General features: G+C 40.7%; 1 protein-coding gene, 1 non-coding gene and 1 pseudogene across 2 annotated transcripts; 1 reads left to right on the forward strand and 2 right to left on the reverse strand.

Annotated features, from left to right (window-relative positions):
* Window positions 1-6,197: 6,197 nt before the first annotated feature.
* On the reverse strand, window positions 6,198-18,000 carry MMP12 (matrix metallopeptidase 12). The gene is made up of 10 exons (XM_032168120.2): window positions 17,899-18,000; window positions 15,971-16,218; window positions 14,920-15,068; window positions 14,710-14,835; window positions 11,004-11,165; window positions 10,364-10,487; window positions 9,410-9,543; window positions 8,872-9,031; window positions 7,243-7,349; window positions 6,198-6,298 (listed from the first exon to the last, which is right to left on the reverse strand). The coding sequence occupies exons 1-10, from the start codon at window positions 17,998-18,000 to the stop codon at window positions 6,198-6,200; spliced, it is 1,413 nt and encodes a 470-aa protein (XP_032024011.1).
* A 5,546-nt stretch (window positions 18,001-23,546) lies between these two features.
* Window positions 23,547-23,970, forward strand: LOC116477422 (bolA-like protein 3; annotated as a pseudogene).
* A 23,471-nt stretch (window positions 23,971-47,441) lies between these two features.
* On the reverse strand, window positions 47,442-47,503 carry LOC116477534 (U7 small nuclear RNA). The gene has a single exon (XR_004250501.1). It is a non-coding gene; the product is annotated as a U7 small nuclear RNA (small nuclear RNA).
* Window positions 47,504-72,089: the final 24,586 nt, after the last annotated feature.

A 72,089-nucleotide genomic window follows, 5' to 3' on the forward strand; every position in this document is an offset into this window, starting at 1 on the left:
TTCCTGATTTGTTGATGCTCCTGGATAAGGAACCACATTAGGAAAACCGGTTTCATATCTAATTTAGCTGTTATTAATGTACCCACTCCATCTTTCTTATGATTAGTGTTTGCATGGTATATTATTTTCATCCTTTTACTTTTAACATAAATGTCATTATATATAAAGTGGTTTTCTTAGAGACAGGAAATAGTTTCAGTCTGACAATCTCTTTTCATTAGAGTGTTTGGATAATTTATAATTAATGTAATTATAGGTATGATTGGACTTAGATCTACTTGCTTGCTATTTGTTCCTATTTGTCCCATCTGTTCTTTATTCCTTTTTCCTCTTTTCGTATCTTCTTTTGGATTAATAGAATAATTTTCAGTATTCCATTATATTAACATTATTGGCTTATTATACTTCTGTCTATTTTTAGTGGATTTTTTTAGAATTAAAATTTTTATCTCTATCTTTTCAGAGTTTACCTTCATACAGAATTATACCACTTCAATTATACCTATAAGAATCTTGCATCTATGTTTTTCCTCACATCCTTTGTGCTATTGTTGTCATACATTTATTTTACTTGTATATATTCTGTCAACTCCATAACACATTTTTCTTTCTTTGCTTCACATAGTTATTTTTAATAATTAAACATAGAAAACTGCCTTTTATATTTACCTATATATTTACTCATTATGATGCTCTTCGTTTCTTTGTATTGATATGTTACCATTCGTTATCATTTCCCTTCTACTTGAAGAACTTCCCTTAATATTTCCTGTAGTGCTTTATCTTCTGACAATCAATTCTCTCAATTGTTGCTTGTCTGAAAACATCTGCACCATTTTTTTTAAGGTTATTTTCACTAGATATTGAATTCTAAATTGATAATGCCTTTTTTCTTTCAACATATTAAATGTGTCACTCCATTGTCTTCTCTCAATATGTAAATATATATATATTTAGAGAGAGAGGTTTATTTATGTAAATATAAATGTTTATATAAATTTTATAATGTTTAATAATATAAGATTACATTTATATAAGATTACATTTTATAAATATAAATAAATCTCTATAAGTATATATATATATTTCTCTACATATATAGAAAAAAGTCAACAAATGTTTCTAAAATATATATATTTTAGAAATATATTTATCCATAAATATATTTCTCTCTATATATAAGACAGGGTCTTGCTCTGTCACCCAGGCTGGAGTGCAGAGGTATGATCATGGCTCACCTTGACCTCCCAGGCTCAAGCAATCCTCCCAACTCAGCCTCCCAAGTAGCTGGGACCACAGGTGTGTGCCACTGCTACTGGCTAATTTTTTGTAGAGACGAGGTCTCCCTATGTTACTTAGGCTGGTGTCAAACTCCTGGGCTCAAGCCATCCTCCAACCTCAGCCTCCCAAAGTATTGGGATTAGTCAAGTGATTTACAGATCAATTTGATCTTTTCAAAGTTTGATTTTAAGTTTTTTTTAGGGTGGGTCTAGTGTACCCTTAACTGTAGGACTAACTGAGTCCTACTATTAAAGTGGCTTCACTGATTTCCCCAGGTGTTAAAAGATATCTTGCCATTCAGGCTGGATGAAATTCAAACCTCTCCTAGCCCTATGTAATCTCTGGAAATTGTTCAGTCTACAGTTCCTTGGTGGTGCATATGCAGTTTAGTATTCATCAGCAGACTCAAGGGGACTTCTCTCCCAATATCTGGAGTGCATTCTCTATGTAACTTCCTCCTCTTCCTTACTTTTCCCTGAAAATTATAGCCACCTCCTCCTCTCTGAACTTTAATCTCTATCTCTCAACTCAGTGAGACCACTGCATTCTGCTTGGTTCCTTTCCCTGGTGCTGTGTCCTGGAAATTACCTACAGGTAGAAAGCAGGGAAGACTTGGGGGCTTGCACCATCAATTTTCTCCCTTCCTGTACTATTTCCTACACTACCTAGTGCTCAACGAATGAAACCATCTTTTTCATATATTTTGTTCAGTTTTATAGTTAATCACAGCAAGAAGCAAAATCCAGTACTAGTTACTGCAATATGACCAGAAACAAAAGTGATCCTGGGATATTATATTTATATACTAACACAAAAAGAGACAAGAGCTTAGATTTTAATCCTCATGGACTGGGAGCTGTCTTGCATAAATCAGTAAATCCTTTTTCTATGGTATATTATGACCTCTTTAAAATATTTTGGTGTTCCTATACCATAATGCTATAATCTAGAAAATCACCCCAGAGATGATACATATTGGAAAGACTATTACTTACGGTCCTCCTAAGATATCCCATTAACTTCCAAGTTGTGACCTTCTACCTACACACTAAACACTCCAACATTTTAATTTCTGGTTCAGACACCTTTATTGGGCCTTGACCCCATCCCATTAACTACTAGACATCTCCCCCTGGCTCCCCAGTTTCAACAGACCTAGTTATTTCCTTTTCATCAATCACACCACCATCTCTTCTGCAACCAGATTTTTCTTCTCTATTCAAAGTCACTTCTTAAACCAGATGCTTAAAAAAATCACCCTATATTATTCCTTTTCAGCCATACTCCATATGCAAAGCAGTCACCAAATCTTATTATTTCTCCCTTCTAGCTGTTGCTCACATGTCTTCCCCACATCTATAATTTAGGTTTCTAGTATTTTTTGCATGGACTAGTACAGTACTATGGTAGTTGTTCTTCTCTGCACATTGCCTTAATTAATTCTGACCTATCTTCTATATTTCCATTCAAAAGATATTCTAAGATGCAATTTGCTCTTTATCCCTGTTAAAATCCTTTCAATAAAGCCATATCATTTATGAGATAAACGTAAAGTTTCATGACAATAAATTTTGTTAATGACCTGGTATCTCCTTCTCCTCTTTTCCCTTTTTATGTTTTGCTCCAATTTTACAAAAATATTATTTTAGTGAGTCTTTGAGGAGGCTCCATTTCCACCTGGAATCCCTTTAGCTACGTCTCCACCTAACAATTCCCTCCCATGTTTTAAAAACACATCTCAAATGTTGTTTCCCATAGGAAATGTTCTGTGGCCCCCAAATCTTTTTGCAGAGATATAATTACACCTCTATTTTGTAAATGCTTCTATTGATCTACTTATTATATTGCATTATAATTTGTTTATATGTCTTGTTTGTCTTTACCATATTTTGTGCCTTTGAAGACATAGATTCCCAGTCATCTTTGAATCCCCCATGCCTATCACAGTGACTCAAATCTAGTATCAACATCAAAAATGTGAATCTGGGAAACTTTATGCAGTCCAAACATGGTACATCCTTTCCTTTCTTCTGTAAAGGCACAGGGTTCCTCACTATCCTATTACAGGATAAGGGGAGAAGCAGAATCAGAAAGACGAAACTACAGTTCTGGAAGGCTTGAGAAATTGTCCACTAATTTAATGTTTTTTGTACTTGTAGTCCACAAGGTAGACAGTCATGTTCTGTTCCTTGTTGACTGATTTGTGCTAAAGTATAATTTTTTAAGGCTAAAAATATGATTTTATGCAAGTATGAAATGAACTTGTTAAAGATATTCTTTAACTCACTAGTAATGAGGGAATCAGTTCAAAGAAGGGCCTGAAGAACAGATATATATACAGTAAGGAATGCTGAAAGAAATTTCCTAATGATATAAATAGGTAATATCTTTATAGGACAGTAAAATGTAATGTTTGAGAGTATCTCTTCTATCTGGCACAAATCAATTTTATCCCTAACAGGTAGGGTTTATTTGCATTGTTATAGAACCTTTCATGTTACTGTCAGTTCTCTATTTCTACCCTTAAAGGTTTATAAACTATTCTACCCAATAAAAAGTCAAAGATGCATACCCTCATAAAATCAGTTACTCCAGAATATTAGCTACACACTGTGCAGCCCTCAATTGTAAAGACACCTGTAATTTCCAAGTCTTGAACATTTTCTTTCCTTACATCAACGAAATAATACTCCTCCGTTTCCCAGAGAAAAAGTGATATTCCCCAGAAGGGACATACATGCAACTCTTAAGACATTTTGAAGACTTTTAATTGAAAAGTAAAAATGCAAACCTTTATAGAGTGAAATGCCAGAAGTTTTAGCTTTAACTTTTTCCACTTTATAAATCTAAAAGGCACAATCTTGTGGTAGTTAATAACATAGATTCTGGTGTCAGGCTGCCTGACCGTGCATCACAGCTCCAAGGCTACCTGACCTAGAGCAAGGTAGAAACTGTTGATGCTTTAGTTCTCTCATCTGAAAAATGAGAATGATGATACTTACCTCATGTTTGTAATCAGGATTAAATGAGCTATTTTCATTTTATATTTTGTATATATACAGCCTTGGAACAGTGCCTGGCACATGGTTAACATTATAAGGATTTGTTTAACAAAATTCGAAAGTACACCACGGATAGAAGAAAAGGAAGAAAGGTTCACATTTAAGTCTTTGAAGACATATTTATGAACATTCATGATAGCGACTCTGGACTTTTATTCCTATTCAGTCATCATTTAAGAGAAATGCCTCCCTCCTGAGTTACCTAAGGCCAAAGACAATTCACGCAGATACCATTCAATTTTCTTTTGATGCTGATTCTGGAGGGAATTTTCTTCTTTTGAGGGAAATCCAGCATTTAGTAACCTGTGGGGAATAACATTTCTTATAGTGGTGAATTGATTCTACTCTTTGCAAAGACAACTCTAATAATACTGAAGGAGCACATACTTGAGTTAAGAACGGATCTGAGCACAGCGGCTCATGCCTGTAATCCCAGCACTTTGGGAGGCCTAGGTTGGGGGTATCACTTGAGGTCAGAAGTTCAAGACCAGCCTGGCCAACATGGTAAGACCCCCGTCTCTACTAAAAATACAAAAATTAGATGGGCGTGGTGGCTGGCACTTGTAATCCCAGCTAATCGGGAGGCTGAGGTGGGAGAATCTCTTGAACCCAGGAGGCGGTGGTTGCAGTGAGCCAAGATCACGCCACTGCACTCCAGCCTGGGCGGCAGAGTGAGCCTCCGTTTCAAAAAAAAAGAAAAAAGATCTGAGACATGAAAGACAAAGAGCTCTATCTCCCTCTAGATACTTTCTGAGCCTCATATTTCCCCTGATTTCAGTTCATTTCACTAGCCAAAAATGATCATCCAGCTTGAAATGGACTTGGCCATTTCTGCAAACTTAAGTACATCAATCAGCAATGATTTACCAATGAATTGAAAACTAAAAGCATTCCACAAACCCGTAAGCTATAAGTGAGAGCTCTACAATGTATACAACCCAGAAAATAGGGGAACTATGTGTCAGGGTAGTGGAGAAAATGGACACAGGGCAGCCCACACTGCCAGAATGATGTGCTTACCAAGCATTGTGTGGTTTTTCACAATAAACCTATGAGGTGGTACCACCTAAGTTTATTTCCTCCTAAATTTAAGGAAGCTTAGATTTAATTGCTTGTTAAGGTCACACAGCAATTACACTGTGAGACTTGACTGTGGATTTTACCAGAATGGGAAATTCCCATTTCATCCCTTCTCTCCAGTCTTGTGGCTATACTCTATAAGTACTCCTTGGGGTCATGTGTAGCCTAGAGGATGTTTTCTTGCCTTGAGACCAAGGACACAAGTGGTGTTACCCAAGTGACCAAAGGAAATCTAAGCTTTTTTTTTTTCTACTTGCCATATTTCTATTCATCTCTTGATACAGTCAGAGAGACTTGTTTTTATTTAGGAGTAGGTTCAGAGTTATTTTCAAAATACACATTCTGTTTCTCAAGAAAAATATATTAAAAACCAAATGATTTTTTTTCAGTTTTTTTATTTGAGCCAAAATATATATACTTAATTTTAGTTATGCCAGAAGTAATTATAATTTCTCAGTCCAAGGATGTTAGGAACCAACTTACAGAGCATGCTCCAAAAAAATTCCCTTGGCCTTTGAAGGTATCCATTTTCAAACTTAATAGTAGAGTCAAGCAAGAATTGACAATTAGAGTTTTCAAAATTGAAAAATATTATATATTTTATATAATCATTGATATATAAAATATATTTATAAAATAACCATATCTATGGTTTACAGATTTTATTTTTATGATACATATCTCTAAGTAGTGGTACACTGAGGACATAGCAAATATGCAATAAATACTTATTAAACTGAAGTGAACTAACAAAAACCATTAATCACACCATTTCTAACAATCAAACCAGCTATTGCTTTTCAGTGTTTTGGTGACACGTTGGAGTAGGAAGTCATATTCAATTTGGTTAGATCCTTGGAAGAAATAGTAGTATTCTGCAAATGAAAACAAATTAAATAGTTTAATTCCCTCCCTGTATTTCTTTACAACAACAACAACAACACAAATCTCTTCTCATAGATTATCTATAATAGATGACCTATGGGCTGTGGTTCATGCCCTTAACTACACACTTTGAGAGGCTGAGATGAGAAGCCTGCTTGAGGCCAGGAGTTTGGGATCAGCCTGGCCATCATCACAAGACCCCATCTCTATTTTTTAATCAAAAAATAACAAATAAAAAAAAGATGAGATGTGATTCGAGAATATAAATGTTGAGGGCCCTTGGTATCATGCCCCCAAAACATCTACCTACAGCCAGTCATACTCCAAGTGGAGGACTCATGAGACAGGATATTGGACCCAGCTAGGGCACACAGGGGCTTTGATGGAGGAAACAACACTGGGGAGGGGAGGGAATACAAACAAACAATCTTGGCCCCATGAACAGTTGCTTAGGCTGGTCTTGTTTGAAGACATACGATACAAACTCAAGCTTTTCTTAACCCACCCTCAGTCCCCAGTCCATGAGGGCCTGTAAGGGCAGAAGGGACTACAGGAAAGGTCAATAGTGCAAGGTGTAGGAAAGGGTGAGACTCCAGACTGCCTGAGTCTTGGCTGCCATGTGCTCGCTTGCACATACTGTGTGGCTGATGTGGTAAAAGGAAATTCCAGAGACTCAGGTACATGAGAAATAGGAACAATCACATTCCCTCTGTCTGCCAGACAACCCTGGGAATATACCACTTGTGCCACCAGCCCCTGCTCATTCTAGCTCTCCTATTCAGAGCCACGTACAGTGTGAGTTTTTCCTTGTGGCCCTGTGAGGAACTGCAGAGACCTGTCCCTTTCCAATTTGGAGCCCTATTCGCTAATCTTAGAGGATTTATAGTTTTGAAATGTTATTTCCAGTATCTTCATGGTTTCCTCATCTACTTACTGTTTTTAGAGTAGAAGACTGCATCAATTTTAGGCCCAATTCCTTGGAAGTTCTTGGTAATCAGTTTGGGATAACCAGGGTCCATCATCTGTGTCCTTTCATTATACCTGAGCAAAGAAGTAACCAGCAGGAATTCAATCAGAAAGTGGCTTTCCTGACATGCACCACCAACCCACCTTCTCTACTGAAGAGCTCTTCCTCAAAGGACTTAAGTTGTTTTGATGAAGAAAACCAAGGACCTAAACAGTTCACTGATTTCCTCTAAGTCCCTATAGGACTCAAACCTATGCTTCCTGACTCTGGTTAAGTCTTTTTTCCACTATCCCATAATACTTCCACTAGTGCTTGGTCCTGCTTTATAGAGTCTGGCATAGAAGGTGATTTGGCTACCGCACAGGCCCCAGTGACCAATTCTTCAGTTGCCTGTCATTGCCTTCTTTTCAAAGCTATACACTGAGACAAAAATATCCATTTCCCCTAAGAAGATAATAAACAGGTCAAGGGGCTAAGAGCCAGGGAACCAAAGGGTTTTATACACACATGTTTGAGAGAAATTGAAAATAAACACTTTTGTTTCCAGGCTATATGGTCATATCCTAGTTTCTCTCTTAAATTCTATTTTACCAGCAAGTGAAAAGAGCTTTGTGTCTCTCTAGACTTCCAAGGGGCAACTGAATCTAACTGTTACCTTGTTTTTATCAATTTGGTTCTCTAAATATTTATGGCTTGCTTAGCACTCTCTCAATGGCCCCTAAGGGAAAAATCCTGGGCCAAGTAGGAGCAGAAAACTAAACAGAAACACTATTCAGAGTTGAAATGCCAATGTTCATAATAACAGGCTACAGCAAACTACGCCCATTTGTGAGCTCTTTGGAAAGTGTTATTTTCTAAAATCAAGTTTTGTTTCTCAAACAGAGCTAAGGGCTGGTGGACAAATTCAAGTCATAAGCATCCAGTATTCAACTGGAATTAGATGTTGAGTTTTAAATGCTTAAGAATAAATAATAGTTGTAAATGTAAGCTTAACATATATGTTATGTCTCATGTCAACCAGGCAAGCAATTTAGGAAATGACTGGCTTACTCAGAAGAAGGAATAAAGAATCCTCTCCTTCTTCAAAATGTAGACAATTGAGACAACAGAGACAGACACTCAAATGAGCTCCTATCCTCACTTGACCATATGACTTTCTTTTAAGGAAGACCTTGCAGGACCTCCTGACCTCCTGTCATTTAGAGGATGGTTTTCTCATTTTGTCTTTTGAATCCAGTGCTTACAGAAAGGAATCTGGAAATCCATAACCCTCGAAACTGACTGCAGATTAAATACGTGGTCTCATACATCTATGACACTATTTTCCAATGTGTTTCCACTATGATAATAAGATGACATTTAAAGTGTTTTTTTTTTAAAAAAAAAAACACATTATCTACTATTTCATGTGTCAGAAACCAAAAACACAAAGAACTAGGTTGACAATAACTATTTCAGTCCTATATTCTCTTAATCTTTCTCCCTGGAAGGTCAAGGAGCTTTGGGAACTTGCACAGAAAATGTGCCTTCTAGAAAACCTCACTCCATGCCTGTTTCACAATCTGAGGGGTCAAATGACCAGCCATTAAAACTCACCTCCAATACTGGTTACCTACGAAGAAGTAGGTCCTATAAAAACGTGGGTTAAAAACAGCTGCATCAATTTTTTTCACAAAGTTAGGAAAACCAAAAGAATGTATGCTCTTGGGATAATTTGGCTCTGGTCTTAAATTGCTAATTAACCAGTATTTGTCATCTGTGAAGACAAAGAAATAGGGTAATTTGAATTATATAGAAAGAGTAATAAGAAAATATTGATTTACTATAAACAACATAATTCCTTTCCAACAGTTATAAAATGTATTGCTTATTGATCTTAAACGTAGTCTCTTTTCTATGGTTCCTATGGTTTTTTTTCACAAGTACTACTATTTTATAGTTTACAAACTTTTCCCAGAAGTTGTATGTATTACTTAGGTATTTAGGCTATTTTAGTTTACAGTTCAGAGCGAGACACTATTAATAAAATCAAGAGTGCTTTCTTGGTCTATATCTATTAAAAAATATTAGTCTCTTCTCAATTTATTCTCTTCCTTGAAGTAAACTCAATGGCAAAACTGAAGATTAGAATTACCTTTAAAAAGAAAAACTTGATTTCTGGCTTCAATTTCATAAGCAGCTTCAATGCCAGATGGCAAGGTTGGCCATAAGGAAGAAATTAAATTAACACTGATCTTTGGTCTCTCAGAAACCTTCAGCCAGAAGAACCTGACATGAAAGACATTTGACACATGTTAAAAAACAATGTAGACTCAAGAACCATGGCATGTGAATGGGAGGGAACTGTGAAAAGACCCAATGTTTCTTTCCATTGCCTTCACATTCTGTTCCATGGATGTCTGATGTTCATGGATCCACAAGAAAAGCATATCAATCAACTCTTTGATAATAACAATGACTTTAACAAGCAATCTGGTATACAGAAATACCCTGGAGCTTGGAATCCAGGGATCTAAGCTTCTAGTTTGACCCTACAATCCACTCACCAGTTTTGTAACCTCAAGGAAGTCACTATCCTCAAGTGTCTCAGTCTTATAATCTCAAAAATGGGAAATATTTGTCCTACTTGACAAATGTTAATCTTCCCAACTGCCCCTCCTTACCACCAATATCTGCTTTAGTCTGTGTTCTATGAAAGATACCCTAAGTTATCCTGGAATTCTCTTCTCCATAACCAGGAAATCAAGTCTCTTGCATAGGAACTCTTTTACAGTCTTAGTTTCAGACTTCACCATTTTTATCTATGATTAAAATAATCTGGCTTCTGTTTCCTGTCTTCTAAATCCCCATCCCAGATTCCTACTGCAAATCATTTTTTACACACCAGTTTTCTAGTTAAAATAAAAATGTAATTACACCTGTCTCCTGCTTCAAAACCTTTAAGATCTCCTCACTGCCTACAGAATCGAGTCCAAGTTCCTGCTTACAAGTTTCATCTACTTCATTTTCAATTATTTTCCACTGTTTTTTGACAAAAAAAATTTAAGGCAGAAACTTTAATATTGATTAGATATGAAAATGATCCTACCTGTCTTTGAAGAAAAAGATCTTATCTCCCACTCTAGTGACAGCATCAAAACTCAAATTGGGGTCACAGAGAGCTGGTTCTGAATTGTCAGGATTTGGCAAAGGTTGGTTCTCTTTTGGGTGTCCTGAAAATACATTTCAAGAAGCATTAGTAAACAAAATCTGCATTTTAGTTCAGAGGAGGAACTGTTATGTGTTAAATACTCAATTTTCTTAATGAACATTGCATCAAAATCATTTTAAGCTTTCTATAACATTCACAGGAAGTATAAAGTAAGGTTTTTTTTCCATATGGTTGCAATATGGTGGAGGAAGAAAATCTGATTATCTTTACTTTCCTTTTCCAGTTATAATAGATTGTTTAATGTGTGGGCCTTCATCAATAAGGCCATGGTATCTTGGATAGAAAGAATACCGGACTTGAGGCCTCTGGTTCTGCCTCTGGCTCTGACATTAACATACTAGGTCTCTTGTCCTCATCTGTATAATGAAGATAATACCTGTGTCACCTGCCACACAGGGTTCTTATGCGGCTTAAAAAAAAGACAGATATTAACATTTTATCCAAATATAGATATTGTTAGACTATTCATAAAAGTGAATATCTTTATATGGCAAAATGATAAAGAAATTCAACTCACCGTAGAGGGACTGAATGCCACGTATGTCATCAGCAGAGAGGCGAAATGTGTTGATGTCAACATACTTGTAGGTGGGGAACATTATGGCCTTTGGATCACTGGAATGGCCAAGACCTAAGGAATGGCCAATCTCGTGAACAGCAGTGAGGAACAAGTTTGTGCCTAAGAAGAAACCAAAGACAGAAAGCTGTGAAATGCATTATCATCTTGGACAATAACACAATATCTGACACAGTGAAAAAGAAAGATTTGACAATCTTTTACTTATTTCTCTACCCTTTTGAATTGGGTTTCTCAACCTCAGCACTTCTGACATTATAGGCCAGTAGTCTGGGCTGTCCTGTGCATTATAGTTGTTTAGAAATCTCAGGTTTTACCCCTAAATGCAAGTAGCAAATCCTTTTTAGTTTTGACAACCAAAAAATGTCTCCAGACATTGTCAAATATCTCCTTGGGGACAAAATTGCCTCGGGTTAAGGACCTCTGCACTAGTAGACAAATGAAATATATTCTGTTGTAAAAATTCCTAGAATAACTCACAGCTGCGTTCAACAGTTTTCATTGCTCCTAAATAATTCTCAACTTTCATGACTCAATTCTATTTTTAGTCTTCATGAAGCTTTACTAGATGTAGAAAAAAATGTCTTTAGCAACCGTCTTTTCGTAAACCCAAATATAAGGCTATCATTAAGTTTCAGGTACTGTGAGTCACTGAGAAATGTAACACATTATGTCTAATTATCATACAATCGAAAGGAAGCCGCTGTGCTCTCCATTACGGATGAGGAAAGAGTATTTATAAGATTAATCAAATTAAATGCTTGAGCCAAGATTAATGTTTCTGCTTTTACTACACATGATTCTAAATAAAATTAAAGAGTCTATATGACTCAAGGAAAGAATATAAAAAACAAAAATGAGAAAAAATAAATAATTCTTAAAAGAGTTTATACTTGTAATTTAGACATATTTGGACTACCAAGTTACAGTGTTTCCTGTCTTTTTTTTTGAGCGCCATTCAGACTTCGCCATTTTTATCTGTGATTAAAATAGTCTGGTTTTATATCTGTCTTTTCTTTTGAGTCCCACAAGAAATCCTTGTTCATTTTTGTGTTATGTCCTAGAGAATGCACCTTTGTAGGTAAGAGAAGAGAGAGGGGTGTGTCCCTTCTCTCAAATTTCTCAATTTGCAGAATATTTTAAATTCCTAACTAACATTTTTGTTTCCTAGTCCAATGCCTTCATTTTTGTCTTTTTCTATGACAAAATTGTAGTTCAGAAGAACTGACTTGCCCAGAGTCACACGTCACTTAGCTGCAGAGCCTGGCCTCGGAATACTCTCCCATACCCAAGTGCAAAGAGTCTACACCTCTCTCGGGGAGTGGCTAGATACAAATCCTTCAAGAATTTTCTGTATCATGGGTCCAGTAACCTTCCCAGCAAGACTGGGAAGAATAAGCAAAGTTTTTACAATTTAGCCTAAACCTGAACTATTCTCAATTCCTATAATATGCCTATGAGCCACCACCATTGATCCTCATCTGGAAATAATGGGTTTATGTTTGTATTCTGTTTCTCACTAGATTGTGTGCTCAGGGGTTGGACTGTGTCCTTTTCATCTCTGTACTCAAGTAACCTCATCACCCAATACCATAATAGAATAGGTCAGCAAGCATTGACCTATTTGTTTATTTGATTTACTGGGTAAAAGAAAACAGGCTGAGGCTGGATGCGGTGACGGTGACTCACACCTGTAATCCCAGCACTTTGGGAGGCCAAGGCAGGCGGATCACCTCAGGTCAGGAGTTTGAGAGCAGCCTGGCCAACATGGTGAAACCCCGTCTCTACCAAAAAAAAAAAAAAAAAAAAATTAGCAGGGCCTGGTGGCCAGCATCTGTAATGTAATCCCAGCTAGTCAGGAGGCTGAAGTAGGAGAATTGCTTGAACCCCGAAGGCAAAGGTTGCAGTGAGCAGAGATTGTGCCACTGCACTCCAGCCTGGGCAACAGAGCAAGACTCCATCTCAAAAAAAGCAAATAACAGCAACAACAACAACAACAACAACAAAAACGGCTGAAAATAAGCCTTTTAAGTTATAATTGTCATAAATAACTTCACTTTCTGAAAGCATTGAATCAATCCAATTAAAAAATAAGGCAGTATGACAGACAGAAAATACTGGGTTAAGAGGTAGGAATGCATATTCTGGCCCAGCTTTACCACAAACTAGCCACTAACCTTCTCTTGGTCTTAATTTCCTCTACCTACAGAAAGCTGTATTAAATTACTCTTCTAAGGTCCATTAGAATTCCAAAACATTTTTTTGAGGCTAACTAGCACACATATCCCATTTTAGATGAAGGAATTACAATACCCCAAATAACCTTGGATAAAATTTAGGGACATATAACATGTCTGACTGAGGATTTGCTGTTCAGCAACTACCTAATCCTACATGATCTGTCTTTTGACAATAAAAAAGTCCTCTTCTCATCAAAAACTTTATAAGCCTTAGGCTATGTGTTAGACTAAAACAAATAGTCTTTCTGGTGGACATAGTATTTATAAAAGTATTGCCATCCAACTTGTGCAATATCAGCTAGAGAGGAGGATGCTGAGTAGAGAATATTATTGATCACTTTCTCCTCATTTACTTTCCACATGAGGGAGTCATAGAATCTAAAATTTCCAATAGAAAAATTAAGAAGGCACTGTCATGATGGTTAGGGTTTTCCCATGCTAGTGATTCCCCTAAATAACAGGGGAGTTTAATTAACCTCATGTCAACTATCTGAGGGGGATGGTAAGTTACAGTCATGATGTAAATGCCCTCAAGGTGTTAAATGTTCAGTTGGGCATTCTGAAATTTTTATCCCAAGACCACATGAAAGTACATGACTGTATAATCTTGTGTTTCTCTATAGGGATACCTAGATTCTCTATAACTTTTTCTTTCTTGGTCACTATGAATTTAAGAAGTTGTCAGCATATTATGAATCATAGATGACGATCTTATCCTCTAATTGTTGGCACACACAGAATTAGTATGTGTTTGCTTTTGAGTTTATGGATTTCACTAGGTCAAAAACTTATCATCTAGGCTGGGCACAGTGGCTCACACCTGCAATCCTAACACTTTGGGAGGCTGGGACAGGAGGATCTTGAGGCAACACAGCAAGATCCTGTCCCTACAAAAAATTTAAAAATTAGCCCGGCGGGTAGCGCACACCTGTGGTCCTAGCTACTAGGGAGGTTGAAGTGGGAGGTTTGCTTGAGCACAGGAGTCCAGGGCTATAGTAAGTTAGCATCATGATACGTCATGCCAGCCTAAGTGACAGAGCAAGACCTTGTCTCAAAAAATAAAACTTACCACCTAATTAACAGCTTTTACCTTTTCATATTATGCTTCTTAAGGTTCCTGTGAGCTTATGCTAATGAACTAGCTCATAGTTCATAGCATCATCATAAATTGTTAGAGCTGATCTTCAAGATGATCTAGTTTAATATCCTCAATTTACAGAGGGTGAAGTTGAGACCCATACAAAGTGTTAAATTTGATTTAGAGGCAAAATTATAATCAGAACAAGATTTTCCATCATATAATCATTTGTCAGAATGTAATCTCTCGAAACCAGAATTTTGAATTTGTTAGGGTTTTTGTTGTTTTCCTGTTTGCTTAGTTGTGGTTTTTTTTTTTTTTTGCCCACCTTCGGAATGTGTAGTCCAGAATTCATCATCATCAAAATGTGCATCCCCTCCAAGGCCAGATCCAGGTCCAAAAGCATGGGCTAGGATTCCACCTTTGCCATCAAAAGCATGGAAGTCTCCATGAGCTTTTGGAAAAGGAAGGAAAATTAGTCCTTCTATACATCCTATAGATCATGCCAAATGACGAAGATGAAGTACAAGTTCCCTACCTCCACGTGCAAAAACCACCAAAATGTCAGCCACGCCTGTTTTAATCTTGCTGAATTTCAAGGGGGTAACATTACTCCATACTTGGAAAGCTTTCCGGATTGTGTTGTCAACATCCTCACGGTTCATGTCAGGTGTGTAATTATTGATTCTTTATCAGCAAAAAGAGAGAGAAAAATGTATGGAAGGCAGTGTTAATTTTGTCTTACCACAATACTTCATTTTTGCTAGCACAATTGGAAAATGGATCATTTCATCAGTCAAGAGTCCAGATTTTAAAACTTGCTTCATTAAGTACAGAAACATTTTTTCATGGACAGCTTCCTCCTTAACCAAAATCTAACTTAATTTCTTCCTATTTAAAACTCACAGATCATCACTGTGAAGGATTTGCTTTCATAGAAGTTATGCTTTTTGCTCCTGCTCCCAGGTTCTGCATTTATCCATCTTGGCTACTCTATAAACTTCCCTGTCTCTTATTTATAGTAAATTATCTTATTTATAGTAACTTTAGCTTCATTCTCCTTTTATTTGCAAATTTTTTTTTGAGATGGAGTCTTACTTTGTCACTTAGGCTGGAGTGCAGTGGCACGATCTCGGCTCACTGCAAGCTCCGCCTCCTGGGTTCACGCCATTCTCCTGCCTCAGCCTCCCGAGTAGCTGGGACTACAGGTGCCCGCCACCATGCCCAGCTAATTTTTTTGTGTGTTTAGTAAAGACGGGGTTTCACCATGTTGGCCAGGATGGTCTCGATCTCCTGACATTGTGATCCACCCACCTCAACCTCCCAAAGTGCTGGGATTACAGGCGTGAGCCACCGTGCCTGGCCTATTTGCAGCTTTTAAAATCTGCTTTGGACTGACAAGCCAAACAATTCTCCCCTGAGTGAACAATTCTTCCTTCTAGAGAAAATGAATTTTAACAGAGATAGCATTAACAACTGAGGGAGGTTACTTTATCTACTTCCAGATTTAGGGCTGTCTAACTGGTTCAGGTTAGAAGTCAGACCTATGGGAAAGTAGAAAAATACAGGGCGACATACACCAACATTACCTGTAGGTGATATAATGTTTCCTCCACACGGGCCTCCCTGACATTTCCCTCAAATGATGGATATCGGGGACTCCACATCGAGGTGCGTGCATCATCTCCAGAGTAGCTGTGTCCAGTTGCCCAGTCACTTTCAGCCCCAAGAACTGCTGCATTTCCTGGATTTTTTCCTTCATTAAGTTTCCACTATATTTCATTTTTGTCATTGAAAGTTTGTTCATCTCAAGGCCATAAAATCTTTCTAAGTATCTCTGGAAAAAAAAATACATTCAGCAATGCGTAATTATGCACAGAAAAGTTTCTTTTGGGAGCTCCACATATATGACTCAATTGCACACTGATGCTTTCGGACCAGGAATGTTGCACATCTTACTCACAGGTTAGATTATTGTTGTTTGACAATTAATTATAATCAGGAAAAAAATCTTAATTTTTTGTACTATCAAAGACATGTCAGCCAGGAGCAGTAGCTCAGGCCTGTAATCCCAGCATTTTGGGAGGCTAAGGAAGGAGGATTGCTTGAGCCCAGGAGTTCGAGGCTAGCCTGGACAACATGGCGAAACCTCCTCTGTACAAAACATACAAAAATTATCCCAGAGCATTGGTGCATGCCTGTAGTCCCAGCTACTCAGGAGGCTGAGGTGAGAGGATCACTTGAGCTTGGGAGGTAGAAGCTACAGTGAGCCGTGATTGTACCACTGCACTCCAGCCTGGATGACAGACACAGACCCTGTCTCAAAAAAAAAGAAAAAAACAAAGACATGTCATAAACTATTAGCTAGATTTATTCCTGGAATCCCAGTGGAAGTATCTTTTTTAAAACGTCATTTATTCATTTTTAAGAGACAGGAGTTTCTCTTGGTCACTCAGGCTGGCCACAGTGGTGCATACCTGTAATCCCAGCACTTTGAGAGGCCAGAGTGGAAGGATTGCTTGAGCCCCAGAGTTTGAGACCAGCCTGGGCAACAGGGTGAAACCCTGTCTCTACTAAAAATACAAAAATTAGCCAGGATTGGTGGCACAAGCCTGTAGTCCCAGCTACTTGGGAAGATGAGGCAGTAGGATCACCTGAGCCCAGCAGACGGAGGTTGCGGTGAGCCAAGATCATGCCACTGCACTGTAGCCTGGGTGTCAGAGTAAAACTCTGTCTCAAAAAAAAAAAAAAAAAGGAAAGAAAAGGATACATGAATTATTAATGTTATTAATATAAGTTGGGACACAAATTTCTTGCTTAAAAACTCAAAGCTAAACAAAATGGACAACTATGATAAATTCAACGTTAAAATAATCTTAGAAAATATGGAGACCAAACTCTTTTAATTAAGGAAAAGAATTTAAGAATTGAAAAAAAATCCATAAAAAATGCTATAAAGATGGGCCTGGCATGGTGACTCACGCCTGTAATCCTATCACTTTGGGAGCCTGAGGCGGGGGATTGCTTGAGCCCAGAAATTGCGGATGAGCCTGGGCAACATAGTGGAACCCCATCTCCATAAAAAAGAAAAAGAAAAGCTATAAAGATATATCTGAGATGACTGAGGGTAAAGAGAATATGCTTAAATTATCATGGAAGCCTGAAGTGGTCATATTAATCCTGCCATTGTTCAGATCTCAGATTATTAACTGGCATTTAATGATTAGTGTAAAATACCATAACAGAAGTGAACTCCAATTATATTGAATGGAAATTTCTTGGCCAAAGGTTTTTAGAAGAAGAAACAAGTTCATTTGCCAATTTCATAACACTCCTTCAAAACCAATACCTCTTTTTTATATTCCTCTTTGGCAAAGAAAAACTTAATACTGAAAGCAGACAGCCTCCTAGAGCAATTTTCAGCTGATACTTAAAAGCAAACAAACAAACTGGTTAATGCAATTAAATCTTAAAGACAAACATCAAGCTCGTTAAATACTGTAGTGTCCATACTTACTTCACCAAATAGCACATCATTTTTTTCCAGGCTTGTAGAGCTGTTCAGGGGAAGAGCTCCAGAAGTAGTGGCCTGCAGGAGCAGTATTAGAAAAAACTTCATTGTAAGCTTCTAAATGGATCAACTCAGTTTACTCTGTTCCTTTCTAGCCTAAGTTCCTGAACCGTTCCTCTTTATATAGCTCTTAGTCCAGGCTCTGTGAATATGAATCCTATGAGTGACTCATAGTTGATATCATCCCTTGATTTATCTCAAAAACATGCAAACAAAAGCATGACCTTATTTAGACAACAATGGATCAATTAGCATCTAGTCCATCACTCAAGCAATTCAGAGTATGTACGTTCAAAATTATAAATAGGCCCCTACTTCCACCTATCCTACGAAATAAGTCCTTGTAAAAGAAATATCAAGCAACTGAAAGAGAAGGAGAACTTAAAATATATTTTCTTAAAGCCTGATATTCTCGATTTTCATTATAATACTTTCCTTATATTCATTATAGATAAAAAAAGTTTTTAAAGTAAATGTTGAAAGATTAGATAAAATCCTTTTGCTGCAGTAAATGAGTGCTCTCTAAACGGAATCCAGCTCCCTGGAGAAATGTGATACAGAGATTTTATATGTAGCAAAACCAAAATTTGTAATATCGTGATACTTCATTGTTTATTCCACGTGTTGTACTGGCTCAGATCCTGATTCTGTAACTTAACATCTTCAGACATCTAAGCTGAAGCTCAGTCCCAAATGGGTACCTGGATAGATTCCAGAGGCAAACTTTCCCTATATCCTAGATTGTCTAGCATTGGTAGGATATGGGTTAACTCTTTTCAACTTTAGCAGATGGGAAAAGTTTGCCTCTGGAATCTATCTGCCTATCACCTCAGCTTCTTTCCCTCTTGACCTAATTGTCCCATTGCACAGAATCTGTCTCTTACTCAATAGAGAATATTTAAGCGCTAAAAACTTTTACAAGTCAGGGAATAAAATTCCAAAGGTAGAACTGCAAGCAGTGGTGCTGCAGTGTGAGGATAAATTCTACTCAACACCCCTTCAAATCACATGATAAGTTCGCTGCCTCCTGATTGTATGGGGACAGTCTGGACGGTGGGGTATGGTGCACGTAAGAGCGTGTTAAGATTTAGCCATTGCTCTTACCCGCCTCAGTGGCCTGGGAAACAGTCTGCTGGCTGCTTGAGTGCGGCTTAAAGAAAAGGAGAAAAATACAGAAAAAAATAATTTTCCAATTTAAAAATTATCTTGCCGCACTCTTGCAGAGAACTATGCAGATTCTTGCTGGTCTGTTCTCCTCTCTCTAGCCATTGATTTGTTTTCTCTGTGTCTATCCAACCTACAAATACAGTTGGTCATTCTGCTGTGAGAATGTCACTTTTTAATGACACGAAGTTTAACAGACTTGCCTTCTGTGATCTAAATAGTATCTCTAAATCCAGATCACTTGGTTTTATAAATGTTTTCCAGAAAATTGTTATCAATCCTCTGGTGAGATGCCACATCAGACCAGGTGAAACTGGTGTCATGGGTCACTTACTGATCTGGTAGTGTAGATTACAGGCTACTCCATTAAGATGTCCATTCTCAATGGGGGTGATGTCACCCCCAACTGGGTGAAAAATTGGTCATCAAAGGCAAAAAAATATATTTTTGTGTATAAAAGACAGATATGCATACAGCACATGAGCAGATATAGAATTTATCTCTGCTATTAAATTTGTATGGGGGAAATCTCTAAAGTGTCTACAAAGCCTCTTTATCAGGAGTAGTAATAAATGTTGAGAAACCCCGATCTATGTATTACAAAGGAAACAGAACTAAAATTTATGGAGAGGCTGTAACAGCTGCCAGCAGTTTCATGCACCATCGTATTTAATCCTCACAATAGTCATTTATGGATGAGGAAACTGAACTCAAATAACTTACCCAAAGCCACACAACTAGTAGTTGGCATAGCTGAGGTTTGAGACCGAGTCTGTTTCCAAAGCCTTTCTGCTTCCATTAAACCAGGCTGCAAAGTCAAAGTCAGTTCAGAGATGCTTGAGTCATTCTCTCTGCTGCCCCCAGATATTTACCTTGTTGTTGGAGAGTAAGAACAGGAAAATAAACAAATCACTAACAGTACATATGTATATGTCATCACATTGTCTCTACCTTATGATGTACACATAGGACAAGTTAATTCGTCTATGTCAACACAACTGGCTACGATGGCTCCAAACATTATGCTCCTCAGAGGTGCTCTGGGCCAATTCCTGGGGAGCCCTTAGCAGCAGGGCACTGCTCAGGCCATGGCAGGGGAGGAGATGGCAGAAGTTTATCCTCCAGAGAACAGACGAGAACTGCTACCACCCTGGGGAACCCAGATCCACCTACAATATTGCTAGGACTGTCTGCTTACTCCTGGCACCTGCAAGAGCAAAGGGGATAGCACGGCTTTAACTAAAAAGCAAGAAAGTACGTATCACAGTATTATTTTTGTAGTGTTTGCAGTAATAAGATACTCATAGAACTTGGAAGGGTGGCTTACAACTGTAGTCCCAGCTACTCAGGAGGCTGAGGTGGGAGGATCTCTTGGCCCTGGAGTTTGAGGCCAGCCTGGGCAACATAGCAAGACCCTGTCTTTAAAAAGAAAGATATTCATAAGAAGACCCAAATTTGAAAAAAAATCAAAATGACAAAATGAAATGTGTTGTAGCAACAAGTCAGGACAGGGTCAGGAGACCTCCCAGATGTCTCCTTAAGCAATTCACTTCCCTTTTCTGAATTTCCATTTCTTCATCCATAAAAGGAAAAGGTGAACTAGCTGAAGTTTTCTTCCTCCATGGACAGACTCTTGGCGTGTGAAAGGGATTTCTTTGTATATCTTGGAAGAATTCTTCCCTTCTGGTCCTTGCTGATGACATACTTAGATTTGCCTCTGGATTCCTGGGGATGATACCACAAATGACTTCAGGTGATTGTATCAGGGATGTATCCTGGAATGTCCTGGTGTCTGGCTAAAGAAGGAACAACATAATAGATGCTTTTGGAAGGTTGGTGCTACAAAATCTGCCTTATGGTAAGGAAACTGCTCTCAGCGCTTTCTCACAAGAAACTCTGAAGTCAGCTACTTTCTACACTTTCATAAACGTGCTCTTCTTCACACAGAGCATTGACAAGGATCCCTTGATTCTTGCTTTCCTCAGTGTGGCCCCTGGAAGCCATGTCTTTGCTGGGACCCGCAGCTTCCAGTCTGGGCCTATGTCAGAATCATCTCATAGCTCCTTCCTACCGCAGGAGAGAGATCTGGGCAGATAGTTGATCTCCCTTCTCATTCCCTTTACCAACCTCTTTTAGAGGCTTACCTAAGAGTGCAGTAAAGCAAGATAGCAATCATTGACCCCTCAAAGTGTGTCAGGCCGTAGACTAAATACTTTTCCCTATTATTTAATGGAATTATTGTAACAACCCTTTTCCAGTAGCTACCATTATTATTCCAGTTTTACAAATGAAGAAATTAAGTGATAAAGAGCTTGAAGTGATTGCCCAAGGTCATAAAATGTCGGAGCTAAGATTCCAAGGCAAGTCATCTTGAGCATAGCTTTATTAAGCAAGTCACTTGAGCATAGCTTTATCAAATCGAAGTGGAATTCTTTTTTGCCCAAAGTGGTCATCTTGACTCCACGACCTTAGTTTGTAACCACCTCAGTGTTCCATGGCTGCCCAAGGGGTCTTGATCTCCTCATACTTGACCCACCTGGGACAGTTGGTGAGTCAAGGCCTAGAGAGAATCAAAATTTGAGTGTAATATCCTATTTTTATTTCCAACGAGGACATTCTTTCACTTCTTTGTATCTTTAGCAGCTTTTTTTCTGTATCTTGCATCCTACTACTCTCTCAAGAGACTCCCCGCCAATCTTCCAAAAACAGGTTCCTTCCTGTGTGGTTAAGGCCAGTTCTTGCTTTCAGTGAGTCTCAGGAACACATCCTGCCTATAATGACTGTTCCACAAGGGAAGTTCACTCCTGATGTCCTTTGGGCCCTATTGTCTTGCTAGATTCATTCATGCATGTTAACCGAGCACCTACTAACTTCAAGGTAGTTCTAGGCCCCAGGAATACAGTGGTGGAGAACCAGAATCTCATCTGGCTGCAGACTTAGATGCACGATGTTCTCCTCTCGGGCTAAGGGGAAGAGAATAAATATTAGTGAGCAGCAATAGTATGTCCTAGTATTTATAATACATTGCCTCATTTAATCATCACTAAAGCATAAAGAGGCAAAGGTTACATATTTTTTTTTTTAGAGATGAGGTCTCACTCTATTGCTGAGGCTGGAGTACAGTGGCACGATCATAGCTCACTACAACTCCTAGGCTCAAGTGATCCTCCCAACTCGGCCTCCAAGTAGTTGGAACTACAGGTGTGCACCAGCACAGGCAAAGGTTATTATCCTCATTTTTTTAAAAGGTGGAGCTTCCCTCTGTTGCCCAGGCTGGAGTGCAGTGACGTGATCTTGGCTCACTGCAACTTCCACTTCCCAGCTTCAAGCGACACTCCTGCCTCAGCCTCCCGAGTAGTTGGGATTACAGGCGCACACCACCACGCCCAGCTAACTTTTGTATTTTTAGTAGAGACGGGGTTTTACCATGTTGGCCAGGCCGGTCTTGAACTTCTGAGCTCAGGTGATCCACTCGCCGTGGCCTCCCAATGCTGGGATTACAGGCGTGAGCCACCACACCCAGCCATTATCCTCATTATCAAAGGAAACACCAGAGGGTCCTAGAGGTCAGATCACAGAACTTAAAAAGGTAGGGTTTGCAGATGGATGCCAGGGACTATGCAGAGGGCCTCTTTTTCTTCTACTTGAGAAGAGAATTATTCTCCTGGAGTCCCAGCCTCAGAGAAATGCTGGGGAAAAGCCACATTTCTTGCCTCAGCATTTATGACCCTGAGCACATTATTCACATTCTTACTTCTTTCCAAGAGCCTAAATCCACTAAAGTGAATACAGTTTAAGAAGAGAGTAATTTCTCCTGAAGTGAGTTAATACTGAGAGTGGTGGGAGAGTCCATGGGTTCTGGGTGCCAGGAAGAACTGAGCCCCACTCTATGGCCGCACTGCAAGGATGTGGTGGGACCACAGAAGGAATCATCACAGGATGCTGCAGGGAAGTGAGATGCAGGGCCTGGTGCCTCTAACTTCCCTGAACCAAGCATGCCACAAAAGCAGCAGTGAGCAGAACTGAGAAGATATGCAGGCTGGGTGGGCCAGTAGGGAGGAGATGGAACTCCAGATGATTACGGCTGAATTTCCTTCCAACTAAAAGGGATGGAGGCTCAGAATAGAAGTTAAATTTTCAGGAAGTGGCTGGGCATGGTAGCTCACTCTTGTAATCCCAACACTTTGGGAGGGAGAGGTGGGATGATCGCTTGAGGCCAAGTTCAAGACCAGCCTGGGCAACAAAGGGAGACCTTATCTTTATTTTTAAAAATGAAAATAAAATTTGGCCAGGTTTGTTGGCTCATGCCTATAATCCCAGCACTTTGGGAGGCCAAGGAGGGAGGATTGCTTGAGCCCAGGGGTTTGACACCAGCCTAAGCAACATAATGAGACTTTGTCTCTATTTAAAAATGTAGGTGTCAGCCAGACATGGTGGCGTGAAGCCCGGCCGCGGCAGCACCTCTGCTCTGCAGGATCCACTATGTCCATAGGATATTTGCCTCCCAGAATGAAAGGGAGCTCAAAGTGACCCAAATTCTCAAAGAAAATTTTCCTTGAGCTACAGTGATCAAAGTCACTGACATTTCAGGGGGTTGAAATTAAATAGAAATTTAATTTAATTAATTAATTTAAATTGAATTGAAAATGAAATTAAAATTGAATCAGAAGAATTTAAGCAGAAGAGAACTGTTCAGCAGTACTGCATGGTTAATCAGGCACTAAAAGAAGAAATCAAAGGGATGCATGGATTATAGATATTTACCTCTGTCCCCAAATGCTGACCATGCCCTGGCTGCATGGATGCTGCTGCTTAAAACCTTGGATGAACTTGACTGACACCATTCTTCCCTAGACATTCACCAAAAAATGTGTATATTTTGTTCATATACATTTCCATGTTATAATTATAGAAGATGTGTAATCCACTTACATGTTAATTAAAAGAAACAAACAACTGAAGTTTTGGAGGGTCAAAAAAATAAAAAATAAATAAAAATGTAAAAAAATGAAAATAAAACTATAAAAAAATAATTTTAGGGAAGAAAATGCAATATATGTGGCACAGCTGGACTGAGATTCACACATACTACATACACAGGAGAGATACTTAACATGGTACTTTCTACATAGTAGGTGTGCTGTATTATCATTAATATTATTCTTATTATGGTTACTATTAGTGTATTTTAAGCATAGTATGTTTTGCCTCATTTTTCAAGAAAGTGTATAAACTTCATGGATTGTAGACCCTTTTTTAGCCTTCAAAGACTGCCAAAAAAAAATCGTACCACTAGACAGTTAATAAAGAGGCAATAGACTTTAAATAAACTGAAACAAAAGTATGGAGATGTTATCACTGGCTAGTACAGGCACATGCTCACTTTTCTCCAGCAGGTAGTCCACTTTCCAAATAAATCAGCATTCTCAGAAGCCTCTTTTTCTCTCAGCTGACTTTTTTTTTTTTTGAAACAGAGTCTTGCTCTGTTGCCCAGGCTGGAATGCAGTGGTGCAATCTCAGCTCACTGCAACTTCCACCTCTGGGATTCAAGTGATTCTCCTGCCTCAGCCTCCCAAGTACCTGGGACAACAGGCACCCGCAGCTGCCACCACACCCAGCTAATTTTTTGTATTTTTAGTAGAGACAGGATTTCACCATGTTGGCCAGGGTGGTCTTGAACTCCTGACCTCAAGTGATCCGCCTGCCTTGGCCTCCCAAAGTTCTGGGGTTATAGGCGGGAGCCACCATGCCCTGTCTCAGGTACCTTTCAGTCAATCCTTACACAAAGTATTGTTCGATGGCTCCTTAAAGAGCTACCCATATTGTGGGCATTTTCATTGTCATAGACAACTCTGAAAGACATAACTTCAAAATATTGAAGTAAGACCCTCTACTGGAAAAATGTGGAGAGCCATGCATGGACTCTCTGCTGGAGGTCTTGGGGGCATCATGGCTAGTTTGCAAGGGAGATAGTTCTTGAGGCCAGGCGCAGTGGCTCACACCTGTAATCCCAGCACTTTGGGAGGCCAAGGTTGGTGGATTGCCTGTGTTCTGGAGTTCAAGACCAGCCTGGGCAACATGGCGAAACTCCATCTCTACAGAAAATACAAAAAAATTAGCTGTGCATGGTGGCATTCACTTGTAGTCCTAAGTACGTGGGAGGATCACTTGGGCCTGGGAGGTGGAGGTTGCAGTGAGCCACTGTACTCCAGCCTGGATGACAGAGCTAGAATCCATCTCAAAAAAAAAAAGAAGAAGAAGTAACCACTAACTTAAAAAAAAAAGAAAAAAGAAAGAAAAGAATGGAGATTTAAAAAAAGATTTTTGAGCGAGGACTCTTGCACTGGAAGCCCTGTTATTATCCCAGGTTGCCTGCTTTTGCTAGTGTCTTGACCAAAAATAAACCATGCATGTTCTGCTGGCGAATCAGATGAGCTCATACAGAGGAAGAGAAGGCGGGTGATTCAGGGAAGGGAAAGAGAAAAGTAAAAGACACACACACACACACACACACACACACACACACACAGAGAGAGAGAGAGAGAGAGGAACGCAATGAAGTCACTTGAGCATAGCTTTATCAAATCGAAGTGGAATTCTTTTTTGCCCAAAGTGGTCATCTAACATATCTTAGATATACAGATGAAAAAGAGAGGTCCTTCCTTAGCACCAGGGCATTTCATGAGCTCAAGTTCCACATCTTAGTTTCATTATGAACAACAAATCTCTTGGGATTTTCCAACCCAAGTCAGCTCTGAGAACATCCACACTGTGGAGAGAGCAAGGAACTTCCTTGTTTCTAATACTAAGTCCATCAGGTGATTAGTAAGCCCTGTAAAGAAGAGTGAATCATTCTTAGAATTCATTTTGTAAATGCAAAATATCTCATGGTGAGTGACAAATATGTCTAAACAACTGTGTTTTCGGCATAGTTCAAGAAGTTCAAGAAAGTCTTTCATGTCTTTAGCCATGTTCATGTCTGTTTCTGGAAGGACTTTGATCCTGTTTCTCATTAATCAAAGTGTAGTCTGTCTTCCCAGGCCCACATCTGGTATGGTAACTCCCATGAAGCCTTATCTCATGGCCCACTCCTTCACTTGAAGCCCCATTCAAGTTGCTAGCAGGCTCTGTGCTTCTTGCCTCAGCATTTGTGACCCTAAACAGAATATTCACATTCTGACCTTTTTCCCAGAGCCTAAATCCACTGAACTGAATTTAGTGGGTCTCTTTCCTCCCAACTACTAGGCTACTCCATTGGTGCCACTCACATTGGCACCTACCCACATGCCACATCCTTGCCAAATCTGCTCAACTAGGGTGCATGATACAGAAATCACGACTTATGTGCTTTCCATGTCTCATTTCTGAAAATAATGAACGTCAACAGAGAATGAAAAATGCCACCTGAAATAAAAATAATTTTTATCACCATCAAATTTTAAGTTTTCTCTGATTATATAAATAATACATATCAGTCATATAATACTTGAATTACAGAAAAAGAAGAAAAAGAGCAAAGAATCAACTTCAGGGGACAGGCATGGTGGCTCATGTCTGTAATTCCAGCGCTTTGGGAGGCCGAGGTAGGAGGATCACTTGAGGCCAGGAGTCCAAGACCAACCTGGCCAACATAGTGAGACACTCGTCTCTATTTATTTTTTAAAAAGTTATAAAAAATAAACGAATCAACTTCAGAAAATATGAGAAATAGAATAAAATATCAATTGCTATTCTCTTTCTGAGATAACATCAGAAAATATGAGAAATAGAATAAAATATCAACTGCTATTCTCTTTCTGAGATAACCACCATTTGAATCATCATTCTTCCATGCCTCTCCTTATGCATATATGTACATATATTTAATTTTATATAACTGTGTTCCTATCATGTCTGCAGTTCTTATTATAAGTCTTCCTTTTTCAATATAGTGGGTCTTTTTGCTGTTATTTATTTGTTCACTTGTTTGTTCATTTGTTTTATACACATCCCCCTTCTCCTTTACTCCTTTAACTGAATAACTCACCCTCACCTACTCTTGGTTCCTCTTCATTAACAATCTGATATATGGTCTTCTAGATTTTTTCTCCTTGTTCATATTTTATGTACACACACACACACATGCACATACACATACACATATGTAAGGGGAAAGGAAGCTTGTCATGATTTATTCTATAAAAATGGAATTACATTACAAAGACTTCTCTGATTCTTGCTCTTCTCACTTTTTGATCACAACATGGAAAATCCTGCAAATCAACTGGTATAGAATAAATGTCTTCATCCTAATAAAATATCTTCATTATTAATCTCATAGTTTTAATATATGATAAAATTTAAGGCTTTTTGCATTGATGAACATATACTGTTTCCAGTTTTTTACCTCTACAATAGAAAGGAAATCTTAAGTCTACTCTACTGTAGCAATTTTCTTATCTCACTTCTGAAGATTTGCTAAGGTAATTTTCTGTTTCTTCTCTGTCCCACTGTCAAGTGACTTGACTGGAGCCATAGTTCAAAATCTTTTGGAGATCATGAGTCCCTTTGAAAATTTCATGAAAGTGATCAAACCTCTCCCCAAAAATGTACTGACATTTTTAAGAACTACATGTAATTTTAGTGTCCTTGAACCTAGGTGAGAACTTCCTGAATTTGAGAAAAATTTTGCACAACAAAGAAGATTCTTTTATGGTTGTAATCATCCCCCAGATTTCCAAAACTCTTCCTCCTTATGATGAGCCATAACAGATTATGGACTCAGCATGGTAAAGGCAGGCAGCTGAGAAGGTGAAACCAGGCCACAATTGTCCACACCCTTCTCTGTAGAAAGGACAAGGCACTTCACAGTCCACTGAACACATTCCTTCTTTACCTCCTCACTTGGGTGAGTTTGAGGGCCAATATGGAAGTGATTGTCAACTTACATGTCACATAATTATCAAGTGCTTATCATTCATATATCACTTGACTTATAAGCTTGCCATTTGCCATTGTTAATGTTGCAGTGGTTCTCTTTTTTTTTTTTTTTTTTTTTTGAGACAAAGTCTTGCTCTGTTGTCCAGGCTGGAGTGCAGTAGCACACGATCTCAGCACACTGCAACTTCTGCCTCCTGGGTTCAAGATATTCTCCTGCCTCAGCCTCCCGAGAAGCCAGTACTACAGGCGTGCACCACCACGCCTGGCTAAGTTTTGTATTTTTAGTAGAGAAGGGGTTTCACTATGTTGGCCAGGCTGGTCTCAGACTCCTGACCTCAGGTAATCCACCTGCCTCGGCCTCCCAAAGTGCTGAGATTACAGGCATGAGCCACCGTGCCAGGCTGGCCAGTTCTCATTCTTATAGAAATAATGGGTGTAATCATTCCTTGGATGATGCATGCAGTCTTAACTCCCTAAACCCCTTATGTTTGCCTGTGAGCCTATGTTTCAAGGTCAGAAATCAGTCCCAAACCCTAGCCAAGAGCAGTCTCACCTGTCTGTTCCCACCTTCATAAGGTAGGAAGAGCAATTATGTCGTATGCTCAGACTGAGGGGCGAGAGACCAGAAACCTTTTTAAGTGCCACACCTGTTTCTGTAGTAATAATAAAGAAATGGGCTGGAGATGCTGAGGTTAGGGACTCGAACTCCATATATCACTGCTCCTACATCTGTGTCTCATTCATCACTGTCCCCTGAAAGTCAGAGGGAAGCCCAAGACCATAAGACATCAGGACCAGACAAGATTAGATGTTCTGCTGAACCAAGGGTGGAACCTTGTCACCCAACCACACATATGCTATCACATTTGGAGCAAGTAGCTTTTTGTTTAATATGTAGTTTTAAACAATAAATGTCCTCTTATTTAAGTGACAGGTGGATGGAATTGTTACTTTACATTTAAGAAACCTCACAAAGAACAACTGGGCGCTGGTGGCTCACACCTGAAATCCCAGCACTTTGAGAGACTGAGGCAGGGGGATTGCTTGAGCCTGGAAGACCAATCTGGGCAACATAGAAAGATCTTATCTCTACAAAATATACTAAAATTCTTTGGGAGGCTGAGGTGGGCAGATCACTTGAGGTTGAGAGTTCGAGAACAGCCTGGCTAACATGGTGAAACCCCATCTCTACTAAAAATACAAAAATTGGCTGGGCATGGTGGCAGGTGCCTGTATTCCCAGCTACTCGGGAGGCTGAGGCAGGAGAGTCATTTGAACCCAAGAGGCGGAGGTTGCAGTGAGCCAGGATTGTGCCACAGCACTCCAGCCTGGACAACAGAGCAAGACTCTGTCTCAAAAATAAAAAAAAAAAAATTAGCCAGGCATGGTGGTGTGCACCTGAGGTCCCAGCTACTAAGGAGACTAAGGTGGGAGGATCACTTGAGCCCAGGAGGCTGAGGCTTCAGTAAGCCGTGATTGAAACACTGCACTGCAGCCTGGGGGACAGAATGAGACCCTGTGTCAAAAAGAAGAAAAGAAAACAAAAGAAAAGGAAAAGAAAAGAAAAATAGAAATCTGCAAAGAACAAAATACAACCCACATGTGTCTAAAGTGGCACGGTATGCATGGAAACCAGAACCTCCTACCCTAAAGAGATGGGATGTTACTGGGGGAACACTGAATCAATGATGTGTGACATGGAGGGGATCCCTGCAGTAACCACATTAGCACCACACAGTGCCGCCTCAGGCACCCAAGGGCAGAGGTGAATGAACAGGTGGGTTCCTGAGCCGCAGAGGGAGTAACCCAGGGGAAGTTTTAGAGCATGGAAATTCTCTTGCTAGGTGAGCATTGATTGACCAGGTTACCTTCGGTGGCACCAAACTAGGGAGAATAGAAAACTCAGAATAGAAACTTTGTTAAGAAAAGCAAGTTAACACCACATGCTGCTGACAGCAGAATATGTCCATTTCCCCAAATCCTGTGTCAGAAGATGGCACACACGAAAAGAACCATTGATTGGATTTTAATGAGTCAACCAAACATTCCTGTAAGACTGGTACCAAAAAGTAAACCCAAATTCCCTGCTATAATCATCCCTGGGAAAACCCACTGTTTTGATATTTCATATTGCCATCTGTTTAACTTACCCCTCTAGGTTTCTGTGGGGAAAGTCTGCACAGTGAGCAAATCCCGTAATTTCAGCTACCCATCGTTGTATTATCATTGGCACCTCAGCAGCAGTGTTTGGCTGTGTTTCAATTATGACGGATCCTTTCGCATTTTCCCTATTACTCAGGAGTCCCAGGGCACTGGCTCCTCCTGAAGGCACAGATGTTCTGTCTTCTGCTCTTCAGCCTTTGGTGGGTGCATCGGGTCCAGCAGTATCTCCCTTTGACTTTATTAGGAACTCAGACCTAGAAAGCTAGTGAAAGGCCAGGTGCGGTGGCTCACGCCTGTAGTTCTAGCACTTTGGGAGGCCAAGGTGGGCAGATTGTTGGATCCCAAGAGTTCAAGACCAGCCTAGGCAATGGGCAAAACCCCATCTCTACAAAAAATGCAAAAATTAGCCAGGTGTGGTGGTTCACGCCTGTAGTCCCAGCTACTAGGAAGCTGAGCCCAGGAGGTCAAGGCTGAGGCTGCAGTGAGCTGTGATCATGCCACTGCACCCCAGCCTGGACAACAGAGTGAGACCTAGTCTCAAAAAAAAAAAAAAAAATCTGGTGAAGTGTAAAATAAGGAAATTGGAGAAAATGAGGACCTCACATGAATGAGGGCATTTTGTATGGCAAAAAGTAGGCCAGACACTTTATACACATTATTTCTTCAAGCTCATAATGACCCTGAGGTGTTGGTATTAGGGAACACAAAGCTCAAAGCATCCTAATAACTGGCTGTGGCCAACCAACTAGTTAAGGAACTGGAAGGCTTTTAGGTAACATTTTTATTGATGTATTATATATATATATATATATATATATATATAATACAAAGAAAAATGTACAAATAGGCCTGCCATGGTGGCTCACACCTGTAATCCCAGCACTTTGGGGGGCCAAGATGGGCAGATCATGAGGTCAGGAGCTCGAGACCAGCCTGACCAACATGATAAAACTCCATCTCTACTAAAAATACAAAAAGTAACCAGGCATGGTGGCTCACGCCTGTAATCCCAGCTACTCAGGAGGCTGAGGCAGGAGAATCGCTTGAACTGGGAGGCGGAGGTTGCAGTGAGCCAAGATTGTGCCACTGCACTCCAGCCTGGACAACAGAGCGAAACTCCATCTCAAAATAAAAAAAGAAAAGAAAAGAAAAATGTACGAATAATAAATGCTGATCTCAATGAGTTTTCACAAAATGAATATGGCCATAAAATAATTATCAGGCCATTTTGTTTATTTAGTGTTTAGTTTTTCTTTGTCTTTTTGAAACAAGGTGTATTAGTCGTTCTCACACTGCTAATAAAGACAAACCTGAGACTAGGTAATTTCTAAAGGAAAGAGGTCTGATTGATTCACAGTTCCACATGGCTGGGGAGGCCTCACAATTATTGCAGAAGGCAAAGGAGGAGCAAAGTCACGTCTTGCATGGAGGCAGGCAAGGAGAGCTTGTGCAGGGCACCTCTCATTTATAAAACCATCAGATCTCGTGAGACATTCACTACCTCAAGAATGGTATCAGGAAACTGCACCTTTGATTCAATTACCTCCCACTGGATCCCTCCCACAACACATGGGGATTATGGGAGCTACAATTCAAAGTGAGATTTGGGTGGGGACACAGCCAAACTATATCACAAGATCTCACTCAGTTGCCCAGGCTGGAGTGCAGTGGCATGGTCATGGCTCACTGCAGCCTCTACCTCCCAGGCTCAAGTGATCCTCCCACCTCAGCCTCTCAAGTAGCTGGGACTACTGGTGTGTGCCATCACACCTGGCTGATTTTTTAAATTTCTGTAGACATAGGATCTCACTATGTTGCCGAGGCTGGTCTCAAATTCCTGGGCTCAAGGAATCCTCTCACCTTGTTCTCCCAAAGTGCTGGGATTACAGGGGTGAGCCACTGTGCCTGGCCTTATTTAGTGTTTTTCTTCAGGAGTTTCTTAAATTTTTTGTGGCTTTTCCAACTATTGACTGTTAATAAAATTTTTTATTAGGGGATTTCTTTTCAGAGATAAACTAATTTCAGTTTTTGTCAAGAAGGAATTCCACCCATATCCACATCTGGCACGGACCTAACAACAGCCATTGCATAAGTAGGGGTTTCTACTCCCCTCCCTCCAGCAACCTGTCTTCTCTCTTTGCTGGACAGAAAGATCCCATCTCATTATGGTGTGGCAGCTCTGAACATGCTTTACCCCTGTCAGTCTACACATATGTTCAGGGAATTAAAGGAAGACAAGGGCTCTTTCAAAACGCTTTAAAGAACTGTTTAAATTTATCACCCAGTCTAAATCTGCCTGTTTCTCTAACTGGTACCATAATTTTCACCACCATAACTGAAACTCCAGAAGGGTTACAGGTTGTGCTGTTTTGTTCGTTGATGTATCCCAGTACCTAGACCAGTGCCTGGATGCAGTATGTGCCCAGTAGATATTTGATAAAGAGAGAGAGTGAAGAATACTTCCACTTATCCAAACTCCAACTCTTTCATTTACTTAACAAACATTCTGTTAACTTTTAGGGTCACCCGATACTCTTCCTTTACTCTATTCCCCTCCCACCACCACTTTTAATCAATTTTCAAGTCCTGTTATTTCATGTACTACTTATCACATTCATCTTCATTCTTTTTCTAATCCCATCTAGTCCATAAGTTTAACATCTCATACCCTGAGTCTTAAATGTCCTAATTAGTCTTTTAATTCCATTCTCTGCGAGACACACAGTTGTCAGAATTTTTTTCTTACGTTCCATTTTTACATAGTGTTCCTTTTCCCAAAAATTCTTAAATATTATCAAAATAAACTGAAAGGTGTTATCTCAGAGCAGAGCAATTACGAGTGATTTTTACTTCCTCCTTTGTATTTGTCTGTATTTTCTGAATTTATAGATTAATTTTTAATTCAAAATTCTAATACTTTTTTAAAAAAATAATATCATTGTTTCAAAGTTAATTCCACAAACATTTCCTGCTTGTGTGTCAGGCGTTGTTTTAGGTGCTAGGGATGCAGTTCTTGTTTTTAGGGCACTCACAGTGTAAGAGGGGAGACAGAGAAGGAAACAGATAATGACAATCAACTGATAAAGATGTATCCTCTGTTTGCTGCACAAGGGGCTTTACAGGAATGATCATGGAGAGTTGTGGATCCCAGAAGGGACACAGGTGGGGCACACACCCTTTTCTTTTTTTCTTTTTTCTTTCTTTTTTTTGGTTTTGTTTTTGGAGACAGGGCTCACTGTGTTGCCTAGACTGGAGTGCAGCAGTGTGACCATAGCTCATGCAGCCTCAACCTTCTGGGCTCATGTGATCCTCCCACCTCAGCCTCCTGAGTAGCTGAGACCACAGGCGAGCCCCACCACGCCTGGCTACACCCTTCTTCTGAATCCTAGAATAAGTCAAAGAGAATCTTAAATCAGGAAGGCGTAGGGTGAGGAAGTTGAAGCCCACAGAAGTGAGAGAGTGTACAAAGCCCAGGAGGACTAGGATGAAACACCTGAAGTGCAGAGGTGTGTGTGTGTGTGTGTGAGAGAGAGAGAGAGAGAGAGAAAGAGATATGGGTCAGGGATGTTTCCGGAGTAGGAACTACAGAGGAATGCAGGAGCCGGGATTCTGCAAAGGAGTTCCAATTCAGTCCTGACAGCCTTGGGAGCCGCTGAAGAATTACTACTGAAGAATTTAAGTAGAGGCAAGGCATGGTCATATTTGCATTTAGAAACATCATTCTGGTCACCTTGTGGAGACTGTTTAAGATACAGTCAGAACCCAATTTATCAAGGTCAAATTTCTTCACTTGTCAAAGTCCTTACCATCTGCCCCCTTCCTCCTTTTCTTGCCTCTTCTCCCACAGTTCCCTGCAGCCAACACTGCCAGCTTTCTATCCCTATCCCTCTGACTTTGCTGCTGTAGTTACTTCTTCCTGACAAAGAACTTTCTAGTCCTCTGTGCCCCTTGATCCCTCCAGATCTTAACCTCCCTCCACCTCTCAGATACTCCCAGCCACAGTCCCATCTCCCAGCCACAGTCCCATCTCCCAGCCACAGTCCCATCTCCCAGCCATAGTCCCATCTCCCTGCTTTTCATGCTCCTAGGAATTGTGACTTTGCTTTATATCTGCTTGTGGTCCCAGCTATCACCACACACCTACAAAAAGCAAAACTCAAGATGTGCTGTTTCAAATGATAGTGACTTAAAATTATGATCCAGGCACGGTTTTAATACCTTAATACCTGCCCTGAGATGGATGTATCCCCAAGGGGTGGGCGTGGGTTGGATTGTGTAATTTCCTGTGGGCAAAGCTTCTTTTTCACCTAGGTAAACTCTGAAGCTCTCTTCCTGGAGTTCCATTTTATTAGCTTACACAAGTGTACTCCCTGTTTTTAAAAAATATTATAGTTTTACATTTTATTTTTTATAGAGGTGGAGTCTCACTATATTGCCCAGGCTGATCTCAAACTCCTGGGCTCAAGCGATCCTCCAGTCTTAGGATCCTGAAGTGTTGGGGTTACAGGTGCAAGTTACTATGCCTGGCCTGTACTCCCTTTTAAAGGTTAATTTTTTGATGTAAAAGAAATCTTTACCATTTATTTTTACTTCAGTATGAAACCTTCTCACGTGCTTTTTCTTTTTGGTGTTTGAAAGCAACCTAGCTAGAGAACAATGATAATGTGGGGCTGAGAGGAAAAATCAGAAATCTGAGGTTGGAGAGGAAACATACATGATAGGCATGGAAGCCACCAAGTCAGAAGACAAGCTTCCCAAACTTCTTCATGGTATAGGGCAGTAGTAGAGCTCAGGTTCTAGAGCACTGTTTCTCAAAGTGTGGTCCCAGACCAGCAGCATCAGCCTTTCCTGAGAATTTGTTAGGAACGCAAAATGTTGGTTTCTTCCCCAGACTTCTTGAATCAGAAACTCTAGAGGTGGAGTCCAGCAATGGCAGTTTGAGGACCACTGCTCTAGCGTTTAAAGGAAGGGTCTACAGAGGATTTGCGCTACAACCTGCCTTTAGTTTTTCTTCCCTTTTTCCCTCTTTCCCTGCTCCTAGGCAACAAAGATAAAAATTCAGTAAAAACTAGGTGCTTCTCTGAATGGCTGGATTTGAAGAAGTTCTATTTTAAAACTACATTTTAAAAAAAAGGGCCAGGTGGTTCACATCTGTAATCCTAACACTTTGGGAGGCCGAGGCTGGTGGATCATTTGAGCCCGGGAGTTTGAGACCAGCCTTAGCAACATAGTGAAACCCCATCTCTACAAAAAGCTGAGCATGGTGGCATGTCCCTGTAGTCCCAGCTACTCAGGAGGCTGAGGTGGGAGAATCACTTGAGCCCAGGAGGTAGAGGTTGTAGTGAGCTGAGATTATGCCACTGCACTCCAGCCTGGGTAATAGAGGGAGACACCACCTCAAAAAACAAAAAACAAACAAACAAAAAACTACCAAGAAACAAAAAAAACTAATTGAGTACCTGCAGTGCACCAGCCACTGTCTGGGGCACAGTAAACAGAAAGAGAGTAACTACCCCTGCACTAGAGGAGGCCTGCTCAAGGCAGTATGTGTGTGTGCGTGTTTGTGTCCGTGTTGGGATGGGGATGAAGTGGAAAGTGGGAAAGGCTTTTTGGAAATGATGAATCCCAAATTGTGTTTTGAAGAGTTGATTGGAGCATGAGGTTAAAGGTAGGAAGATGCACTTCAGCCAAAGGACCAGTTGTACAAATGCTCAGTAATTCCCTTGTGAATATTTTGATCCAGAAAGACGTACTAGAGCATTGCAGAAACGCAGCTGCACAGAGTTTGGTTTTTACTGCCTGGCTTCACTTTGATTTCATGGCTTGGATGGAAAAAAGACATCTACTTCCTAGTTTCTCTCTGTCTTAAAGTTCAATATTGCATCCAACTCTATTTTCTGGCTGTCTTTCAAGGATTTTCCTGAGGCTTCTGTTCCCACTGTTTCTGCCTAGATCTTCCACATACTAGAAGCACCAATCTCCTCCCACCATCTACAGCTCCCTGTGACCAAGATCATCATGGGCAAAATTGATTCTTCTAATCAACATTTATCACACTTGCTTTTCACCAATGAACTTGGTCTTTAGAGAATTTACAAATAAGTATGAGGTGCCTTCTCTCAGAAAACTCACAACCCAATTAAAGACACAGGACCTTGATATAAAAAATAACAATTTAGACTGCAAATGACTTAGTAAAGAATTATATGAACTGTAAACCCCATAGAAGGATCTGGCTTGACAAGTTATGGGCCACAGACCAAATCCAGCCTGCAAGCTAAAAATGGTCCTTCCACTTTCATTTTATTTTATTTTATTTTATTGTTGTTGGGTGTTTTTTTTTTTTTAGACAAGGTCTCACCATATTGCCTAAGCTGGTCTCAAACTATTGGGCTCAAGTGATCTTCATGCCTCAGTTTCTTGAGTACTGGGATGACAGCACATGTCACTGACCCAGGTTCCATTTTTAAATGGTTGAAAAATGAAAATAAAAATAATATACAGAGACACATGAAAACTATACGAAATTCAAATATCAGTATCTACAAATAAAGTTTTATTGAAACACAGTCATACTCATTCACTTATATATCATCTATGGCTGCTTTCTTTCTCCAAGGGCAGAGTTGATTTTTTTTTTCTTTTTTTGAGACAGAGTCTCGCTGTGTGATATGGTTTGGCTGTGTCCTCACCCAAATCTCATCTTGAATTGTAACTCTCACAATTCCCATGTGTCATGGGAGGAACCTGGTGGGAGGTGATTGAATTATGGGAGTGAGTCTTTCCTACACTGGTCTCCTGATAGTGAATGTGTCTCACAAGATCTGACGGTTTTAAAAAGGGGAGTTTCCCTGCACAAGTTCTTCTTCTCTTGCCTGCTGCCATATGAGACGTGCCTTTCACCTTCCACCATGATTGTGAGGCCTCCCCAGCCAAGTGGAACTATAAGTCCACGTCTTTATCAGCAGTGGGAAAATGGACTAATATACTCTGTTGCCCCAGCTGGAGTGCAGTGGCATGATCTTGGTCACTGCAGCCTCCACCTCCAAGTTCAAGAGACTCTCCTGCCTCAGCCTTCTGAGTAGCTGGGACTACAGGTGCACGCCACCATACCTGGCTAATCTGTGTATTTTGTCTTAGTAAAGTGGGGGTTTCACTATGTTGGTGAGGCTGGTCTTGAACTCCTGACCTCAAGTGATCCTCTCGCTTCAGCCTCCCAAAGCATTGGGATTACCAGTGTGAGCCATCATACCCAGCCCCCAGTGGCAGAGTTGAGTAGTTGCAACAAAGACCATATAGCTTATTTTCCAAACTCTGATGCTCTGCTTCCCTTTTAAACATAAGTTCCAATTACAAATCTATCTTTGTAAATACATAAAGCCGAATGCTTTTAACAGCACCCGTCCCCTCTTGAATGCTTGGCTGCTTAGAAATTTCTTCTACCAGATGCCCTAAATCATCTCTTTCAAGTTCAAAGTTCCACAGATCTCCAGAGCTGGGACAAAATGCTCCCATTCTCTTGGCTAAAACATAGCAAGAGTCACCTTTATTCCAGTTCCCACATGTTCCTCACCTCTGTCTGAGACCACCTCAACCTGGACTTCATTATCCATATCACTATCAGCATTTTGGTCAAAGCCATTGAACAAGTCTCTGGAAAATTCCAAACTTTCCCACATCTTTCTGTCCTCTTCTGAGCCCTCCAAACTATTCTAATCTCTGCCTGTTACCCAATTCCAAAGTCGCTTCCAGATTTTCAGCTATCTTTACAGCAGCACCTCACTCGACCACTACCAATTTACTATATTGGTCTGTTCTCATTCTGCTAATAAAGACGTACCTGAGCTGGGTGCAATGACTCATGCTGGTAATCCCAGCACTTTGGGAGGCTGAGGCAGGTGGATCACTAGAGGTCAGGAGTTTGAGACCAGCCTGGCCAACATGGTGAAACCCTGTCTCTACTAAAAATACAGAAAAATTAGCTGGGCATGGTGGTAAGCACTGTAATCACAGCTACTTGGGCGGCCGAGGCAGGAGAATCACTTGAGCCCAGGAGGTGGAGGGTGCAGTGAGCCAAGATTGTGCCACTGGACTCCAGCCTGGGTGACAGAGCAAAACTCAATCTCAATAATAATAATAATAATAATAAAGACATACCAGAGACTGGGTAATTTATAAATGAAAGAGGTTTAATTGACTCACAGTTCCACATCACTGGGGAGGCCTCACAATCATGGTGGATGGCAAATAAGGAGCAAAGTCACATCTTACATGGTGGCAGGCGAGAGAGTTTGTGCAAGGGAACTCCCATTTATAAAATCATCAGATCTTGTGAGATTTATTCACTACTACAAGAACAGTATGTGGGAAACCGCCCCAATGATTTAATTTTCTCCAGCTGGCCCCACCCTTGACATGTGGGGATTATTACAATTCCGTGTGAGATTTGGGTGGGGACACAGCCAAGCCATATCAGTATTCCATAACGTATATGTACCACGTTTTCTTTATCCAGTCTACCATTGATGGGCATTTAGGTTGATTCCATGTCTTTGCTAGAGATCTACTTTCTATGGTCCCATATGTGAGTGAGAACATGCAATATTTCAGTTAACATAATGACCTCCAGTTCCATCCATTTTTCTGCAAATGACAGGATTTCATTTCTTTTTTTTTTTTACCATAATCAAACATGGTCAAAGGATTTAATTTTTTTGGCTGAATAATATTCCATTCTGTGTATATACTACATTTTCTTTATCTATTCATCTATTGATGGACACTTAAGTAGATTCCATATTGTCACTATTGTGAATAGTGCCACAGTAAACATGGGTGATGTGGTTTGGCTCTGTGTCCCTACCCAAATCTCATCATGTAGCTCCCATAATTCCCATGTGTTGTGTGAGGGACCTGGTGGTAGATGACTGAATTATGGGGGCGGGTCTTTCCCATGCTGTTCTCATGATAGTGAATGGGTCTCATGAGATCTGATGGTTTTAAAAAATGGGAGTTGCACTACACAAGCTCTCTCTTTGCCTGCTGCCATCCACGTAAGATATTATTTGTTCCTCCTTGCCTTCAGCCATGATTGTGAGGCCTACCCAGCCATCTGGAACTGTAAGCCCAATAAACCTCTTTCTTTTGTAAATTGCCCAGTCTTGGGTATGTCTTTATCAGCAGTGTAAAAATGGACAAATAGAATGAGAGTGTAGATGTCTTTTTGATATGTTGATTTTCTTTCTTTTGAATATATACCCAGTGGTGGAATTGCTGCATCATATGCTACCACTGTTTTTAGTTTTTTGAGGAATCTCTATACTGTTCTTCCTGGTGTCTGTACTCTATACTGTTCTTCCTAGCAGTGTACAAGAGTTTCCCGTGTTTTTGATAAAAGTTATTTTAACTGGGATGAGGTGATATCTCATTGTAGTTTGATTTGCGTTTCTCTGATGATTGAGCATTTTTTTAAATGTAATTGTTGGTCATTTGTGTATCTTCTTTTGAAAAATGTCTATATGGATCTTTTGCCCATTTTTAAATTGAATTATTTGTGTTTTTTTGCAATTGAGTTGTTTGAGCTCCTTACATATTTTAGCTATTATTCTCTTGTCAAATGGGTAGTTAGCAAATATTTTCACCAATCCTTTACAGATACAGTTTTCTGACTCCTGCTATAGGACAGGGGTTTCCAAATTATTTTGCAAGAAAAGCAATATATAAAAAAAAAAAATGGGCTGGGCGTGGTGGCTCACGCCTGTAATCCCAGCACTTTAGGAGGATGAGGTGGGTGGATCTTGAGGTCAGGAGATAAAGACCACCCTGGCTAACATGGTGAAACCTCATCTTTACTAAAAATACAAAAAAAATTAGCTGGGTGTGGTGGTAGGTGTCTGTAGTCCCAGCTACTCGGGAGGCTGAGGCAGGAGAATGGCATTAACCCAGAAGGTGGAGCTTGCAGTGAGCTGAGACCGCACCACTGCACTCCAGCCTGGGCAACAGAGCGAGACTCCATCTCAAAAAAAAAAAAAAGAAAAGAAAAAAGGAGTTTAAGACCAGCCTGGCCAACATGGTGAAATCTTGTCTCTACTAAAAATACAAAAATTAGCCAGGCGTGGTGGCAGGCACCTGTAATCCCAGCTACTCAGAAGGCTGAAGCAGGAGAATTGCTTGAACCTGGGTGGTGGAGGTTGCAGTGAGCCCAGATCGTGCCATTGCACTCCAGCCCGAGTGACAAGAGCGAAACTCCATCTCAAAACAAAACAAAACAAAACAAAACAAAACAAAACAAAACAAAAAAACAACAAAAAAAGAAACCTAGGTCCCATTTGATCAACCCTCACTACCTCTTTTCCCTCACTTTTCATGTTTCTTCCTTCCCTAACTTCCCTGACACCTTCAAGAAACCCTAGGATGCCTAGTTGAAAAACACTACTATAGGAGTTCAGAGCAGGAAGAGATCACCTGGAGGAGTTAAGCAAGTTTTCTTTGGGAAAATGAGTATTGACAAAAATCACCACTAAAGAACTTATCCATGTAACCAAACACCACCTGTTCCCCAAAAACCTTCCGAAATTAAAAAAATATATATGCATTGGGAAAAAAATGAGCATTGTTATAGTTTGGCTATGTCCCCACCCAAATCTAATTTTGAATTGTGGCTCCCATAATTCCCATGTGTTGTGGGAAGGACCCAGTGGGAGATAATTGAATCATGGGGGCAGTTTCCCCCATACTGTTCTCATGGTAGTAAGTCTCATGAGATCTGATGGTTTGATAAGGGGTTTCCTCTTTTGCTTGGCTCTCATTCTCTCTTGTCTGCTGCCATGTAAGATGTACCTTTCACCTGCCACCATGATTGTGAGGCCTCCCCAGCCACGTGGAACTGTGAGTCCCTTAAACCTCTTTTTCTTTATAAACTACCCAGTTTCAGGTGTGTCTTTATCAACAGTGTGAAAATGGACTAATACAAGCATTGAGCTGGGCTTTGAAGATTGGGTAACATTTTCAAAAGAGAGTGCCAAAATATATTTTCTTTTCTTTTAATTTTTAATTTTTTTTTTTTTTTTTGAGACAAGATCTGGCTCTGTCATTCAGGCTAGACTGCAGTGGCACAATCTTGGCTCATTGCAACCTCTGTCTCCCGTACTGAAACCATCCTCCTACCTCAGCCTCCCAACTAGCTGGGACTACAGGTGCATGCTAACACACCCAGCTAATTTTTGTATTTTTGGTAGAGACAGGGTTTCGCCATGTTGGCCAGGCTGGTCTCGAACTCTGGGCTCAAGGGATCCTCCTGCCTCAGCTTCTTAAAGTGCTGGGATTACAGGCATGAGCCACCATGCCTAGCCAAAGGAAATTTTCAAAAAATTCAAAACATGACTTCTATGAGGATTTGTTCAATTCATTAATGAGAGAATTAGCATGATGATAAAGCTGGTCCAAAGAATATTTGAGAAACTCAGTATATATAGGAATTTGAAAATGAATGTTAGAATAAGTTTAGGTTAGGTTTAAAAATTGGTTAATATCCTACAGGACAATAAAACCATAATCATTAGGGTTATCTTTTCTATTGAACAGAAATCATTTTGCTAACAGGCAAAAACTTATAAATTAATATGTAACTTCACAAAGTTTAGATCTTTAATAAATAGTGAATAGCAAGTCAAATAATAATACTTTCCCCTAAATGATCAATCCTTGGGTGGACCAGTTACACAATCAAAAGGACATGCTGGCCGAGTGCAGGGGTTCACACCTCAATCCCAGCATTTTGGGAGGCTGAGGCAGGCAGATTACTTGAGGCCAGGGGCTCGACATAAGCCTGGTCAACATGGTGAAACCCTGTCTCCACTAAAAATACAAAAATTAGCTGGGCATGGTGGTGGGCTCCTGTAACACAAGCTACTTGGGAATGTAAGGAGGGAGGGAGCATAGCTTCACTGGAGGAGGCGGAGGTTGCAGTGAGTGGAGATTGTGCCACTGCATCCAAGCCTGGGCTGTGACAAAGAGAGACCCTGTCTCAAATAAATAATAAAAATAAAAACATAAACATTAAAAAGAGAACATGCTATCTTCTCTTTGCCTTAGTTACGAGTTTTGTCTACTTTTACTTAATAAGTGGTAAATAAAAACATTCCTTTAAGATTTTGTTCCTAACAAATATTGGGAGGCAAGAATGTATGGAGGTTGTGGAGGCAGGGCATTTAGAAGCAGAATCTCAAAGTGGGTTTCATCCAGTAAGCTAGCAGTAGGAGAGAGACTGAGGCATTGCATTTATATTTGTAAGCAGCTGCCTTTCTTCTTTGTCACGTTTCTAACCTGCACTACTTATTTGAAGTTTTCTACCATTAGTCCTCCAATTCTCAGAGGAAATATTAAATTCCAGTTTACTCCTCCAAAGACATTTATTATTATTATTATTTTATTTTTTATTATTTGAGATGGAGTTTCACTCTGTTGCCCAGGCTGGAGCACAGTGGCACAATCTCGGCTCATTGCAGCCTCCACCTCCTGGGTTCAAACGATCCTCCCACCTTAGCCTCCAGAGTAGCTGGGACCACAGGTGGGCACCACCACGCCTGGCTAATTTTTGTATTTTTAGTAGAGATGGGGTTTCACCATGTTGGCCAAGCTGGTCTCGAACTCCTGACTTCAACTAATCAGCCTGCCTTGGCCTCCCAAAGTGCTGGGATTACAGGTGTGAGCCACCATGCCTGGCCTCTTCCAAAGGCATTTAATGAATATGTCCAAAAAGCCCTGTAGAACCAAGAAAATAAAAAAACAAATTGTTGTCACCAATTATTGATAAAATAATGGCATCTTATTGTTTTAATTTGTATTTTTATGACTGCTAGGGAGATTTAACATTTTTACTTACACGCTTTTCTTTGAATTTTCTGTTCATATATTTAGCACATTTTTCTCTTAGGTTATTTTCTTTCTTTCTTATCAATCTTTAAAACTTTTATATTTACAAGGAAAATTGACTCTTTGTTATATTCACTCCATGCCTGTTCATCTTTTCTCTTCTGGCTTTTAGATTTCCTATAATGCTTAAAGCATGTGTCTCTCATACTCTTAAAGATATAAGTATGTTCTCCTGAATATTTTTTAAATACTTTAAATATTTTCTTTCTTACATTTGGATATTTAATCTATCCAGAATTCAATTTTATATAAGGCATGAAAAAGGAGCTAACTTATTTTCGGCATAACCAATTATCCCAGTATTCTTTTTCAAACTAACCATCAAGTGCCCAACAGAATTTAAAATACCACATTTGTCTTATATCAAGTTTTTGTATATATTTCACTCTTCCTCTTCACTCTCTTTTTATAGATTAATTGCTGAACTCTTGTTAAAATCCTTGTTTTGATTACAGGCCAAAGTTCCTGCATACAGGAACATATGCAGATTCCTGTAACTATGCATATGATTCAACTGCTCAGCTGTCTAGACATGTTCACTGAAAATGTGCTGTGGTGTTCCCTGAAGCCCTGGGAACTGCACATCACTGCACAGCTCCTCTCAGAATAATGCCAGTGTGGTTTTCCGTCTCACCTCTGTGTGGGCTTTTTCTAAGGACTAATCCTTTCTAAATGTGATTTAATTAACCAGGAAGATGTCTGAAGGAAAGTAGATAAAACATAAAAGTCTGGTTGTGCCTAACAGTGGGTGCTATTTCAATAAGGACATTGAGCAGGCACACATGCATTAACATGTCAATTCATTCAATACTGAGCACCTACTATATAACAGGTACTACCCTAGACATTGGGTGTACAATCATAGTCAGAAGTCCTGGCCCTCATGAGGCAAGAAGGAGGAGACAGAAAATAAATACTTTATTTTCTTTTTTGAGACAGAGTCTCACTTTTTCGCCCAGGCTGGAGTACAGTGGTGCGATCACAGCTCACTGCAGCCTTGACCTCCCAGGCTCAAGTGATTCTCAGGACCTCAGTCCCAGTCCTGAGTAGCTGGGACTACAAGCATGCACTACCATGCCCAGCTAATTTTTTGTAGAGATGGGATTTCACCATGTTGGCCGGGCTGGTCTTGAACTCCTGGGCTCAAGCGATCCACCTACCTCGGCAGATTGGCGATCTCTAAGTGGTGGGATTATAGGCGTGAGCCACAGTACCTGACATATATATATAAACATTCCTTAAAAACTTTATTTTTAACTGGGATATAACAAATACAAACTTAAGAACAGTTTAATTAACTTTTACATATTTGTAACCAATACCCATATCAAGATAGAGAAAGGATATTTTCAGCCTTTCAGAAGGTTTCCTTGTTTCCCTTCTAAAAGTAATAACTCTCCAAAGATAACTATTATTCTGATTTGTATCAGTATATATTCATTTTTTGAGTGAAAGAGCCAGACACAAAACACTACATTCCATATAATTAATGAAATTATATATAAGAAAAACAGTAATGGAATTATATGGGAGGTACTGTTTTGTGTTGGCTTCTTTCACTCAAAATTTTATCTGAGATTCACCATGTAGTTGCACATAACTGAAATTTATTCTTCGTTGTATTATATTCTGTATTATAAATATGCCATAATTTTTTTATTGTTCTCCTGGACATTTTATTGTTTCCAGTTTGGGGATATTGGGAATAAAGTTGCTATGAACATTCTTATACATATATATAACTGATCACATTACTAATTTCTCTGAACTCAGGAGTGAATTGGCTGAGTCAATTATATATTTTTTATATAGAAATTTATATTTTTTATTAGAAATTAAGAGTGAATTGGCTGAGTCAATTTTAAATATACATATACATTATTTTGTATAGAAAGAATTCATATAGAAAATATATAAAGAACTTCTATAGATCAATAAGAAAATGATAGACACAACTTTTTTTATTATTATTATACTTTAAGTTTTAGGGTACATGTGCACAATGTGCAGGTTTGTTACATATGTATACATGTGCCATATTGGTGTGCTACACCCATTAACTCGTCATTTAGCATTAGGTGTATCTCCTAATGCTATCCCTCCCCCCTCCCCCCACCTCCCCCCACCCCACAACAGTCCCCGGAATGTGATGTTCCCCTTCCTGTGTCCATGTGTTCTCATTGTTCAATTCCCACCTCTGACTGAGAACATGCGGTGTTTGGTTTTTTGTCCTTGCGATACTTACTGAGAATGATGGTTTCCAGTTTCATCCATGTCCCTACAAAGGACATGAACTCGTCATTTTTTATGGCTGCATAGTATTCCATGGTGTATATGTGCCATACATACACATATTTTCTTAATCCAGTCTATCGTTAGACAACCCAACTTTTAAAAAATGTAGGCAAAATGCTTGAACACAATAGCATCTTCACAATACAGGCTATACAATAGCCACAAAGCACATGAAAAGATGCTAATTGAAATGTGCACATTAAAACCACAGTTGAATACCACCACCCCAGATCACCAGAATGGCTAAAATTAAAAATGACTTGTCAATTTCAAGGGTTGGCAATGATTTGGAGCAGTTTGGAATCTCATACATTACTGGTAGGATTGTAAATTGGCACAACCATTTTGGAAAATTGTCTTACCTATTAAAGCCAAAATAAGCATATCTTACAGCCACGTAGTGAACGAAATTTTTAAATTAAAAAACAAATAGTGTATTAGAAGTCTAAGTACTGTGAGAAATAAAGGAAAGAAGGAAAATAAAGAGTGTGGAGAAAGGGTTGTGATATATCTTCAGTTAATTGGCATTTGCTACTTGCCAGGTCCAGTATAAGTAGTGGAGGATATAAAAGAGGAATAAGATAAGATGTCTCCCCTTAAAGAGTCCCCCCGAAAAGATAGGCATGTAACCAACTAATTGTGGTATCATAAGAAGAGTGATCTTGTCTCTACTAGGTGCATGCTATGAGAAGACGCTAGGAAGGACTGGAAAATTATGACTGGGTCAGTCCATCTCAACTCTGAAACTGAGTGGTGGAGCACATGAGGAAGATAGGAAGACGGCAGAGCTTCAAGAAGGGAAATTGGGGCCAGGCACAGTGGCTCACACCTGAAATCCCAGCACTTTGGGAGGCCAAGTCAGGCAGATCAGTTGACGTCACAGGTTCGAAACCAGCCTGGGCAACATGGTTAACCCTGTTTCTACTAAAAATACCAAAAGTAACTGGATGTCATGGTAGGTGCCTGTAATCCCAACTACTCAGGAGGCTGAGGCAGGGGAATCACTTGAACCCAGGAGGCAGAGGTTGCAGTGAGCCAAGATCACACCACTGCCACTCCAGCCTGGGTGACAGAGCAAGACTCCTGGGGTCGGGAGTGGTGGCTCTCACCTGTACTTTAGGAGGTGAGGCAGAGACAGGAGGATCACTTAAGCCTAGGAGTTAGAGACTAGCCTGGGCAACATGGCAAGACCATGTCTCTAAAAAAAAAAAAAAAAAGCCTTGCTTGGTGGCACGCCTGTAGTCCCAGCTACTCAGAAAGCTAAGTGGGAAGATGGTTTGAGCCTAGGAGGTTGAGGCTGCAGTAAGCCATGATTGCACCACTGCACTCCAGCCTGGGTGACAGAGCAAGACTTTGTATCAAAAATAAAATAAAATAAAATTTAAAAAAGGGAAATTGAAGACATGAAGCCAGAAATAAAGTAGCTGAGTCTATGGGACCATGAGGGCTCGTATATCTTAGTGGTTAAGAGCTCAGACAGGATGCAGACTACTTGAGCTAACATCCTGGCTGTGCCACTTACTGTGTCACCTTCAGTACATACCTCAACCTCTCTGTGCTTGTTTCCTCCTTTATAAATATAGTACCCCCTTCACAGGGTTGTTCTGAGGAGTACACGAATTAACACCTGTAAAACATATGGCAACTGGCACATAGGAAAAGCATTATTACTACAGTGAAGATGAATGTGCTTCCCGGGTTACACAGCATGCTTCTTATACAAATTCAACTTTATAGCAATTGATCCATACTCACATGCGATACGTTTTTTAAAAGGCCGAAATTCTGTGTTAATAATGAGAACACAAAAGCAGCAAGTATGCAGCAAGACCAGGGTGCTATCAACAGGAAGCCATTTTCAGTCTTCAGTTGTCTCAGTTACCACTTGAATCTGGATCAGTCAGCACATGGCATATCAGTTTAGTTTGTGCTTTTCCATTCTTTGTTGCCATCTAATAATGTCTAGAAAGTGACTCAAGCAAAGGTCAGTGATAAAAGGGGAGCCCACGCTTTTGGGGGGCAGTCTAGTTTTCACCAGAAAACCCACTAGACAAATTCTAAAAGAGCCTTGACTGTGGAAGCTGAGGATTTGATGGCTTAATTTGGATGCCAAGAGTTTTGTTTCATGCGCATCCATGTGAAGAGACCACCAAACAGGCTTTGTGTGAGCAATAAAGCTTTTAGTCACCTGGGTGCAGGCGGGCTGAGACCGAAAAGAGAGTCAGTGAAGGGAGATAGGGGTGGGGCCGTTTTATAGGATTTGGGTAGGTAAAGGAAAATTATAGTCAAAGGGGTTGTTCTCTGGCGGGCAGGAGTGGGTGTCACAAGGTGCTCAGTAGGGGAGCTTTTGAGCCAGGATGAGCCAGGAGAAGGAATTTCACAATGTCAGCAGTTAAGGCAGGAACAGGCCATTTTCACTTCTTTTGTGGTGGAATGTCATCAGTTAAGGCAGGAACCAGCCATCCGGATGTGTATGTGCAGGTCACAGGGGATATGATGGCTTAGCTTGGGCTCAGAAGCCTGACATTCCTGTCTTCTTATATTAATAAGAAAAATAAAACGAAGTAGTGGTAAAGTGTTGGGGCGGTGAAAATTTTGGGGGGTAGTATGGAGAGATGATAGACAATGTTTCTCAGGGCTGCTTTGAGCAGGATTAGGGGTGGCATGGGAACCTAGAGTGGGAGAGATTAAGCTGAAGAAAGATTTTGTGATAAGGGGTGATACTGTGGGGTTGTTAGAAGAAACATTTCTCATCTAGAATTATTAGTGGTGGCCTGGATATGGTTTTGTATGAATTGAAAAACTAAACAAAATAAGAGAAGGAGAAAAACAGGTATTAAAGGACTAAGAATTGGGAGGACCTAGGACATCTAATTAGAGAGTGCCTAAGGAGGTTCAGTATAGCCTTGCCAGCAAAGATTATTTATTTACTTTAAGAGTTAAGAGTGGCGGTTTGGGGATAGTACCAGGAGATATCAGCTCTGATGGCTTAGAGAAACATTGTAAACTGGCAGTGTAAACAAGAGCAGGGCATGTATGAGTAGTTGAGAACGGTGAATAGTAGTATGACTAGACAGAAGATAGTAGGGATGACAAGTTTTTTGGGGGCACAGTCTAAGTTGGTCTGGTGTCTGGGATGAGACTGGGGCCTAATAAAAAGGAGCATCTATTCGGGAGCTCAAATGGGCTGTACCTTGTAGCATTCTGAGGACAGGCCTGAATTCTGAGAAGGCAAAGTGGTAAAAGTATTGTCCATTCCTTTTTAAGTTGGTGGCTGAGCTTGGTGAGGTGTGTTTTTAAAAGACCATTAGTCCGTTCTACTTTTCCTGAAGACTGAGGACTGTAAGGGATATAAAGGTTTCATTGAATACTAAGAGCCTGAAAAACTGCTTGGCTGATTTGACTAATAAAGGCTGGTCCGTTATCAGACTGTATAGAGGTGGGAAGGGTAAACAGAGGAATTATGTCTGAGAGAAGGGAAGAAATGACTGTGGTGGCCTTCTCAGACCCTGTAGGAAAGGCCTCTACTTATCCAGTGAAACTGTCTACTTAGACTAAGAGGTATTTTTGTTTTCTGACTCGGGGCATGTTGAGTAAAGCCAATTTGCCAGTCCTGGGAAGGGGCAAATCTCCGAGCTTGATGAGTAGGGAAGGGAGGGGGCCTGAATAATCCCTGAGGAGTAGTAGAATAGCAGATGGAACACTGAGAAGTTATTTCCTTGAGGATAGATTTCCACGATGGAAAGGAAATGAGAGGTTCTAAGAGGCAGGCTAGTGGCTTGTACTATAGCATAGCCTGCCTTTGCTGGTGTGTGGCCATTAGGCCTGGTGGAACTGCCATCAATAAACCAAGTGTGATCAGGGTGAGGAACAGGAAAAAGGAAATATGGGGAGATGGGGTGAATGTCAGGTGGATCAGAGAGATAGCGTCATGGGGGTCAGGTGTGGTATCAGGAATAATGTGGGAGGCCGATTGAAGTCCGGGCCAGGAACAATGGTAATTGTGGGAGACTCAACAAAGAGTGAGTACAGCTGAAGGAGCTGGGGGAGCAGAAAGTATATGCGTCAGGTGTGAGGAAGAAAACAGATTTTGGAAGTTATGAGAATTGTAGAGAGTGAGTTGAGCATAGTTTGTGATTTTAAGGGCCTCTAAAAGTACTAGGGCGGCGGCAGCCACTGCACGCAGACTTGAGGGCTAAACAAAACGGTAAGGTCATGTTTGGGTAAAAAGGCTACAGGGCACAGTCCTGGTTCTTGTGTAAGAATTCCGACTGCACAGCCCTGCACTTCGGCTGTGGGTAATGAAAAGGGTTGCTGTGAGTCACAGCTAGGGTGGGGGCAATCTCTAAAGCTGTCTTCACGGAACAGAAAGAGGAGTGGGGAAAGGATTTAGGATCTATGGGGTCAGCTTGGCTTCTTTTTGTGAGTTTATATAATGGTTTTGTTAGCATGGCAAAACCAGGTATCTAAAGTTGAAAGTATCTAACCATGCCTAGGAAGGAAAGGAGTTGTTGTTTTGTAGAAGGTGTTGGGGTTTGAGAGATCAGCTGGACATGATCGGCAGGGAGAGCACGTGTGTTTTTATGAGCATTACGCTGAGATAGGTAACAGATGAGGAAGAAATTTGGGCTTGACTGAAGTAATGGGGGCTGTCTGTGAAGCTTTGTGGCAGTACAGCCCAGGTAATTTGCTGAGCCTGATGGGTTTCAGGGTCAGTCCAAGTGAAAGCAAAGAGAGGCTGTGATGAAGCGTGCAAAGGAATAGTAAAGAAAGCATGTTTGAGATCTAGAACAGAATAATGGGTTGTGGAGGGAGGTATTGAGGATAGGAGAGTATATGGGTTTGACACCACAGGGTGGATAGGCAAAACAATTTGGTTGATAAGGTGCAGATCCTGAACTAACCTGTAAGGCTTGTCTGGTTCTAGGACAGGTAAAATGGGGGAATTGTAAGGAGAGTTTATATGCTTTAAAAGGCCATGCTGTAGCAGGCGAGTAATAACAGGATTTAATCCTTTTAAAGCGTGCTGTGGGATGGGATATTGGCATTGAGTGGGGTAAGGGTGATTAGGTTTTAATGGGATGGTAAGGGATGCATGATCGGTCACCAAGGAGTAGAGGTATCTTATACTTGTGGGTTAAGGTGGGGGGATACAAGAGGAGGATGCAAAGGAGGGTTTTGATTGGGAAGAAGAGCAGCAATGAGATGCAGCTGTAGTCCAGGAATAGTCAGGGCAGCAGATCATTTAGTTGAAGTGTCTCGGCCTAATAAGGGAACTGGGCAGGTGGGGATAACTAAAAAGGAGTGCTTAAAAGAGTATTGTCTAAGTTGGCACCAGGGTTGGGGAGTTTTAAGAGGTTTAGAAGCCTGGCCGTCAATACCCACAACAGTTATGGAGGCAAGAGAAACAGGCCCTTGAAAAGAAGGTAATGTGGAGTGGGTAGCCTCCGTATTGATTAAGAAGGGGATGGACTTACACTCCACTGTGTGAGTTACCTAAAGCTTTGCATCCATGATGGTCTGCAGGGCTTCCGAGGCAATCGGGCAGCGTCAGTCTTCAGCCACTAAGCCAAGAAGATCTGGGAAGGAGTCAGTCAGACAGCCTTGGGCCGGAGTTCCAGGGGCTCTGGGAGTGGCTGCCAGGTGAGTTGAACAGTCCGATTTTCAGCGGGGTGCTGCACAGATGGGACGTGGCTTAGGAGGAATCCTGGGCTGCAGGCATTCCTTGGCCTGGTGGCCAGATTTCTGGCACTTGTAGCAAGCTCCTGCGGGAGGTGGGTCTGGAGGAATGCCTGGCCACTGCAGTTTAGGTGTTTGGAAGTTCTTGTGTGCTGGACATGTGGCTGGGGTTTGTCTCACAGTGGAGGCAAGGAATTGCATCTCAGAAATGTGTTGCTACTTGGTTGCCTCTACTCCATTATTGTACACCTTGAAGGAAAGGTTAAGTCCTGTTGTTGGGTTTGAGAGCTGGAATTTAATTTTTGGAGTTTTATTTAATGTCGGAAGCAGATTGGATAATAAAATGTATATTGAGAATAAGACCGCCTTTTGACCTTTTAGGTTCTAGGACTGTAAAGCATCTCAGGGTTGCTGCCAAATGAGCCATGAACTGGGCTGGGTTTTCATATTTGATGAAAAAGAGCCTAAACGCTATCTGATTTGGGATAAAGAAAAAGGAGCATTAACTTTGACTATGCATTTAGCTCCAGCCACCTTTTTAAAGTAAATTGCTGGGCAGGTGGGGGAGGGCTAGTCACGGAATGAAACTGTAAGTGGGACCAGGTGTGAGGAAGGGAGGTGACAAAAGGATTATAGGGTGGAGGAGCGGAGGCTGAGGAAGAATTGGGACCTAGCTCAGCCTGGTGAGGATGGGAGAGGGCAGATGGGTCTGTAGAAAAGGAAGATTAGAAAGACTCAGTGACGCTTGGGGTTGGGACTGAGGGGACAGGCAGGAGGGAAAGAAGATTTGGGATGAATTGCATTAGGAACAGAGACTAGGGAGGGACCTATGTGTAAAAGAATGCCTGGACGTCAGGCAAGTCAGACCATTTGCCCATTTTATGACAAGAATTATTTAGATCTTGTAGAATGAAAAAATTGAAAGTGCCATTTTCTGGCTATTTGGAACTACTGTTGAGTTTGTATTGGAGTCAAGCAGCATTTCAGAAGAAAATAAGATGCTTAGATTTTAGGTCAGGCAAGAGTTGAAGAGGTTTTAAGTTCTTAAGAACACAGGCTAAGGGAGAAAGAGGAATGGAAGGTGGAAGGTTGCCTATAGTAAAGGAGGCAAGTTTGAAGAGAAGCGTAGAGACACGGAGGGAAGGGGTTCGGGGGTTCTTACCCTCCAGAAAAGCGGGAAAGGGGTCGGGGCGTGGAAATAAGGGGTTGGGGAGCAGAGACAGGAGGTCAGGGTGCGGAAATAAGGGATCGGGGCGCAGACATAAGAGGTCGGGGTGCAGAAATAAGGGATCGGGGTGCAGAGATAAGAGGTTGGGGCACAGAAATAAGGGATTGGGGTGCAGAGATAAGAGGTTGGGGCATGGAAATAAGGGATTTGGGGGTTCTTGCCCCCTAGAAAAGCAGGACTTGCTGCTAAGGGTGAAGGAGAAGGGGTTGAGGGTTTCTTGCCCCTCCCTCAGAAAAGCAGAGAAGGGGTAGAGACATGGAGAGAAGGGGTTGGGGTACTTGCCCCTACCCCAGAAAAGGGGGACTTGCCGCTAAGGGTGAAGGACCAAGGCAGGCGTCCCTGCATGGTCTGACACCTCCAAAATGTGGATGAATAATCAGAGCGGCATCCCTGCAATGATTAAACACCAAGGGAAAGCTGCCTTCCCAGTCCGTGACCTGCGCCGGAGTTTTGGGTCCACGGATAAAACGTGTTTCCTTTGTCTCTACCAGAAAATGAAAGGAATTAAAATTAAGAGAAGGGAGAGATTGAAGTGTGGTGCCAAGATTGAAAGGAGAAAGAGATTGAGGGATAGTGAGGGAGGTTGGAGAAGAGAGTAAAAAGAGACCGCTTAACAGATTTGAAATTGGTGAGATGTTTCTTGGGCTGGTCGGTCTGAGGTCATAGGTGGATCTTTCTCATGGAGCGAAGAGCAGGAGGACAGGGGATTGATCTCCCAAGGGAGGTCCCCCGATCCGAGTCATGGCACCAAATTTCATGCGGTTCCGTGTGAACGGACCACCAAACAGGCTTTGTGTGAGCAATAAAGCTTTTAATCACCTGGGTGCAGGTGGGCTGAGTCTGAAAAGAGAGTCAGTGAAGGGAGATAGAGGTAGGGCTGTTTTATAGGATTTGGGTAGGTAAAGGAAAATTACAGTCAAAGGGGTTGTTCTCTGGCGGGCAGGAGTGGGTGTCACAAGGTGCTCAGTAGGGGCTCTTTTGAGCCAGGACAAGCCAGGAGAAGGAATTTCACAAGATAATGTCATCAGTTAAGGCAGGAACAGGCCATTTTCACTTCTTTTGTGGTGGAATGTCATCAGTTAAGGTAGGAACCGGTCATCTGGATGTGTATGTGCAGGTCACAGGGGATATGATGGCTTAGCTTGGGATCAGAGGCCTGACAGTTTGTTTTTGAGCACAGGTTAAAATATTTTAAGGGAATTATAATGATCCCACTGTAGTGTGTAACCCATAGTTATGACAATAATATCTGGAAGCTTACAGAAGTTCAGTTTGTTACACAAAAGAGAATCTTATGTTATGCATTTATGCATAGACCTGGAGTATTGGGATTGGTATAAAACAGTGGTTCTCATAATGTTGTCCCCAGACCAGCAACACCAGTGTCCCCTGAAAATCTGTTAGAAATTTTAATTCTCCAGTGGCCCTAGGCCTAAGGCTTCAGAAACTCTGGTGATGGGACTCAACAATCTATATTTTCTGATACAGATTAAAGCTTGAGAGCTGTTGCTTTAAAATAGTCCTTCCACAGTGTGGTGATTCCTCAAGGATCTAGAACTAGAAATACCCTTTGACCCAGCAATCCCATTACTGGGTATATACCCAAAGGATTATAAATCATGCTGCTATAAAGGCACATGCACACCTATGTTTATTGCAGCACTATTCACAATAGCAAAAACTTGGAACCAACCCAAATGTCCAACAATGATAGACTGGATTAAGAAAATGTGGCACATACACACCATGGAATACTATGCAGCCATAAAAAATGATGAGTTCATGTCCCTTTGTAGGGACATGGATGAAGGTGGAAACCATCATTCTCAGCAAACTATCACAAGGACAGAAAACCAAACACCGCATGTTCTCACTCATAGGTGGGAATTGAACAATGAGAACACTTGGACACAGGAAGGGGAGCATCACACACCGGGGCCTATCATGGGGTGGCAGGAGCAGGGAGGGATAGCATTAGGAGATATACCTAATGTAAATGATGAGTTAATGGGTGCAGCACACCAACATGGCACATGTATACATAGGTAACAAACCTGCACCTTGTGCACATGTACCCTAGAACTTAAAGTATAATAAAAAAAAAATTGTCCTTCCATTTTCCTATCACCTTTCTGTCTGGAATGGAATGTGCTTCAGAAGGGATAGCCTCAGACCCCTTCCATTTCTTAGGGTCTTTTTTCCATCCCCTCCTGCCCGCATCAATTCCTGCTCAGCCCTAACTCTACTGGAAATCAAGTGTCAGGTCTCTCCAGCATTAGGTTCCTATTCAGATGGAGGGTCTACAAGATCAAGAAAACTTGCTGTTGCTAATTTTGACTTCATCTCAAAGCAAAACTAATGTAATATTTTGCTATAAAACAAACAAATAAAAGCATGCTTTTCCTAAAAGGGGAAGAATGAAAAGGAAGGAAATCAGTTCTGTCACAAAAGTTTATGGTTCAAAAAAGCTAAATCATCTGGCTGCTTTGATCATATAGAAGTGAGTGTCAGTCTCCAGGTCTTGTTGAAGAGCAGCAGAAATGCATCCTGAAGCTTTGTTGATTTATGCAAATTTTGAGTTGGGTTAAGTGAGGATAATTAGAGTAGGAGTAAAACTGTAAGTAATTCTCATAGTGTGGCCCCCTACCAGAAGCTTCTGGTAGACATGCTTCAAAAAACAGAGAAGAGAAGGACTCCTAAGCTGATCTCTGCACCACACTCTTTAGGTGCTACTTAAATTTTACCAAGTGATTTTCAGTCACACACGCATCACTCTAAAACAATGAGCAAAGTTTTAATTCCAAAAGAAAACTTTTAGATGCATAGAGAAGGGGGAGCTTCAACACTATCTGTAATATTGTCTTTCTGTGATAAGTATATTAAATATTTGCCAGAGAAATAAATTATTATAGAAATATTAAATATTACAAATTACTATATATAAAGGAGACAGCCAAGTATAAAGGGACCACCAGAGCATCTCCAACCAGCCTGCGCACTGGGAGAATGGGGTGGAGCCACGGAAGTTTACGCCATTTGCAGTTGGGAGGAGCCTGGCCCCTCCTCTTCCTGTGTGGAAACCTGGGATTCAATTGGTGAGGTGGAGAGCCTGTTAGCAGGGCTTCATTGCATTTTGCTGTGTTGTTTTTCCCTTTCAGCCAATACATTCTGTTCCTTCTCACCCTTTAAATTGTCTGTGAGCCTAATCTTTGTCAGGCCTCTGAGCCCAAGCTAAGCCATCATATCCCCTGTGACCTGCACAAATACATCCAGATGGCCTGAAGCAATTGAAAAACCACAAAAGAAATGAAAATAGCCAGTTCCTGCCTTAACTGATGACATTCCACCATTGTGATTTGTTCCTGCCCCACCCTAACTGATCAATTGACCCTGTGACATTCCTTCTCTTGGACAATGAATCTCAGGAGCTCCCCACTGAGCACCTTGTGACCCCCGCCCCTGCCCGCAAGAGAACAATCCCCTTTAACTGTAATTTTCCACTACCTACCCAAATCCTGTAAAGCTGCCCCACACCTATCTCTCTTTGCTGCCTTCTTTTTCAGACTCAGTCCGCCCACACCCAGGTGATTAAAAAAGCTTTATTGCTCACACAAAGCATGTTTGGTGGTCTCTTCACATGGATGCTCATAACAATCTTTCCTGGTCGTGTGACAAGAACCCAGTTTTTCCTACAACATAAATATATTTAATAATATACTATACATACACATATAATAAATTATTGTTAATATAAATTATTGTTAATATAAATTATTGTTAATTATGTATAGTAATAATATACTATGCATACATATATAATAAATTATTCAAACAACAGCTTGAAGCAAATATAACAAACACAGTTAATGCCTGGGCCTGCAGGATATCAATTGTTGCTTTTCTTTCATGACAGTGGATGGTGGGTGAGGCATGGAGGAGAAAGATGTCCTGTGATTCAACAGTAATAGTGGTTGTAAGGAGAGCTAAGGTGAGGAACCCAAGAGAACAGAGCCAGAGACTGGAGCCTCCTGGAAACTAGAACTGGAGAAACGAGGAAATCAGACCAGAAGCCCGCTAGGGTCAGGCTTGTGAACAGGAAAGCAAGTGGAATGAGATAGGAATAGATGAGATGAGGTGGCTCCACTCTAATGCAGTTCTTGTGCCAAGTGAAGAGCTTTGAGAAAATGAGAAACAGTGGGTATAAATATGTGAATAAGGAACATGACATTTATTGAAGGCATAGTTTATGTTGGTCATTTGCCAGGTTCTGTCAACTACTGAAAGTGGAAATGAGTAATGAAATTATATTTGAGAGTAAAAGTAAAATGCTGTAAAGAAACAGTTTAGTTGGCATTTCAAATCTCCTCAAAATCGATTGGAATGAACACAGATTGCTATTAATCAGCCAATTAAGAAAATGTGTAGGAAAGAACTGATGAGAAATTATTATTTGAATAACAACACTTAGACAAGGGAAGTGTGTCATTTGTTAAGCTCTCATTAAGCCAAGCACTTTCCATGTGTCGTAAGCATTATTATTATCCCCTTTTGCAAACAGAGGTAATGAGCCTCAGACTATCCAAGGCCACACAGCTTCTAACTGGCAAAGTCAAGATTCAAAAACAGGAGCTAACTCTGAAGCCTAATTTTCTTAACCACTTTGACAGTGAATTGTCAAAGGACATTCTATTCATTTACATTTTTTTTTAATTACTGAACGTTATTATGTCCCAGACATTTTTTAGGCACTGAGAATGCAGTGATGAATGTAGAATGAAACTTAGTTTTTATTTAGAAATGACGAACCCTGTATGATATCTTCTCAATGGTATTGAAAATTTTAGAATATGGTTAAAATCATACTTGAGAATAGAAAGAAAAAAAATTTAAACCAGAGGTAAGCACAGACCATACATTCGAAAATTTGGGCCTATTTTAGTGGCTCACGCCTGTAATCTCAACACTTTGGAAAGCTGAGGTGAACAGATTGCTTGAGTCCAGGAGTACAAGACCAGCCTGGCTAACATGGTGAAGATCCTATCTCTACCAAAAAAATATAAAGAAGAGAAAATTTTATCCATACAAAGCCATGTTCTAAATGGAACTTAATGATATATAAATTGCTGAGTATCAAGGGACAATATCCAGGAGAGTTTAGGTTATATCGTTGTTTGGATTTTTTTTAACTTTTTGTTACATTAATTTTTTATTGGTTTATTTTTAAGTCATATTCACTGAAGTATAATTTACATACATAATTATGTGTAATTTTCATACAGTAAAATATATATAATTTTCATACAGTAAAATTTATACTTTGCAGAGTGTTGGCAATTTAAGATGCAAACCACAAAATACAAACCATCTAAGGAGTTATGTCAGCAAGATAGCAGAATAGCAAGCGCCAGACTCTACTTCCCGGCAGGGAGACACTGAATCAACAAGAATACATAAATCAATTCCCTTTATAAGAAAACCAGAAACCAGTTAGGAGGTTCCTGCACTTCAAGGGAAGGCAAAACCAGTCTCACTAAAGCCAGTAGAAAAACTCATGGCACTCACTCACCCTAGTCGTTTCTCCCATTTCAGTGTGAATGATCAAAAGAAAACTTCCAGCTCCTGTCTTCTGCTTGGGGAGGGAAAGAGAAGGCTAGACAATACATCCAACATTCAGACTCTTTGGGGGACTGGTCAAGGGACTGGTTTCTGTCTTGCCTGAATCTAAGTGCAGATAGGAAAGAGTGTCAGGTTGAAGGCTGCTAAGAACAAAAGTGAAGGTTTGCAGCACTCACTTGATGTACTTGCTCCTCCTGGCTCAGTGTAAAATAAGTAGGAGAAAATCACCAACTCCTGGCTTTTCCCTGGGGAGGAAAAGTGTTGGAGCATGTGTTCAATATTCTGGTTTTGCAGGGAGCTGCCAAGGGACTGGTTTCTGTCTCACCTGTCTCAGAGCACTGACAGGACCTGACAATATAGAGGTGTAGGGACCACTGACAATGAAAGAATTGGGCAGCTTGATACTGCTTAGAAGGGCCTGTGGTATAGCAGATAGAGGCCAACATAGCTCCATAGCCTCCTCCTTGGGGTAGAAAGAGAAGAATTCCATGTATGTCCATGTTCCAACTATTCCGGGGGCTGCCCAAGGCACTGGTTTCTGTATCACTAGACTCACAGCACCTGGAATATGCTAGAAGCCTGGAGGTTGCTAAAACCAAAAGAGAATGGGGCAGCTTGAAGCAGCTCCAGAAAATCTTCAGTGTTGTAGGCAGACACCAGAGGGAGCAAGAGATTGTGAGCTCCTGAAAAAATAAACTGGCAAATCCCTCTAACTCAGAATTTATGTGCCCAAATACAGAGATAATGCACCCACAGAAAAAGTTTGAGAGACCCCAGAATCTCTAGTTGGGATAATTGGTGAGGGTATTTTCTTGTTCAAAGTCAGCCCATAAAGACTGGGAGAGGTGGCTGTTTTTTCAAATGTGTGGATCCCAACACAGTTACAAGGCATACAAAGAAACAGAAAGTCTGGCCCAATCAAAGAAACAAAATAAACCTCCAAAAACATGATCCTAAAGAAACAGAGGTATATGAATTGCCTGAAAAAAGTCAAGATGTTATAAAGATGCTTAAAGAGCTCAAGAAAATGATACATGAACAAAATGAGAACGTCAACAAAGAGATAGAAAATATAAAAAAGAACCAAACAAAAATCCTGGAGCTGCAGAATACAATGTGAAGTTACAGTGGAAAGATCTTCCTCTATGAAGGAAGCGGGCCCTTACCAGGCACCAAATCTGCTGGCACCTTGATGTTGGACTTCCCGATTTCCAGAACTTTGAGAAACAAATTTCTGTTGTTTATGAGCAATGCAGTCTAAGGTGTTTTGTTATAGTAGCCCAACAAATTAAGATAAGGGGTTCAACAGCAGACTTAGTCAAGCAGAAGAAAGAATCAGTGAACTCAAAGACAGATAAAATAGACTCTAAGTCAAAAATCATGACAAAAGACAAAGAAGGACATTATTTATTGATAAAAAGGTAAATTCACCAGCAAGATAAACAGCTATAAACATATATGCACCCAACATCCAAGGACTTAGTTATATGAAGCAAACATTGGTAGAAGTGAATAGGGAAATAGCAATACAATAACAGTGGGAGATTTCAATACTCAGCTTTTAAAAATGAGAAAACATTCACGTGCAAAAAATGTAATTGGACTGTTATCTTATACCATACACAAAAATCAACTCAAAATGGATTAAAGACTTACATATATATATATATGACCTGAAACTATAAAAACTCTAGAAGAAGACATAGGGAAAAACCTTGATAACATTGGTCTTGACATTTATTTCTTGGATGTGACCCTAAAACCACAAGCAACAAAAGCAAAAATAGATGAGTGAGACACCATCAAACTAAAATGCTTCTGTGTAGCAAAGGAAGCTATCAACAGAGTCAACCTATGGAATGGGAGAAAATATTTGCAAACCATATATCTGATAAGGGATTAATATCCAAAATATATAAGAGAGTCTTACAACTCAATAGCAAAAATAACTGATAACCCATTTTTTTAAAAAATTGGGCAAAGGATTGAATAAACATTTCTCCAAAGAAGACATACAAATGGCCAACAGGTATATGAAAAGATGTTCAACATCGCTAATTATCAAAGAAATGCAAATCAAATCTACAATGAGATATTACTGTACACTTGTTAGGATAGCATCATTAAAGAAAAGAGAAAATCACAAGTGTTGACAAGGATGTGAAGAAGTTAGGACTTTAATATACTGTTTGTGGGGATGTAAAATGGCTCAGCCACTGTGGAAAACAGTTTGAAGATTCCTCAAAAATTAAAAATAGAACTACCATGTGATCCAGCAATACCACTTTTGAATGTTTATTCAGAACAACTGAAAATAGGATGTATTTGCACTCTTATGTTCAATGAAGCATTATTCATAACAGCTAAGATGTAGAAATATCCTAAATGTCCATCGACAGATGGATGGTTAAAGAATATGTATTAGCCAGGTGCGGTGACTCACGCCTGTAATCCCAGCACTTTGGGAGGCTCAGGTGGGCAGATCACTTGAGGTCAGGAGTTTGAGACCAGCCTGGCCAATATGGTGAAATCCCATCTCTACTAAAAATACAAAATACAGCCAGGCATGGCGGCACGCGCCTGTAATCCCAGCTACTCAGGAGGCTGTGGTACCAGAATCGCTTGAACCTGGGAGGTGGAGGTTGCAGTGAGCTGAGACTGAGATTGCACCACTGCACTCCAGCTTGGGTGACAGAACAAGACTCTGGAAGAAAAAAAAAGAAAAAAGAGAGAAAGAAAAGAAAAAGAAATAAGGAAGGAAGGAAGGAAAGAAAGAAGAAAAGAAAAGACAGAAAAGAAAAGAAAGAAAGAAAAAGAAAAGGAAAGGACGAGGAAGGAAGGAAGGAAGGAAGGAAGGAAGGAAGGAAGGAAGGAAAAATGTATTATAGGCCGGGTGTGATGGCTCATGCCTGTAATCCAAGTGCTTTGGGAGGCCAAGACAGGCAGATTACCTGAGGTCAGGGGTTCGAGAACAGCCTGGCCAACATAATGAAACCCCATCTCTGCCAAAAGTATGAAAATTAGCTGGGTGTGGCAGCAGGCACCTGTAATCCCAGCTACTTGGGAGGCTGAGACAGGAGAATCGCTTGACCCCGGGAGGCAGAGGTTGTAGTGAGAGCGAGCAGAGATGGTGCCCCTGCACTCCAGCCTGGGCAACAGAGTGAGACCCTGTCTCAAAAAAAGTGAAGATGTAGTATATAGGGAGGTGTGTGTGTGTGTCTGTGTGTATACATATATATATAAAGATGTATATTTCTTTATATATATTATATACATAAAGATATATTATTCAGCCTTAAGAAAGAAGGAAATCCTGTTAGAAATCCTAACCTTGAGGAAATCATGCTAAATAAAATGAACCTTTAGGCACCTTGAGGAGATCATGCTAAATAAACCAGTATTAGCGGACAAATATTAAATACCACATGATTCCACTCAGATGAGGTATCTAAAATAGACTCATAGAAGCAGAAAATATAACAATGGTTGTGCCAGGGGCTCAGAGGAAGGAAAAAATGCAAAGTTGCATTTCAGTGTGCCATGGTCTGAATGTGTCCCACCCCCAAAATTTCTTTGTTGAAATCCTAATTCCCAAGATGATAACATTGGGGATTAGGAGGTAATTAGGTCTTGAAAACAGGGCCCTCATGATTGGGGTTAGTGCCCTTATATGAGAGAGCCTCTTCCACTCTGTGAGGACATAGCAAGAAGGTGTTATCCATGAATCAGAAACTGGGCCATCAGCAAACACCAAATCTGTCAGCACCATGGTCTTGAACTTCTCAGCCTCCAGAACTGTGAGAAATACATTTCTATTGTTTATAAGACACCCTAAGATATTTTGTTATAGTAGCCTAAACAAATGAAGATAAGGGGCTCAACAGTAGACTTGATCAAGCAGAAGAAAGAATACAGTTTAACCCAGCATTGAAAGTTCACCTGACACCCAAGCATTGCTTTAACAACCTAGGCCATATTGTCCTCCAGTAAACATCATGTGCTAGATTAAAGGAAGACATAGCCATTTCCATTACCTCAGAAAATTCCTTTCGCCCTTTTGCATCAGTCCCTGTATCCTACTCCCAGCCCCTGGAGACCATTGATCTGTACATTTGTACTTTCTAGAATGTCACATAAGTAAATTAGGCAGTATATAACATGTTATGTCTGAATTCTTACCAGTAATGTGTTTTTAAGATTCTTTCCTATTGTTGCATGTACGTGGTTTGTTTCTTTTAATTGCTGAGTAGTATTCCAATTTGTTTTGACTTTCTCAGGAATTCAGTTGAAGTCCCATATGTAATACTACACCAAACATCTGTAATTGATGTTCCCCCAAAACAAACACAATACCTAAGAAACAGAAGTGATATGGAAACACAAGAATTTCTGAGGAAAGTAAATATCCAAAGTCAGGCTGCTTCGTTGTTGGATGATTCTGTTTTGTTGATTCTGCACACTTTTCTTTCAAGGGCTGTGGTGGATTGAGGAAGTTACTCTTGAAAACCAACTTTTCTCCTCCTAAGGCAGGGATAGCACCAATGTGTGCTGTCTATCATTTAGTGAAATAAAACTCTTGCTTACTAATGGAGGAGGGAAAAGAGCAAATTATAAACTTCTCAAACCTGCCTAAGTATCAATTTACCATTAGAAACTTAAAATATAAACACATGCCAATCTCCACCCTTGACTTTGACATTGGAATCCTCAGGTTGGCACTAAAGTGTGAGTGCTCAAAACGTAGTTCTGGCCGAGCATGGTGACACTCACATGTAGTCCTAGCTACTCAGGACGCTGAGGCAGGAGGATCACTTGAGCCCAGGAGTTTGAGTCTGTAGTGTACCATAATCAGGCCTGTGAATATCCACTGCATTCCAGCCTAGGCAACACAGAAAGCCCCTGTCTCTAAAAATATATATAAATAAAAAGAAAAAAAGAAAACATAGACCTCTGGTGATTGGTTCCAATGAATAATCAAAGTTGAGAAATCCAATATTTGAAGCTTTTGATTCTGACAACCTGAATTCTCTGGTTAGAACAAATTCAAGCTTCAATTTTTCTTATCTCTTTTCTGCTCTTTTCCCAAGGTGGAACAAAGACTGAGATAGGTCATTTTAGAGAAGCCTTTGACACCACATCCACATTCTGTAGAACTAGGTTCAGGAAGGTGGGACCCATAACTCAAAAGTGTCCCGGGAAAGCCCATTATCCAATTCTGCTGCATCCTTTCAGAGGAAAGGTGAGTAAGGAGCCAATAGTAGGTGTGAAAGAAAGATTGAGGTCAACCTACTGGTTCACTTTTTTTTTTTTGAGACAGAGTCTCACTCCATCATACAGGGTGGAGTGAAATGGCAAAAATCTTGGCTCACTCTGCAACCTCTCCCTCCCAGGTTCAAATGATTCTCGTGTCTCAGCCTCCCGAGTTGCTGGGATTACAGGTACGCACCACCGCATCTGGCTAATTTTTGTATTTTTAGTAGAGACAAGATTTTGCCATGTTGACCAGGTTGGTCTTGAACTCCTGACCTCAAGTGATCCAGCTGCCTCGGCCTCCCAAAGTGTTGGGGTTTCAGGCGTGAGCCACTGCACCCAGCCTGGTTTACTTTTGAGCATAGCATACCACTCAGAGTGGTAGGTACCACGTAACATTATGAAGTATAACTAAGGCTGTATGACCAAACTGCTGGACTAAAAAATGACCAATTCAGTATTTAGGTCAGCTTAAGGACATGATGATATAAGCTTTTTAACTTACCTTCTCTATTTCTCTATAGATTATACAAAGATAGTCACTAAACTTGTCTGAACTATTGTGCAATGAAAAGGAGTTTATGTGTTGTCTACAAATAGACACAACTTATTTTTCCACTGTCTTAATTTTATTATGACAAATTTTGATCATTGTAGAGGAAATGAAACCCAGACACATAATGTATTACTGTAACCATAGTAAATTCACAGTAAAATAAGCTGACCACATCTTCCTAAATAATGTGAAAGGCTCTAAGTCATACACTGAAGTAGGAAGAGTTATTTTTTTCTTCCTCTTTCGCAGAAGTCAGAATGGTTTACATTACATTCTCACACATTTTCACAGCTGGCGTATTTTAGGTGGGAATGACAATAATTGCTCAAACGACTGTCTAAAAAAAATTAGTGCAAAAGTTGCATCCGGTGGCCAAGATAGGGGTATGGGATGGGGGAAAGAGCACGTACAGGGCATGGAGCTGAGCACCTCCTCTGCTTGCAGTCTCTTCAGAGCTGCTGCTCAAAGTGGTTTCCCGAGCAAAAGTCACCATGCTGATACAGACGTGTGACCTGCCATTGAGACCACAGATGATTAGCTCAAAGAGTGATCCCTCACCCAAGGCACTCGTGGTGGGAAAATAGTCTCTGGAACATGATCATGAAAGGTCTGCCCAACAGAGAGGCTCCATACTGAATAGTGAGTGGTCAACCAATTGGATTCTCTCTCAGAGAAAGCTTGAACATGGGCATGTTGGCAAATCAATAGAGGCAGAAATAGGATCAGTACAAGTCCACCTTAAAAGTTTGGTTACTCCTGGCCAGACGCTGTGGCTCATGCCTGTAATCCTAGTACTTTGGGAGGCCAAGGCAGGCAGATCGCTTGAGGTCAGTAGTTTGAGACCATCCTGACCAACATGGTAAAACCTGAACTCTACTGAAAATACAAAAATTAGCCAGGTGTAGTGGTGGGCACCTGTGGTCCCAGGTACTTGGGAGGCTGAGGCACGAGAACCGCTTGAACCCAGAAGGCAGGGGTTGCAGTCAGCTGAGATGGCACCACTGCACTCCAGCCTGGGCAACAGAGCAAGACTCTATCACACAAAAAAAGTTTAGTCACTCCCACTAGGTATATGCCCAAAGGAAATGCAATTTGGATTTTGAAGAAGTATCTCCACTCCCATGTTCTTTGCAGCATTATTTCACAATTGCCAAGATATAGAAACAACCTAAATGTCCAACAATGAATAAATGGATAAAGAAAATGTGCTAGGCAGGGCACGGTGGCTCATGCCTGTAATCCCAGCACTTTGGGAGGCTGAGGCGGCCAGATCATCTGAGGTCGGGAGTTCGAAACTAGCCTGACCAACATGGAGAAACGCTGTCTCTACTAAAAATACAAAATTAGCCGGGCATGGCAGTGCATGCCTGTAATCCCAGCTACTCAGGAGGCTGAGGCAGGAGAATCACTTGAACCCGGGAGGCAGAGGTTGTGGTGAGTCAAGATCAGGCCATTGAACTCCAGCCTGGGCAACGAGAGTGAAACTCCCTCTCAAAAATAAAAAATGTGATATATATATATATACACACAGAAACAGACAACAGAATAGTACTCATCCATAAAAAAGCTTGCAATGACATGAATAAACCTGGAGGACATTATGCTAAGTGAAATAAGTCAGACACAGAAAGACAAATACTGCATTATCTCACTTATATGTGGAATCTAAAAAGTCAAGTTCAGGGAAGCAGAGAGTAGAATGGAGGCTGTCAGGAACTGGGGGATGGGGAATTGGGGAGATTTGGGGCAAAGGGTACAAATCTTTGGTTCTGCAAGATGAATGAGTTTTTGAAATCTAATGTATAGCATCGTGACTACAGTTAATGATGCTGAATTGTCTACTTGAAATTTGCTAGGAGGGTAGGTCTAAAGTGTTCTCACCACAGAAGAAAAGGAAGGAAGGAGGGAAGTAGTAACTACAGGATGTGATAAATCAAGCTAATTAGCTTGAATGTGGTGATCATTTTTCAATATACACACGTAGGAAACATCAAGTTGTACACCTTAAATATATACAATTCCTACTTTTAATTATACCTTTTATGGAAAAAAAGTTAAATCACTCCTTGAATAGAAAGTTAAAGTAGAAAGTAATGAGGCCCACTTATAGGAAGTCAATTAGCACAGGAACTTTTGATTATGAAGCAAGGCTGGGTGGAGGGCTACTCTGAATATTGGAGGGCAGTGAAGGGTAAGAATGCGAGTGGAATCCTACTATTTGTCTAAATATTTAGAAGTTACGCATCAACCCATGCCCATGGCTCAGCTCTTATTCCCAACCGACAACCTGCAGCTTATTCCTCAGATGTGGCCCTCACAGACTAGAGGCCAAAGTTGTGTGAACTCCTCTGTCCCCGCTTCCACTTTATTCCATCCCTTCACTACCTCTCACCTCCAGCCCCCAACCTCCAGGCCAGCAGCCTGTCAGCCTGAGTGTTAGTGTGGCTCTCTGAGGGCAAGAGAGGCTGGAAGCTGGGCTCTGACACCACAGCATAACTAGACCTGCCCAAGCCTAGAATGGGAATCGACTGGTTCAAGTGCCCTATAGTGCATAGATGACCTTCCCCAATGCCTCACTTTTCTGACATAAGATTTTCAGGTGGTTCTAAGCACCTGCCCAAACTACATGACCCCAGCAGGGAGGAGCAAGGAAGCAAAGATATCTGGGTAACCTCATCTGCACAGATGCCCACTTCATGTGATTTAAGGCAGACAATTTTAAACTTGATCCCCCCCCAACCCCACCATCCATGTACACATATTGCCGCACTCTCAGCCTTGTCTGTACTGACTCTGTGGGCCAATGCATCTTGTGCCTCCTTCTCCCATAATGCCATTCACTCAAAGGGGGAGCAAAATTTCAAAAACCTTTTATGATATCAAATTTAAAAAGTCTTTATATTTCAGTTTTTTTTTTAACGTGTAAGACACTCTACAAAGTATGGGGCCCAGTCTGGGGGTCCTTCTTGCCCTGTTCCAAGGATGGCATGGCTGTGAGCCCGCAGAGCTTCCACCGATCTTCCTCATATCTACGAGTGTCCTCACCATGAACTCCCACTTTCCGGGTAACCCGGGATTTCCCTGTGCCCAGCACTCGAAAATACCTAACTCCAGGACACTAGATCATGAGAAGGGAGACAAATCCCTCTACCTCTCTCCTACTCATTTTATTATATATACATGTATGTATACATTAAGCTTACACAGATATGTACAAATACACATATATGAATATACTTTTCATGATCCCTGCCATATACTGAGTTTCCAGTGAGAATACAGAAAAGATAACAGGCAATTATAAGGCCAAAAAAAAAGAGGGGGGTTGGGGGAGGCCATGCCGCTAACTCAAACCTGGAGCCAGGGAATACTTCTGAGATGAATCGACATTTAAAGTGAGACTTAAAGGTTGAAGAGGGAGTTAGCTGGGATGGGAAGAATGTCATATACTAAAGCCAGACAGGATAGAGAGCATCACATCTTCAAGGAACTGAAAGAACGACTGAAGCCGAGGCTGCAATGGGGTGGGGAGGTATGGAGGTGGGGGAGACGAGAATGTGGGGCCACAGAGTGAGAGGCAGATGGGGTGCATGGCATCAGGACAGGTGGATGTTTATAAGCCATTCTGAAGAGTCTCAATTGAATTCTGAAAGCCGACTAGAACCATTGATGGGTTTTATTTTATTTATTTATTTATTTATTTTGAGATGGAGTCTTACTCTGTCCTGCCCAGGCTGGAGTGCAGTGGTGCGATCTCAGCTCACTGCAACCTCTGCCTGTCAGGTTCAAACAGTTCTCCTGTCTCAGCCTCCCGAGTAGCTGGCACTACAGGCGTGGGTCACCATGCCCGGCTAATTTTGTATTTTTAGTAGAGATGGGATTTCACCATGTTGGCCAGGCTGGTCTCGAACTCCTGACTTCAGGTGATCCACTCGCCTTGGCCTCCCAAAGCACTGGGATTACAGGCATGAGCCACTGACCCTGGCCATTCATAGGTTTTAAACAAGGGAGTGACATATTGTTCAATAAGGAGGAAGTTACCAGATCCTTTTTTCTCTTTCCTGAAAAAGTTATTAAGACTACTGGGTGACTTTGGCCTCTGGTGTATGTTTGCACTTTTGTCTAATGGGGAACTAATTTGGAATTATTTTTTATTAATAATAAAGGAAAACAATAGATCTGTCCTAAGTATAGAGTAAGAGGAAATGATATTTTGACCCCATGCAGATAATGTTCTAAATAAAATGAACTGATGAAAAACACCTTCTTGAAAACAAAAATATTTTAACATTCCATATTTCCTTTTTTTATGTGTTTTGAGTCATCTATATAAATTTGTGCTGAAAAACTTTATACATTTCTTATCTGATTGATTGGTTCTTTCTACCTAGAAGGTGATTCTTTCTTGTTCAAACCCAGCCCAGATACTCGCACACTGCATAGGGATGGAGGAACAATTTCTGTTTGCTTTTGGTCAATCATGAACTCCTATGTATCTTGTAAACATGTGAGATGTAACTTCAGGTATACTGAAGAATGAAAAGATCCATCCTGGTCTCAAAGACTTATGATCTAATTAGATCATAGGCAGAGGACATAAAAAGACACAGACGCTCAAGAGGTTAACAAAGCAGCTCTGAAGCAGATGCGAAATAACATCTCAAGCAAACTGGGAGTTGGAACTAGCATGTCTCAGTGTGTGTTCATCAGAAAAAGCTGCTAAAAAGTGCTGCAGAAAATGAAAAGGAAGGAATGAAGATTTTATTTCCCTATTATACAAAGAGCCTGAAGGCAGATGGAAGTTATGGTCAGAACATGGGTTAAATGAGTCACAGTGTGGAGGAAGCCATGAACTTTCATGTAACCCACGCCCGTCCCTCAATTGTCGTCATTTCCAAATGTGGGTAACCCTGCCATGGGATACACCCTCAACTGAGATCCCCTGGATGGGACCCAGAAACGAGTACAACCATGATTCTTTGTTGTAAAGTCAGTGCACAGAACACGGCCACCTGAGCCACAAAAGCCTTCGAATACCATTCATTTCAGCTCAGTTTTGCCCATGATGTCTTTTGTCCCTCCTGAGGCCTGCATTCTAGGAACACAAATGACTCACATGAAGTCATATCTCCTTGAAGCATATTTGTCCTTGCAGTGCTCACGTCCAGCAGTAGCCTGAAAATCCTGACAGTTTTACTTCTCTGGGGGCTAGAGGCGGAAAGGCAGATTCTAAGAATATGAAGATTGAGGAAGTGAAGCAAGCTCAAATTGCCTCCAGGCCCCTCAGGAGGATCAGGGTGGTGGAGAGCTTCATTAACTTCAACCGGCAAAAGTAGTGGCAGCCAGAGAGAGCCTTAACCTTCATGTGAACTATAACTTTATTTAAAACGTGTTAGTTTTACTTACATTTCGATCTGTTCTATGTGTTAGAGTAAAAACAACCATGTTCTCTCAGTCTACAAAAGGTCCTCATAGGCAGTCTCTTTTATTTTTTATTTAATTAATTAATCAATTAATTAATTAATTTGAGACAGTCTCGCTCTGTTTCCCAGGCTGGAGTGCAGTGGCCCAATCTCCACTCACTGCACCCTCCGCCTCCCAGGTTCAAGTGATTCTCGTGCCTCAGCCTCCCGAATAGCTGGGATTACAGGCACGTGCAACTACACCTAGCTAAATTTTGTATTTTCAGTAGAGACAGAGTTTCACCCTGTTGCCCAAGTTGGTCTTGAACTCTGGCCTCAGGTAATCTGCCTGCCTTGGTCTCCCAAAGTGCTGGGATTACAGTCACGAGCCACTGCACCCAGCCAGTCTCATTTATTTTCAACAACCTGGATGTCTCTTCATCCATGGACACTGGGGTTCACTTGACCACGTACTTTGGGGTTTTTCACAATGAGGATCATAATTTTCTTTCAGGCTTTCTTTCCTCAGTGATTTCTCTGCTATTTTGCTACTTCTGCTTAGCTTTTCTCTGAGTCTTCACTAAATCTGTTAAGTTGTAGATATGTGCAGGACTACATGAAGTTTTAAAAGAGTTTTTGAACAAGCAAGGAAAACACTTTTATTAGAAATATATATCAGTCATCTCATATACCGTGGAGTCAGTACATCAGAGTGGTTAAGAACATGGACTGTGGGATCACACAAAAGTCCACACCCTGATTCTATTTCTTACTCGCTGTGTTTCAAAGAAAACTCTTAACCTCTTCAAGCCATGGTTTTTTCTCCTATAAAGTGAGCTTAATAATAGAATTACTATATCTGTTGAGAAGATCAGATTATACAGACATAACACACTCAGCACAGTGCATGGTGCATTGTGTGTGTTCCACAAATGTTAGCCATTAGTAATAAGACCATAATTATTGAGGAATCAAAGAAAAGAGTGGATCCTTCTCTCAAGGGGAAAATGTTTTACTTGCCTCCATTAAGGTGGAGAAAAAGACAATTCTGCAAATAATCATAAAATATGAAGGGTATGTACTGCAAATCTGTTTTGCTTTGTTTGCCTGCAAAATATCCTCTCTTTTAGTAAAATCACCCAACTTCCGTTCTGAGGAATTTTCCCTTCCTTTTTGCCCAGGGTCATTGTGCTATGGGCTGTAAGTCTAGTCAGCCACCAAGAGTGGCTGATGGCCTTAAGCCGAGAGAACACAGCTCTCTCTTCCTGGAGTTTCCCTCTTGGGTAGACTAGTATAAGATGGAAGCAGGAGAGCAGAATCATCTCAGTGGAGTGCCAGAGGAAGTCTGGGTTCCTGCTCCAATATATCAGGACTCTGTTGGATCCTGTCCTTCCTGATATCTAGGAGTTGAGCTTTACTTTCAATTCTGTGAACTCCCCAGCATCCTTAGCTAGAATTCGGTTCTACTACTTGCATTCAAAGAGCCCCAAAAGATACAAAATGGAATTAAAACCAAAATAGAGGAGTTAAGTGCTGTGTTTAGAAGGCAGATGACATTGGTCGAGTGTGACAAAGGGTGGCTTTGTGGAAAATGTAGCATATACAACATGTGTCCATCCATACGGGTCAGCCACTCTCTATCTCCATTTCCCCTTCTGTTCTTGCTGGCAAAGAATTCCCTCTGATCCCATCGCTGTGTGATGGTTTCTCACCCACTCATGACTTCTCCTGACTCATAGCTTCTTCTCAACACATCTTCTTTCTGTATCTCTTTACTCTATTGTACCCTAATGTCTGTGGATTCCCTCAAATCATGCATTTAAATTTTCTGTGAGAGAACAGCTGATTAGTCAATTGACTGCCATCCAATATAGAACATCTGTTAGGCAAAGTTCTTTTGCCGGGTTGCCTTAGAGGTCATTGCCCAGACTGTATATGTCTAGCCAGATGCTTTGGCCAGGACAGTGGGATCCTGTGGGAGAGAACATGGTGACCTCTGTGTATGGGACTGTGAGGAGAGGCCTGTGGATATGGTAGGCATAGACTGTGCTTTGTCTAGGAGAGGATCCTGGATAAATCATCTAGATTCACTGTATAGGCAATAAAAAGCCACCGAAGGTTTTAAACAAAAACTACTAGAATATTGTTTAGAAAGATGAATTAGTAACTGTGTGGGAAAGGATGACCAGCACAGGAGGCAGGGAGGACAGTATGCAGGCTATTGCAATGGTCTGGGTAAGAGGTTGTCAGATCCTGACCCAGGGCTTAGGCAGTGGGAATAAAAATAAGAAACTGATGAGGAAGGCATTTAGGAGAAGTGGGCAACCAGCTGGGTGGAGGAGGGGAGGAACAGAAATCTGTCAAAAACAACTCTGAAGTTTTGGATTTGTGTGACAAAACCAAAAATAGTACTAGGAAATTCAAATTGGCTTGTGGGAGGACAGAAGAGGTGCTTTGGATAGAGTCATAATTCAAGATGAAAAAGGCCTAACAATGATCAGAATCGGTGATTTTAAAATTTATATGTTTAATTTTAATGTAGGAATCTTTCTGCACATGAAATTTTAAATGGGAGTCCAATATGTGTAGCAAAATAAAAGGAAAACGATTCTTGTTGGGGTAAGATTGGGTAGGAGGGTCCCAGGTACTTCCTACTCAGGCCTCCTCTCATTACTTCCCCAACCCCAACACACACCTAAGGGGGCCTCTTAGACGGTGCATGGAAAACGGTTTAAAAATCAGAGCTCCATCTTTTTACAGAAGAGAAAACAGTTGTCTGAGGAGGCAAAGTGAATTGCCCAAGGGTACACAGCTGGTCAGTAACAGATCTAGGACTAAAACCCCGGTTTTCTTAATGCAGAATTCAGTAATGGAATGTCTAATGGGTGCTAGGTGCTAAGGCTACAATGTGACCGAGACTCAGTCTCATAGA

Source organism: Hylobates moloch, unplaced genomic scaffold (genome assembly GCF_009828535.3).
Source record: "Hylobates moloch isolate HMO894 unplaced genomic scaffold, HMol_V3 SCAFFOLD_11, whole genome shotgun sequence".
NCBI classification, from domain to species: Eukaryota; Metazoa; Chordata; class Mammalia; order Primates; family Hylobatidae; genus Hylobates; species Hylobates moloch.

Coding starts and splice junctions, on each gene's coding strand:
- MMP12 (XM_032168120.2), bottom strand. CDS start 18,000: ATGAAGTTTTTTCTAATACTGCTCCTGCAGGCCACTACTTCTGGAGCT. Junction 14,836..14,919: donor GGTGGTTTTTGCACGTGGAG/GTAGGGAACTTG, acceptor CTTTTCCAAAAG/CTCATGGAGACTTCCATGCT. Junction 6,299..7,242: donor AGTCTTCTACTCTAAAAACA/GTAAGTAGATGA, acceptor TTTCATTTGCAG/AATACTACTATTTCTTCCAA.